At 50.7% G+C, this 64,722-nt stretch overlaps 2 protein-coding genes and 1 long non-coding RNA gene across 12 annotated transcripts; 2 read left to right on the top strand and 1 right to left on the bottom strand.

Moving 5' to 3' along the window:
- The first annotated feature begins 19,579 nt into the window (after positions 1-19,579).
- Positions 19,580-28,864, top strand: C17H19orf12 (chromosome 17 C19orf12 homolog). 10 transcript variants are annotated; one of them, XM_059382215.1, is made up of 5 exons: positions 19,581-19,892; positions 21,740-21,893; positions 22,568-22,682; positions 24,262-24,432; positions 27,815-28,864. In XM_059382215.1, the coding sequence occupies exons 4-5, from the start codon at positions 24,273-24,275 to the stop codon at positions 28,078-28,080; spliced, it is 426 nt and encodes a 141-aa protein (XP_059238198.1). In that variant the 5' UTR covers positions 19,581-19,892; positions 21,740-21,893; positions 22,568-22,682; positions 24,262-24,272; the 3' UTR covers positions 28,081-28,864. The 10 variants fall into 10 exon arrangements, with proteins under 10 accessions (XP_059238203.1, XP_059238198.1, XP_059238197.1 ...); XM_059382212.1 differs by lacking the exon at positions 19,581-19,892 and adding an exon at positions 19,972-20,034; XM_059382214.1 differs by lacking the exon at positions 21,740-21,893.
- A 15,679-nt stretch (positions 28,865-44,543) lies between these two features.
- PLEKHF1 (pleckstrin homology and FYVE domain containing 1) lies at positions 44,544-53,122 on the bottom strand. Its single transcript, XM_059382502.1, has 2 exons — positions 52,983-53,122; positions 44,544-46,172 (listed from the first exon to the last, which is right to left on the bottom strand). Exon 2 carries the CDS (start codon positions 46,153-46,155, stop codon positions 45,304-45,306), a length of 852 nt encoding a protein of 283 aa, XP_059238485.1. The 5' UTR covers positions 46,156-46,172; positions 52,983-53,122; the 3' UTR covers positions 44,544-45,303.
- A 51-nt stretch (positions 53,123-53,173) lies between these two features.
- LOC132005410 (uncharacterized) lies at positions 53,174-60,148 on the top strand. Its single transcript, XR_009400788.1, has 3 exons — positions 53,174-53,279; positions 58,093-58,277; positions 59,401-60,148. It is a non-coding gene; the product is annotated as an uncharacterized LOC132005410 (long non-coding RNA).
- Positions 60,149-64,722: the final 4,574 nt, after the last annotated feature.

Genomic DNA, 64,722 nt, shown 5'->3' on the forward strand with positions numbered 1-64,722 from the left:
TAGACAGCACGAGAGCGGGCAGGGACCTTCCCCTCCCCCCAAACTTCTGCCCCCCACTGCTATGACAGGCACAGAGGAAGGGGAAACAGAGACCCCCTCTGTGTGCACCGATGACCCAAACTTCATTTTCTTTTTGACAACAGAATTTCTCCCCGCCCAGCATGTCAGCACCTTGTTCTGACGATAGCACGTCCACCAGTAAAGAGGAGATGGGAAGCAAATTGTTGATGAAGTGAGGCTGAAAATCCTGACGAAGACCAAGGACTTCATGAAGTTGATGAAAATAGTGTTGGAAAGTTTCTGGGATCATGTGGAAAGCCCTGAGCCTCTGGCCAAGTTAGATCAGATAAGGATCAAAAGAAAGAAAATCGACAAAAATGTTGACTTGTAGGAGTTCAAAGGAGAATGATTCGAATATCAAATAGTTGAAGCCTCACATGTTTTTAGAAGAATGATAGTTTTGTGATTACCCTGTGGAAGTCATAAGTAACCTGTCATCATGCCCTTTTGCCAGAAAAGCGTTCCCCCCTAAAAATAAAAGTTATGAATAACAATACGAAAGTTATAAATAAAATATGATGAAATAAAATAAGTAACTTATAAATAGAAAATAGTCGATTCACTCTTTGTCCTAAGATTTAGAACAAAGTGCCCATAATAATCTATATTTTAGTTAAATTTAGTAAAACATTGAGAAAAACCTTATTTTCAATAGTTGACAGGTTCAATTTTGAAGACAATAACCAAATTGTATTTTGTATCCATTTTAAGTGGCTTCTGTTTGGGGCTTTTTGTCTAGTTCTGAGTGAACAAAGATGTCCCAGAGAGTCAGATCTGTTGTTTCTTTTTCTTTTGATTTTTTAAAAAGATTTTATTTATTTATTTGTCAGAGAAAGCGAGCGGGCATAGCAGGCAGAAGGAGAAGCAGGCTCCCCACTGAGCAAGGAGCCTAATGCGGGGCTTGATCCCAGGACCCTGGGATCATGACTTGAGCTGAAGGCAGATACTTAACTGACTGAGCCACCCAGGTGCTGCCTGTTTTGGATTTTAATGAAAATTATCATTTATAACTCATCATATTGGTAACAAAATTATTAATATATTTATTTCTAAATTTTATTTTGAAATTATCTTAAACCTATATAAAAGTTGCAAATAGAATGAACTCCTGTGTATCTGTCCCTCACTCAGATTATCCAAATGTTTTCATGTTACCACATCTGTCTTATCATTCTCTCTTAACTGATAGATAGATAGAAATAGATGTATAATTTCTTTCCTAAAACATTTGAGAATAAGTTGCAGATCTTCCCCTTTCTTTTTACATATTTTTGTGTATATTTTCTAAAAACAGAGACATTCTCTTATACAACCACAGTTCAATTATCAAAATCAGGAATAACTGCTGATATAATAGTGTCATCTAATCTATAGATCTTGTTCAAATTATACTGTAAGTTGCTCTTTTTGACCCTGTGCGACCTACTGATATCTTGGGAGAAGTTCCAAAGAGATAGAAATCCACTCATGTATTCATCCAACCAACCAACCAACCAACCAACTAACTAAGCAACTAACTAACTAACTTTACTGACCCCTTGCCATGTGCCAGGGAACATGCAGGGGTTGGAAACTAGAAAGGGATTCTACATAGACCCTGTCCTCAAAATTTTATTAGGGGTGCCTGGGTGGCTCAGTGGGTTAAGCCTCTGCCTTCAGCTCAGGTCATAATCTCAGGGTCCTGGGATTGAGCCCCACATCAGGCTCTCTGCTCAATGGGGAGTCTGCTTTCCCCTCTCTCTCTGCCTGCCTCTCTGCCTAGTTGTGATCTCTCTCTCTTTCTCTGTGTGTCAAATAAATAAAAAAAATTAAATTAAAATCTTTAAAAATGATTTTATTAAACTAAGAACCAAAATGTCACAAATAAAATAACACCTCAGTACTATCTATCACAATATGGTCTGAAGAGCACAATGGTGCCCCATTATGACATTAGGCCAAGTGGATCTGGTAAGCAGTAAGTGACAAGCACTGGACGTTATAATAAGAAGATGCTTGCGTGCCAATGGTAGAAGGTATACCCTAGAAATATTCAGGGGACTGCCATATTGGCAAGTTTTTTAGAGGTTCCAGTGGCCTGGGACATGGCAGGCCTCCCTTCTAAGGTAAAACACGAACAGTGACAATGTTGTATCATCTCCTACTGAGAAAGAAGCATAGTGCTGGGTGCATTCCTGGGATTCTAGGAGCAACATACTTGGTAATATTTCTCCTAATCCATTACTCAGATGACTTGGAAGTTTGCCATTTTTGTGGGATTCCAGAGCAAGGGAGGGCTATCCAGAAATCTGCCCTTCTACTAAGGTTATGTGCCCTGGATGAACCAATGGTGATAGACTCAGTATCCACTATGATGGAGAAGGGTTCCACCGTATTGAGTCTCTGGAAAGCCCCAGTGGAAGAGTCACCATATTGACCTTCAGCATTCTGGAGAAGGACCGACCATTCCTTCTGCTGCCGATAACTATTCAGTTTGAAAACGAGGTCCTGTTGTGCAACTGGGTCTGGTAGAGACTTAGTACCCATTCATGGGAGAGCAGTGACAGTGCTATTGGGCTAACCGTAATGAGCTGGCAATGGTCAGAGTCATCAAGCCATTGATTGGGAGGGCATAGTAGCAATCCATCATGCGATGAAAATGGCATATTTGGGATCAGGCCCAAGGAAGTCTAGTAGGAACATATAACTTATGTGAACAGGTGGCCTAGACACTTAGATCATCTATCTCTGATGCAATGACATTTCTCCCTCAGCTCACACTTGTAGCGTGCTATGGTTGGAATGTTTGTGCCCCCCCCCCCAGTTCATATATTGAATTCCTAACCTCTAAAGAGGATGGTATTAGTAGGTGGGGGCTTTGGGAGGCCATGAGGATGGGCTCTCATAAATGGGATTAGTCCTCTTGTAAAAGAAACCCCAGAGAGCTCCATAGCCCTTTCCACCATGTAGGGACACAAGGAGAAGTTGACGGTCTGCCACCTGGACAAGACTGTCACAAGACACCGGAACTACTGGCACCATGAGCCTGGACTTCGCAGCCTTCAGAACTATGAGAAATAAAGACTGGCTCTGATGTTTTGTTATAGCAATCCCAAAGGACTAAGATACGGTCTTGTGGGCACATGGTGGGGTGGGGGAATGAGTGTGCCTGTGTCCCGCTGATGGAGGAGGAGAAAACTTGGACCTGGTTTAATATGTGGGCGTTAAGTAAAAATAAACGATTGCCCCCAGGCTGGGACAACAGTGGCACTCACCTTGGGTGAAAAAATTTTCAGTAGTGAATATAAATCTTACTGTAATATTTAAAAAGTCAAAATTAATGCAAAAAAAATCCATGATAAGTAAAATACCAAAATTTGCAATAAACACAGGATCAATAACAGAACTGTGTTGGGCTATTTTGGACCTTGATGCAAAAGGAAAAATCAGTGATACTAACCTATGGCAATGGGCACCAGTACACCAATCTTTGGATTTATGTTAAGGCCCCTCGACCCCAGAAAGCATCTTCTGCGGAGGAAGCACTGGCATCTGGATAGATAAGATGATTCATCCTGTGGATCCACCATAGTTTCATGAATGGCATGGCCAAGGTGACAAAGATCAGGCTCTACATGGGGCCCAACTTACGACTTCCCTCTTATTAAGGATGATCTGGGGGCATCTGGGTGGCTCAGTTGTTCGGTGTCTGCCTTTGGCTTGGGTCATAGTCCTGTGGTCCTGTAATCGAGGTCTGTGTTGGGCTCCCTGCTCGGAGGGAAACCGGCTTCTCCCTCTCCCACTTCCCCAGCTTGTGTTCCCTCTCTCTCTCTCTTTCTCTCTCTGTCAAATAAACAAATAAAATCTTTAAAAAAAAAGTGATCTGGCTACTGTCAGTGCTGAATACCTTATCTGCCAAGAATTTAAACCACTCCTCTATACAATACCATTTCTTAAGGAGACCAGGCCACTGATGAGAAATTAATTACATCAGATTCCTTCTGCCCTAGAGGGGGCAGTGATCAGTCTTTCTGCTGGAACTCACACCTCTTCTAGATATGGATTTCCTTCCCTGCCATGGCGCCTTCACCAGCATAACCACCCAAGGCCGTACAGATGCATGGTTTATTGGCATGAGGTTCAAACATTGCCTCAAGCTTAAGATCTGTTTTACAACAAAGGATGTGGGCAGAGGGCTCACGACCACAGGATTTGTCCAGAAGCAGCTGGCCTGACGGAAAATCAAAATGGCTTATTAGAAGACCATGAAGGGGAGATCCTGGGGACAACACTCTGTGTAGTTGGGGAGCTATCCTTTAGACTACAGTATATGTGCAAAACCACATGTTGGTCCTACGCTGAAATATATGGGTCTGAGAACCAAGGGGTGGGGGTTAGAGTGACTTCTGTCACCATCACTCTCGGTGACTGACTTAAGAAATCTGCTTCTTGACCCCACTCCTTGGGTCGCGTGCTCTCTGGCAAATTAGTGGTCTTGATTCTTGATGAGGGTGGAGGGAGTGGAGGACGCACTCTCCCACTAGGGGGCATCATAAATGTCATTGAATTTAAACACATAACTACTGCCTTGTCACCTTGGGTTTCACAGGTAAGTGGGGAGAGTGTGTGGGGGGGGAGGACTGGCTAGCACAACTAGATTTCTACATGCAAAAGAATGAAGAGGGACCCTCTACCTCACATTATACACAAAAATTAACTCAAAATGGATCAATGACCAATGCATAGAAGAGCTAAAACTATAAAACTCTAAAAAGAAAACATAGGACTAAATCTTCATGACCTCGGATTTGGAAATGGGTTCTTAGATTTTGACACCAAAAACAGGAGCAACACAAGAAAAAAAATAAATTGGGCTTCATCAAAACTTAAATGTGTGCATGAAAGGACATTAGCAAGAAAGAGAAAAGGTAATCTATGGAATGGAAAAATATTTGTAAATATACATCTCATAAGAGTTTAATATCCAGAATACAGTTGACTTTTGAACAAGGTAGGGGTTGGGACACTGACCCCAACATAGTTGAAAATCTACGTATACCTTTTTTTTGAAAGCCTTTTTTTAAAAAAGATTTTATTTATGTATATGTGAGAGAGAGAGAGCTGGGGGAGAAGTGGAGTAGAGGGACAAGTAGACCCCATGCTGAGCTTGGAACCCCCTCTGGGCCTCTATCCCATGACCTTGAAATCAGGACCCAAGCTGAGACCAAAGATTGGCACTCAGCTGACTGAGCCACCCGGATGCCCCCTAAAATCCATGTATAACTTTTGACTCTCAAAACTCAATTTTTAGTATCCTACTATTGACCTTATCAATGACATAAACAGTCGATTAACACATACTATGCATTATATACTGTATTCATAACAACAGGGTCAGCTGGAGAATAAAAATGTTATTAAGAAAATCACAAGGAATGGGGCACCTGGGTGGCTCAGTGGGTTAAAGCCTCTGCATTTGGCTCAGGTCATTATCTCAGGGTCCTGGGATCAAGCCCCACATCAGGTTCTCTGCTCAGCAGGGAGCCTGCTTCCTCCCCCTCTCTCTGCCTGCCTCTCTGCCTACTTGTGATCTCTGTCTGTCAAATAAATAAATAAAATTAAAAAAAAAAAAGAAAGAAAATCACAAGGAAGAAAAACTACATTCATAGTCTGTAATATATTTATCAAAACAATCCACATGTGAGTGCCTGGATGGCTCAGTTAGTTAAGCATCTGCCTTTAGCTCAGGTCATGATCTCAAGATCCTGGAATTGAGTCCCGCACTGTACTCTCTGCTCAGCAGGGAGTCTGCTTCTCCCTCTGCGCTCTCCCCCCCTCCTCTCAAATAAATAAAAGTCTTTTTTTTTTTTTAAATCCACATGGAGGGGACCCACACAGTTCAAAGTGTGTTTTTAAGGGTCAGTCATATATAAAGAGCTTCTGCAACCCAACAACAGAAAGACAAACAACTCAATGAAAAAAATGGGCAAAAGACTTAATAGACCTGACCTTATAATAAGCAGGTCTGAAAGATGTGAAAAGATATTCAACACTAGTCCTGAGGGGAATGAAAATCAAACCATTAACAAGATAACACTTCATGCCCAGTAGAAAGGCTAGTATAGAAGAAAACACAGAACAAGTGTTAGTGACAATGTAGACACATTGGAGCCCTTGAGCACTGTCAGTGGGAAGGTACAATGACACACCTGCTATGTAAAACAGCAATATGGTGGGTCATCAAAAAATTAAAAATAGAATTGCCAGCAATTTCTTTTGCAGGTATATATCCAAAAGAATTGGAAGCAGGGACTTCAGCAAATACTTGTATGCCAATGTTCTCTGCAGCACTACTCACAGCTGCCCAAAATGTGGGAACAACACAAGTGTCCGTCAACAGATAAAGGAACAAACAAAAGTTTGTGTTGACACACAATGGCATATTAGTCAGCCATGAAAAAAGAACGTGATTCTAAGACATGCTGTGACACAGATGAACCCTGGAAATACTATGCTGAGTAAAATCAACCAGCCACACAGAAGGACAGAGATCGTATGATTCTGCTCATACAGAATACCTAGAATAGGCAAATTCACTGAGGCAGCAGGTACATTAGGTTACCAGGGGCTGGGGGAAGGGGGAATGAGGAGTTATTACTTAATGCATATAGGGTTTCTGGTTGGGTGATTTAAAAAAATGTTTTGGAAGCAGTGGTGATGCTTCTACCATATTGTGAATGTAATTAATACCATTGAACTGTATACTTAAAAATAGTGAATTTTGTGCCGTGTGTACCATAATAGTGAAAAGTGACGATTACAGTAGAGGGGAAATCAACCCTGGTTCTCATGAAGGATAGCGATGTGGCTCCACAGTGAGGGCGGGCCAGGCGTGTCCCAACAGAGGGGAGTCACTGGGGCATCTCCTGGCAAGGTAACTGGGTGATTACAGCAACCCTGGGCTAAAATGGGCAAGTAAGGAGTGAGAAAGCTGCGGGTGGATGTGTGGTCCCCTTACTAGGCACGCGGTTGAGACCAGCTGCAGTGCTGGCCAAGAGGGAGGAAATCTAGAATGGCTGGAATGGGAGGGAGGTGGTGAGTATCACTTGTGGCTCTAGGGCCATCTGCAGTAGAGATTGTGGCTGGTCTCCGCCTTCAAGACTCGGTGGCAGATTGGAGATACTGCGGGGCACGAGTGTGTCTGAGGGGTAGGAGGTGGACTGTCTCAGACATGTCTTATGCACTGCCCCACGTACCCCTGGCCTCAAATCTGACGCCAGCTGCAGCTGGGGTGTGAGCCTCAGCTTACCCTGTGCTGATAGCTCCTTGTCTCAAGGGTGCTTTTTGCTTTGGGCCCCAGGGTTTCCCTAATGCCATGGCAGGGGATCCAGAAAGAGCCCGTTCAGCATGCACGGCACAGGTGCAGTCTAGAAGAGCAGGAGATTATCAATCATGGGAACTTTGGGGGGATTTGAGGGGGGTCCGGGGTGTGGTGGGGTGTGGTGGAGGTAGAGGGTGGGGGATTGGGGTGGGGTGGGGTTTACGTGGAGAGCGGGGGTGTGGAGTGGAGAATGGGGAGTCTGGGGTTGGGGGGAGGTGGAGGGTGGGGGACTTGGGGTGGGGGTGCGGTGGGGGTCTAGATTGGGAGGCTGTGGCAGCATTGGTGGGGGTGGGGTGGAGGGTGGGAGAAGCAGAGAATTCTGGGAGGCCTTTTGCACGCTGCTGGGAAGTCTGCACGGGGCTGAGCCCTGGCTGCCTACAGCAGTGGACCCCGCAGCCTTGATAACTCATCCTTGCCCCGGCTTTCTCTCCTTCCCTCCCATGCCCCTTCCTCCCGTTCCTCATCCCTGTTCCTGGGGTAGCCTCTCCAAGAAGCCATCCTTGTTCAAGGACTTTTCTCGGGCTCTGCTTTTGAGGAAGGACCTAGGTTGATACAGTGTCTCCAAATTCCAGCTTCCCCTGGAAAAGCACTGAGATAGATGAGCGGGATTTCTGTCTAGTTAAAAAGGATAAGAACACAAAGTATTTAAGATCCATGTTTGTTATACAGACCTGGGTTCTAGAACTTGTAGTCAGTCTGGAAGTTCTGGGGAATCCCAGGATGTGCATATTTATAAAATTGGGCATATAGAGAATAATCCCATCACAGCAAAAACGGTGAAGAGAGGAGTCATTGTGGCTGGACAGTTCCTACCCAAGTGACAGGCTTCCTCTGTTGGGTTCAAGTCCAGAGCGGCACCCCGGAGCTCCCTGCAGCGCCGATGCTCCCGGATTTCCTGATCTCTACCTCCCCCTCGTGGTGTCTTCGATTCACGCTCTGAGCTTAGCCGCGAAGCTCAAAAACCTGGCCTCCACAAAAACTAGGATTAGTGGAAATGGGTGGCAGAAGCTCCTTTTAGAGCCTTTTCTCTGGAGAGAAATCATCAGGTGTTTAGAATAAATTATCATGTCTTAGGCTTTGTTGGTTCCCCCCAACAAATAACCGTTGAGTGTCCGAGGGTCCTGCAGAGCAGGAGATTTCCAAGGAAAATGTAACCACCTTTCCACAGATGAACAGCAAAGGAGGGAGTTAATGTAGTATCCAAGCAGGTGTGTGCAGGGAAGACAGATGCCACTGTTTGCTTCAATCCCAGATCGGAATTCATCACCCTCCCCAGCTCAGGGACAGATACAGGGAGCATATGCTCCCCTCCTAGTTTGCCCAGGATCGGTTTCAGTGCATTTCAGTACAAGGTGATGTGAACTGTCCTAAATGTCTTATAAAACGAAAAGACAACTTTGCCTTAACTGGGGCTTAGCAGCTTTAAATTTAGTTGGGTTAAGGCTTTAGCATACTCCAGTGGGGCCCATTCTCATACACTTTGGGTAATTCATATGCATGAGAAGACGTTATCATTTTTGGTTCCATTTTGAAAGGAAGTATTAAGGGCGAGAATTTGATTTTAAGTGATGGGAAGGAAAAAAAAAAAGGTGTGAATTTAGCTCCAGACTCTGCAGAGGATGAAAGAAGATGTTATATTTCTGTTTGAGACGTTGCAAATCACTGCAGAATGCCCTCTGATCTTCTCCCTCAGTCCACCTGTCCACAAAATGGCTGGGACTCACACTGCTGGGCCACCTCTTCAAAAAATAGTCTTTGGAGAACACACAATCTTAGAAAACTCCTCAAAACACCGCAGGGACAATAAACTGCTCTGCAAAGTGAATACACCAAGAGATCTTTCTTAAGAAGTACTCAAGTTCAAAACTTCAAAACCCTCAGATTGTTGAAGGGGGGAGTGGGAGGTTGGGGGAACCAGGTGGTGAGTATCAGAGAGGGCACGGATTGCATGGAGCACTGGGTGTGGTGCAGAAACAGTGAATACTGTTACACTGAAAAGAAATTAAAAAAAAAAAAAAAAGATAAAGACCAGTTTAAAAAAAAAAAAAGAAGAAGAAGAAGCACTCAAGTTTTGGGACTCCTGGATGGTGCAGTCAGTTAAGCATCCAACCCTTGGTTTCCATTTAGGTTACGATCTCATTATCTCAATCCTGAGATCGAGCCCCATGTCAGGCTCCACACTCAGGGGGGAGTCTGCTTGAAATGCTCTCTGCCTCCCCTCTGCCCCTTTCCCCCTAAAATAAAGAAATAAAATCTTAATAAATATATAAGTACTCAAGACTTGTCAGTTTTCTCAAGATGATTCTTTCTTTGTGTTAATCAGCAGTCTGTGGGCATGCATGTATATCTATGAGTGGCTAGAATTAAAAATCGCTAGTAAACAAACCCATAATAATTGACTAGGATCCTTGTGTCTTCTAAGAGGAAGGGGGTGTTGCATAATTCATGGAATACACTAAACCGTTATACCCATGGCGGCCCTCCATTTAGAAGAAAGGCCGGCACCAAGCCTTAACATGCAACCACGCTAAAGATGAGGTGTTCGTTTGGAGCTTTGGACCCCCAAATGCTGACAACTGGCATGGATGAGCGTCCAACTGACACCAGCTACAGATGGGGGGAACCCAGCAAGACTGTGGGATTGCACCGAGGTCAGCCCATCAGGAAGAGAGTAGCAAGGTGGGGAGAGCCTTTCAAGAACCAGGAAGTCTCAGTAGTCTCTCTCAGGCCACTTGATGGCTCATGCTCTCACCTCTCACCCTCTCTGGTTGCTACAAACCCTCAAAGTCTGGGGCACCAAGCACTTTGTATTAGAGAGGCTTTGGGGATGTCCTGGGAAGATCTGGACTCCCCATTCATTCGGGCCAGGCAAGCTGAGCAGAGAGGACTTCTGATGCAGGAGCTGAGACAAGAGCTTGAGAGAGGAGCCTGAGAGATGAACCAGGAGGACACAGGTTCCTGGGGCTCCTGCTTTGTCCCCCCACCCCTGTCTGGCAGTCTTTAGGAAACTGTGCTGACATTCTACTGTAAGTGGACTGAGAGATTCAGCCACGTTTATCTATTAACATGAAGAGTGACTTCTGTTAAACCGGAAAGGCTTGCAGACACCAAAAAGGCTGATAAGTATTAAGTAACTATTATAAATGATAGTCAGTAGTGAACACCATATTTGTACTAGTCATTCTTTACGTGCCAAAGATATGGGGTAAAGAAGACAGAAAATTCCTCTCCAACCCGTGGATCTCACATTCGGGAGGGGGAGTTGTGTAGATGGGGGGTGCCCCATGAAGAGTGTGATGCTTTCAAAGTCATTCTTATCCAGGCTGTTTGTCTACTAAAAGGTGTGGCTTGCATCCCCCTCATTGCAATGCATAGCTCCTTGCAGATTTCCGATTTCCTATGAAGGCATGCAAATCCTCAGCTATGGCCCTCAGGGCTTGGTGTCCTTTCTGAATCCCTAATTGACAGCACCAGCTATAGTCTTCTCTATCGCACTATTGCCATCCATTTGTCTCCTTCTGTCTTTCCTCTCCACAACCTGAGGGACCCACACTGAGGACTCTTCCCTCTCTTCACTACTGTTCTATTCCCCAATCTGGAAGGAGGTGCTGATCCATGTTGGTTGGACAGATGGCTGCCTTGGCCATGACATGGGATACCATTAGCAACAACTGACCACTTGGTTTGCATTGGTTACAAAATAAGAAATGGTGGATTTAGCCATGTAGTACTTTCCTCCAGAGCCTCCAAACACCCCTGCCAAATCATATTAACGATAATCACTTGTGGTGACCAGTGTCCAAGAGAGCTCTCAGTGATCCTCACATACTGGATTCATACCTTTGTGTAGTCACTGCCACATTGACAAATGTTGGGCTGCATGACCATGATGTTGAGGAAGTGACGGTGTAAAACTTTCAATGCTAGATCATAAAGAGATGTGGCTTCTACTCTGCGTCTTGGATCATCTGCTCTGGAGGAAGCCCACTGCTTCGTCATGAGGATGCTCAGGCAGCCCTCTGGAGTGGCCCATGGGTGGAGAAGCAGATGCCTGCAACAGCTGTGTAAGTGTGCCATGGGGGAAGCCCATCCTCCAGCCCCAATCGAGCCTTCAGATGATGGCAGTCTCATGACAGAATGCCAGCTAGAACGGCCCAGGAAAGGCACTTCCAAATAATTGAGCCATAGAAACCGTGAGATGAATGAGCCCTTTATTGTTGTCTTAAGCCACTAAGTTTTGCATTAACCCATCATGCAGCAATAATCACAGACAAGGTGGTGTTGGTTTTTTTTTTTTTTTAAAGATTTTATTTATTTATTTGACAGAGAGAAATCACAAGTAGATGGAGAGGCAGGCAGAGAGAGAGAAAGGGAAGCAGGCTCTCCACTGAGCAGAGAGCCCGATGCGGGACTCAATCCCAGGACTCTGAGATCATGACCTGAGCCGAAGGCAGCAGCTTAACCCACTGAGCCACCCAGGAGCCCTGATTCTTGATCCAACTATTGACATTTCCTTGGTCTGGTGTATAATTTAGAAAAGGAACTTTAGAAAGTGTTACATTTTTTAAGTTGTAACATCAAACCTTGGCAGTGTGCTCACTTTGCAAATACGCTTCAGAGAAGCTCCTCAGCCTCCAGCTCCTTCCCAAGACATGGCTGCCCCTGAGGCTCCTACACAGATTCTGGAGCTTTCCCTGCAAGAAAAGTAGGCTGAACAAAGTGAGAGCATTGGTGGTCTAGCTTATTCCCACAGCCGAGGTGGACAGCAGGAGTTCGCTGTCTGGCTCAGAGAACCGAAGCTGGGATCTGGCTGGGAAGAGACCATCCCTTTGCCCACTGTGCATCCTGATCCAGGCTGAATTATTTCAATGATAAAGGGAAGGAAGGCTGTATGTTATCTAAATAAAACAAAAATTCAGCCACAATTCATTTTTACTGAAACAACATGCAAATTACTTGCTGGACCTTAGCATAAAGCAGCAAAGTGAAAAGGAGGGGCCTTGGGAGTGAGGACACATTCCTTGAACAATCCCCACACACGACTTTCCACTGGGGCTTTATTGCTTGTCAGGTGCACACTGGCCGGGCTGGACCCTTTGTCTTGCTTGCTTTGCTGAGGTAGGAACCAGTGCAGCTCCCCCAGGGCCTTTGTTTTTAGTATGAAGCAAAGCGGGGTCCCCCAACCCCAGACCATGGTCGTGCAGGAGCTGAGGTCCCTTCCTGTGCCTTCCACAGATTGTCTGTTTCCTTATTGGAAGCTACTTTGTTCCCATTGTGTGGGCCCTGTGGTCGTTGAGGTTCCTGGGGATGCTTTGAGGAGCTCACCTGAGAGAAATGCCTTGGCTCCTCAGATCACTCTCCATGCATCCCAGGCTCTGACAGGGCCACCACCAAGGCCATGAAGGCAAAGGCCTCTGATTATCAGGGTGGGACTCTGCGGGCCCCGCTGTCCACCAACAGGGGCAGGCTCTTACCTCGGACTCCACTATAGCAAAGCTTGATGGCAACTGAAAAAGAAAATCCTGGGGGTGGGAATTTCAACCAAGGAAGGGGAAACAAGTACTTGAGGCCCGGTCTGGGCTGGAAGTTTGGTCATGGTCAGAGGAGGGGGTCCTGGTAGAAATGACTGCTGGGGGTGCTGGACGTCCTCTCTGCATCACGGAATTCCTGACCCACGGAAACTGCCAGAGATGGTAGCTGTTTATCTTCCCAGACCTTCACCCCAAACTCCCGTCATCAGGGCCTGAGCACTGAGGAGAATGGGGCATCATATACCCCAGCCAATAAACACCCATGGTAATAGGGTGAGTCTGTGTTCTCACAGCTGGAAAGGGATGTGTGCCCAGAGGACGCCTGTCCCCTCTGGTTTCCATCCTGACATCAGGCATGTTCTCCCCAAACACAGTTGAAATTTTGGGGTGGACAGCCATCTGTGAGATGGGAAAGGATATGGAAGAGAAGGTGAGACCCCAGGTACCTCCTAACACCGCTGAGCCTCAAAGGAATGCTCTGTGAATTCCAGGGTGCCTCTCTTCTAGAAGCTCCAAATATGGGATTGTTTTCATGATGGAGAATTCCCAGAACATTCTCCTGTCTGCTTGTGCCCATATTCATGATGTGTGCCTGTGTTTTACCCACCTCAGCTTCCCTGCTCCGTCCCTCCCAGCACCCCCAAGACAGTGGCCTCCATCCTCCCTACTAGAGAGTGTGCTATGGGGGGAACAGAGGCCGGGAAGATAAGAGATTTGGGGTTTTGTTCTGTTTCTGTTACTAACAGTGTAACTAACCATGGAGAGTCCTCTCCTTTCTTGGGGAGTCCAAGAAATCATCTGGGAACCAGGGCCCCTAGAAGATTTGAGCTCTGTCTAGTTAAAGACTGTGATCGGGGAGCCACGGCTCTCCCAAGGGCTCAGGACCTGTGCCCCCACTAGCAGTTCTGGGCTGTAAGCAGAGAGTGTGTTTCACCAGGGACGTGTGGAAATGGTGGCTGGTCTCAGAGGTGGTCTGATAGTGTGGGAGTGTGTGGGCAGGTATTTGGAGATTTTCATGGTCCTTAAATCTTTTCATTGTGGAGAGGTCCCCTGGGCCTAACTTTAGTTAGATTTGATGTCCAAGGTTTGTGAGCCTTCCTGGAGGTGGTGAGTTCCTGGCAGCTAAGACCATCGTGCTGCAGTCAAGGAACGTGCTTCCAGATCCAGGCTTGGCTTCCAACAGCTGGGGGTCTGAGACCAGTGAATTAAGGCGGGGACTCCTGCCCCCTCCCCCTTCCACTTTTCCACTCTCACAGTGGACTAACATCCGAAATAGGATATTGCTTAATTGAACTATGCCCCAAGTTCCAAGGTCTCTATCCTATATTCACTAACACTATTTACTCCTTCTTGAAATACTGTTTATCAGGCTCATTCAATACAAGATCTCTGGGTATTTCTTCAGCAATAAATAAACAAATTCAGTGCTATCCACTAAATTGTGTGTCCCCAAATTCATGTTGAGGCCCTAGACCCAGTTTGACTGTCTTTGGGGATGGAGCTGATAAGGGGGTAATTAAGGTTCGAAAAGGTCCTAAGGTAGGGCCCAATGTGATAGGATTCCTGTTCTCAGAAGAGACACCAGGGACATGGATCCTCCTTCCCTGACACAGACACAAAGAAGAGTCCTACAAGCCCACCGCAGGATGACAGGCCTGCAAGCCAGAACGTCTCTGAATGAATCCTGCCTTGCCAGCACCTCGATCTTGGGCTTCCAGGCTCCCGAACCATGGGGAATCAGTGTTGATTAAGGCCCCCAGTCTATGGCAACTTGAGCAGACTGAAGCACACACACGTGTACAACAACACAGCTGGCAGGTTAAGGAAACCGTGTGCACCACATGCCAACAACACGGAAACAAACACACACTAGGGGGACTCGGCCACAGTCTGTACGGAGCAAACAAACAGAAAAACAAACAAACACCCCATATTCTGCCACGGAACAAATACCCGGACACACCAAAGTTTAATACAGAAAACAAAAAACAACCAAAGCAGCATTAAAGTGAAAACTACTGGGGAAAGAGAATTTCCATCCTATGAGCAGTTTGAAATAAAAACTCCAGAATCATAATAGTGACCCTACCATCATTTTCTGTAATAAAAAATTATAACAGATATGACAATACAATAAGAGTCCCATTGTTCCAGAAATTGTTTTCTAACTGAAACAGGATAATTATAGAAATACCTGCGTGATAATTGCGTGTTCAACCGAACCATTGAAAATCATTCTTGTCAGACTGGAAATAAGTCTTCCCCATACAGAGAACTCTTCAGTGAGATCTCAGATGGAAGACAAGGTGGGGTTTTGTTCCCAAGTCTTTTATAGCAGCATAATCTTCCAGAGCCCCCTCAGGGCATCTCCAGCTCATCTCCAAGAGCCCATCCGGCTCTGAGTTCCACACTGATTTGGAATACTAAAATCTGACGGTAGATTTTCAAGTAGGGCACCTCTCTATTCTTTCAACAAACAGATTTTAGGGTGAGTCTCAGTTCTATCGAGTTCATTTTGTAAATTCTAATTTGGAATCTCTAGCTTTTAGAGCAGCAGACCCCTGGAACATTCTGCAGAGATCCACTCGTGCTTTGAAGGCATTGCTGGTACCATCAATCTCTCCCCACTTTGTAGTGTACAAGGCACTTTCCGCTCTGCTCTCATCCGTCCTCACAGCAATCCCAGGGTGTTGAGGGCAAGGGTTCTTATCCTCATTTCATAGCTGAGGAAACTGGGGACTGTCTGGATGGAAGCAGGGGCAGGGGATTTGTCTGGAAACTGCATTCGCACTGTAAGCACGCTGTTTTTCACTTAGCTCGTAAAGGAAACAGACAAAAGCAACAGAGGAGAAGGGAGCCAGAGGGCCTGTGAGCTGTCCCCTGTCACCTGACTACTGACTGCTGATGCTCCATCCCGGTAACTCGGTGCTTGCAGGGCTGGGAACCTGCAGGAAATTCAGGCAGCAGTGATGGTGGCTGAGGGACCGAGTGAGCGTGCAGGGAAGACATAGGAACAACAACAATGATAATAACAACACACCGTGGCAAATATGCAGACAGGCGCTAATGACCGAGGGGCAGGATAGCGGTCTGCAAATATCTGAAGGACGTAAACACCAAGGAAGAGAATAACTTAAACATTCAGAAGAACAACGATGAAGCCGGGACAGGCTCATTACCACCCCCAAAGCCAGCTTGTCTGGCAACAGTCCTTGCAGAACGCAGCTCCTCCAAGACCAAAGGCAGCCGTCCCGAGGGTCCCTCTGCGCACGGCGACTTTGACACAAGGCTGGGCTGAGCCTGTAGTTTCCTTGTGCCAGCACGGACCATGTGCACACTCACGTGCTTATCATCACGGCTGGCATTTGTTGACTTCCTGGTGTTTGGCGTTGAATTGTGTCACCCCAAACGGATATTTGTAGTCCTAACCCCTGATACTAGTAAATGTGACCTTATTTGACAATAGAGTCAGCAGGTGTAATCGAGTTATGATGAGGTCTCCAGGGTGGGCGTTCAATCCAGGGTGGGTATGACTGGTGTCCCTATAAGCAGAGGGAACCTGGGGTGCAGACACAGACACACAGGGGGATGGCATCAGATGACAGATGCAGAGACACAGATTCAAGCCAAGGGATTGCCAAGGAATGCCAGCAACTCCCAGAAGCTAGGAAGAGGCAAGGAATGATTCTCCCCCACAGATTTCAGAGGGAACTGGGGCCTGCAGACTCGTGGACTCATCTCCAAAACAGAGACAATAAAGTCCAGTTTTAGGCTCCCCACATTGTGGTTCTTAGTTATAGGGCCCTAGCAAACTAATGAATCAATCCTCCTGATAGGTGCCTCCCACTGCACTGAACACTTCACATACCAAAAAGATGGCATGAATCCTGGGGAAAAGACTGGGGGCTGCGGAGATCTCTTCCACCCTGGGACCAAGGAAGGAAGTGGGTCCTAGGCCCACCATATGGGGCTGGAACTTCTCCGGACCCCAAACCCTGGCTCTCTGGCTGCCTTGGGAAAAATGACTGTCTACTAGTCTGGATCCAGAGTCCTGGGGCCCCTAAGCCTTCTTAGAGGTAATTTAAAGTAAAAAGAACATAGATCATAAGACTTTAGTTTTCAAAGTGACATCAAGCTTACTCATGCTTAATTAAGAAGTCACAGGGGTTTTTTCTGTGTGTGTGGCCCATGTGTGGCATTATCCAGCCCTGGGGCTGAGTGGGATTATCCTGAAAAAGCCACATAAGTTAGGAGCTGCTGACTGGAACTCTGGAAAAGGTGGGGGGAACCAGGCTCTGGCCTCAGAGGGCCCCGTGGCCCCCACACTACACTCTTCGCATCTAGCCTCTGCCCTCCACCCCAACCCACACACATGCTAGATGGACACTTCACCTTGCGTATTCCTCAAGCCTGCAGATGCTTCCTGGGGACCCTGTCTCCCTTTGGCCTTTGATTCAGGATCTCTGACCCTTAGGCCTAGGGCTGCTCCTCCCTCCCCTCACTCAGCAGGCCCAGGAGAGAGCCCAGGGACCTTGGGAAGCTCAAGGTGCTACGTTAATGTTTGGAGAATGTACGGGCCCAAGTCCCTGCCAGCTCTGTGAATGCAGCCTCGCATGCTGGGGGATTCTTGGGCCCCCAGAATGGTGGATTGTGGATGGTGGGTTGTGACAGTGGGGGTAGGATCTGATTTCCTGCCTCTCTGGACACGAGGCTCACTTTTGGGACTCTGGAGATGTTTTTCATTTTCACACACTATGGTATAAACAAAAATAATCTAGATCCCTACATGTTACCTCCTTTAATCTTCAGAATAAACCTGAGGGAAGGCACGATTGTTGTCATTTCCCAAATGAGCAAACTGAGGCCTAGAGAAGCTGAATGACCCTCCTGAGATCACTCAGCCAGACCTCAGCATGGTAAGCATGATGAGAGCACTGTCTGGATGCTGGGTCAGTGTGCAGTCCCCATGATGGGGACACCACTGTGTACCCGTCATTCACAGGACCACGCTGCAGGAGGCCTGGCTGTCACTAGGAGACTGTGGTATCATGTGTTACATCCATGGGCTTTGGAGTTGGCTTCCATTTTATGACTTCATTCATGTCAGAATGAAGGTCCCAGGTTGTCGACAGGTGCAACGGTTTACTGGACTTCTCACAGCTCATCTTCTCTGGAGGGCCCTGACTTTGCAGTTTTTTTTCCCTTCCAGCATCTTTCCTGTCTACCAGTGCTCCCCTTCCCACCTCTGGGGGAGTCAGCAGCCCAATTCTTTAAGAAGCCGCTAGAGGGAGCTCCCCACAGAGAAATGGGAGAATCTCCCCCAGGCCTGAGCTGGAGATGCTTGAGCTATTCTTGCCTCAGTGAACTTCACTGTTGAAAGTCACCCAAACTCAAGTGTAAGCTGCTGTTCAGAAATGGGTGGGGCTATTTCACTGTGGCCAGGAACCCTGGTTAATGCTTGAGCCCCTTTCTCACCATGAGGACAGGAGGGATAGGGAACTAACAAAACGATAGTTAAAGGGTACAAAGTTTCAGTTCTGGAAGATAAGTAAGTGCTTATCTACACAGCATACTACCTATTATAATAGCCTATAGCTATAAATAAATATAAATAATAAATATAAAATAATAGCCTATAGCTATTAATATTGTTGTATACTGAATGTGTACTAAGGAGGGTAACTTATAAAAAGTGTTCTTACTGCAGGCACACACATACACACAGAAGTGATAATAATAAAAAGGGCAGGAAGAAACTTCCAGAGTGATGGATAATTTTATGGTATAGACTGGGATGATGGTCTCACAGGTGTACACTTAACCACAAACTCATTGAGTTATATACATTAAATACGTACAGCTTTCTGTAAGTCAGCAAAAATGAAACTTTTTTTTTTTTAAAGAAATATCTTATTGGGGCACATATACACTGCAGTATGTGTGTGTGTGTATATATATGTGTGTGTGTGTGTGTGTGTGTATACACACATACTCCCAAAGTACCTTCCCATTTAAAAGAGGAAAAAAGAAGAAAACAAAACGATGACTCTGGCCGTTGAAAGAGGCCCATCCGCCGGGTGCGCAGGGCATCCAGGAAAGCCAGGCCGAGCGCTGGTTACCGCGAGGGCTTTGAACCAGCTGGACCCAGGTTAGAGTCTGGACCCTGACACTCCCTACCTGGGTGGCCTGGGCAGACTAACCCCCCTGCCTCACTTCTATCCGTCAAGTGGCAGGGGCGACCATGCCTAGGTGGCAGGATTAAGTGTCAGGGCTCATCCATGGAAAGCCCCCAGAGCCTTTTTCAGATTTCTGATGGTTCAAGGCCAGCCTCTGTGTGTGTGTGTGTGTGTGTGTGTGTGTTTCAGGGTGTGCCGTGGGGAGGGAACCTTCTCCGTGCTCCCTCTGAAGGACTGCCTGCAAGCCCACCACACACACCTCTGCCCCCTCCCAAGAGGTTCCCCGACCTCAGCTTTGCCCTGGAAGCTGGACTCCCCCTTTGTGCCAGAGCTGAGACTGCTGACCCAGGCCCCCCCACCAGTGACCGCACCTGGAGGGGGTGGCACCACATGCTGGACTTCGGCCCATACATTCAGCAAACAGGAGTTTAGCCCCTGGGACTTCCACGGGTCCCAGGGCTGTCTTCCGCGCGGGCGGAGGGCAAGGAGGAGGGCCTGTGGGCCGCAGGAGCAGGGATACTGAATCCCGGGCTGAAGGCCTCCTCCGGCTGCGGGAAGGTGCAAGCGGAGCCCCCGTAACACGTGCGCGGGCTGCGGTGGGGGCCTGGCGCCGGCGCGACACAGCGCAGCCTTAGCGCACCGGGACTGCAGTCCGCCCGCCACACCCGGGCCCAGCCGGGGCCGGAGGAGGAGAGGCGCCGCCTAAACCCTCGGGCTCCTCGGCGGGGCCCGGCCGGCGGCTACGCAGGCGCGGCGCGGCGCCCGGTGAGCGGAGACCGGAAGACCCCGCGCTGGCGAGCCGGAAGGCGGTGGGGGGTGGGGTCTGCGCGCCGGGGCGGCCGCGGGGGCGCGGAGACCCTGGGCGGGCGGGGGCCGGAGGGCGCGGGGGACGGACCGATCCCAGCAGGTGAAGGGCTCGGTGCGCGGGCGCGGCGCGGGGGAGGTGGAGCGCTGGGGCGCGGGGCCCGGGGGGCTGCGGAGCCGGGTCCACGCCGCTAGGGTATTCATTTTTCTCATGAAGACCCCGGGGCACGGAGAGGCTGACGTCACGCCAGAAGTAAGCGGCCGCGGTAGCTGGGGTCACAACCCCAGCGGCCTGGTAGGGCTGTGGCTCCCAGCGAGGCGCCACGTAGTGACCCGGATGTGTGATGAGCTCCCCAGCTACCCGCCTGTCCCTGCCCTCCTCAGTAACCCGGGGTGCGCGTCACCCTCCCCTGCGTCCCAGGTGCGTGGGTGGGGCGGCACGTGTTAGAACTGCGGGACAGAGTCCTTAGAAGGATACTCGGTGAGTCAGCACCCCTGGCCTCGCCCTGCGGGGAAAGTTCAGAGATGATCAGGAGTGGATGTCAGGGATCTCAGAGGGGACAATTCCTACGGTGGGGACTGGTGGCTTCTTTAGCCTTTAAAAGAGGAAGCGGGGGACTTTGAGAGGTTGCAGATGACCTACTTATGGGTCCCTGGTCAGGTAAGGTCGCCCTGCCAGCGCCTATGGAAGACAGAAGGCAAGACCTGCTCAGCTTTGGCCTCTGTGGCTATGAAGATGGTCCAGGGGACTTGCTCTTTTGATTTTTCGAGAGAAATCAGGAATCAGATGGATGCGAAATATTATTTTTAAATACTGGCAACACTTAGGTCATTGAAAAGTCTGGGGGGCTAATCTGACAGTGCTGGTAGGGTCCCCATGGGACCTTTGCACCACGGCCTACAGAGGTGAGGACACAAGACTTGCAAGAGTCAGGCCACACAGAGGAGTTTCATAAATTCCAACAGAGAAGTAGAAAGTACTGAGGATGGCAGGTGAGCAAGATCACTCTGACTCCTTAAGAGGCTCTGCTTTTCCTTTTTTTTTTTTTTTTTAAACACAGTGCATGTGGGTCTCCGTTAGCTCTGAAGCCTTCCTCTCCCTGCTCTCTCACAATCTGGTCCATCTCAAAAAGCCAGGCTGCAGTCCCAGGGATAGGCTCATCTCCCTCTTCCCCAGAACCTTGCTGTCACCAGCAGACCAGCCTGGTGCTTGCAAGAAACCAGGGCTTCAAGTTGGCATTTGCCTTCCCTGTGGCTGGCAGATTGGCTTTCTGTGACCAGAGCCCGTGTTGTGGACAAATCTGATTCTGAAATAGGTGTGATATGGGGAGGGGAGACCCCATTCCCACCCTCTGAGGTCTGTCCCCATCAGAGTACTCTTCCTCCCTCCTCCCTCCTTACTGGCTTCCTTGCTGCTCACGGACAAAGGCAATCTTGGAGTGGGAGGGGAAGCAGGACTGGCTTCCTTCCTCAATCTGGCAGTCCCCAAGAAGTCAGGAGGCTGGGCTTTCCAGCAAGGACTCAGGAGTTGGGGTGACAAACCTTTCTTCTACAAGAGTCTATTGATGCTCTGAAGTCTAAAATGATTTTCACATGGAAATTAAACCAGCTCTGTCTTGCATTGAGGCAGCCACAGTGCCACGTCTTGTGTCCTCACCTCTGTAGGCCGTGGTGCAAAGGTCCCATGGGGACCCTACCAGCACTGTCAGATTAGCCCCCCAGACTTTTCAATGACCTAAGTGTTGCCAGTATTTAAAAATAATATTTCGCATCCATCTGATGCCTGATTTCTCTCGAAAAATCAAAAGAGCAAGTCCCCTGTGAAGCTGTTGAACCCAGCCAGAGGTGGGCCACATCCTCTCGTGCCCTCCCACACACCGGGACACCTGCTGGCCCTCCAGGTCTACAGAGCCCTGGGCTCCTGCCTTGGGCTGGTCTGCCTGGGCTGAGTGGAGGTTGGGAGTAAGTAGTCTTTGCATGATGATGTTTTATTAGCCCCTGTGGGTTTGTATGAAGTCATTCAGAGTAGGTGGGAAGCTAGGTTTTTAGATAGACCGCAGAGTGTGAAGTGGCTGTTTCCTGCCTCCTATCTGTGCGTTTTCTTGCTGTGCAGAAAGTGTTTCCAGAGTGTAGGTCTATAATCGTGCAGAAACCCTGCTTTAAGAGCAGTGTCTGGGCAGAGTGCCCTGGCCAAGAAGCCAACTTGGCAGCCATGCTTGGGGTCTTCATGTGCCTGGAAACGGGAAGCTCACTGCCACCCCCAGAGGGACCTTCCTGGGTCCGAATTTCATCTCCCTTTTTCCCAGCATAATGGACAGATAGAAAGCTGGATAGAAACCAGATATAAACTATCTGATGATTAGGTGTTTTACAGGAGAATTGTTAGCTTCTTCAAAGTTTTACCATGGAATTAATTCCTTTGATTATCAATATGCGAATTAAATTAGTATTTGAAAGAAAGCTCATTTGCATAGCTTTACAGCACCATGGCTACTGGGTAAATCAAGTCACAGCTTCCATTCCCTCATTTCTCAGTGACTTCTGCCATGTGCAGTCCCTTTGCTGTTATAAGGCTATTTTATTATTGTGACCTTCGTGTGTGGAAAGTCATGACCCTCACGTGGGCTCTCTTCCAGGGTGGAGAAGGCGGCATGGACTCTGTCTACAAGGGGTTGCAGTAGTGAGCAAAGGGGCAGGAAGCCCGGAGGTGTGCTGGCAGGTCCAGGACACATGGTGCCAGTGCGGGGGCAGGTATTTCTGACTTCTCCTCTAATCCCTCGAGCACCCCTGCAGGGTCTGACCCTCCATTGCCTCTCCACCCCACTTGGTCAAACAGACACTTTGGGGGGTGCTTGTTTGCACTTTCTGAACTCTAGGACTAAGCAGCCATTGTCAGATGTCTGGGTTATGGTCTCTTAGAGTCTTACTGTCTGAAGTGGGGTGCGCGTGTGGAGAATCACTGATTCAGAACATGGCAGGGGCGAGAGCCCAGGACACTTCTTACCTCCCCTAGGACTACAGAGAAATTTTGAACCCCCACTGTGGTGACCCAGCAGACCCACAGGCTTGTTCTAGGGGCTCAAAATTCTCTTCCAGGATCGAGAGGATGATTCTACAGGAGTGTCTAGTTCTGGATTTTTGTTGGGTCAAAAGGAGACGTAACCAAGAGTTCTTGAGCAAAGGGTCTGCCCCAAACTTTGCCAAGTTCCTTTAGGCACTGCTTGCATGAAAAGGGGAGTGAAGGAAAGGAAGTGCCCTTCCAGCCTCGGGTCCAGCTGAAGCCACGAGGAGAAGCACCAGCCCATGGTCTCTTTGATTTTACTTCCGGGTCCTGTCAGGTGTCCTGTCAGTGTTGTGGCTCTCTATTCCCCCTGACCCTGGGGCAGAGCCCACCCTGCCTTTGCCCCGTGTGCCTGCCAGTTTCCCACCAGTGTGGCCAACACTTTCCTGACCACAAGAATTATTCTAAGGTCATTGTTCCAAAGGTCCATCTGTCTGTCTATCCAAACACATGCAAACCTCTGGAATTCTTTGGTTTATTTTCTTCTCTGGTTGTTCCATCTTACTGGTCATCCTTAGGGCCATCCTGTCCCTGCCTTTACTGTGCCCCACACAGAACTGGATGGGTGTTAGGAGCGGTTGCTTATAGAAAAGCCAGTGGTGTGTATCAGTAACAAACATTCATTTAGAGCCATCCTGTCTCAGGGCCGCGTGTTCCAGACTCACAACAGGTACTTTGCATCCATTCCCCTCAGACCTTTCCAGAATCCAGCTTGTAGGTGGCTTATCTCCCTTTACAGGTGAGGAATCTGATGCTCAGCTCAGGGTCACGGGGCAGGCAGGTGTGCGCACAGGCCAGGATGGTCACGGAGCCCAGTACTTTCCCCTTCTCAGGCTTGGCATGAGCTCCGTTGTCCTGTCACACGACAGAGGACTCGAGGCTGGGATGTTCTGCCCTCTGCCAGGCTCTGTGTACTGGGGCTGCCTGAGCCAGCAGGAAGGCCACAGACAGGAGAGAGGGCACGCTTGCCTCACTTGTTATGAACAGAGGCAGCTTGTGGCTGGGCCTGTTCCGTAATCTGTCATGAATGAGAAGTTATGCAAGGAAGACCTCTCGTGCATTCTGCGGGTTCTGTGTGCTTATTAACTAGCGGCTCCCCAACTTCTTCTATGACAAGGAACCCATCGCATCACTGGGTGTGTTGGTTCCGCATACAGCAGAGCTCCTGTTCTCTGCATGAGGCTGTCCTCCAAACTCTAGCAAGAGTGACATTTGGGTGCAAATACTCTGACACTCATTAAGAGTTTCCCTTTGAAATGCTTCCTTCAGGGCTCGCCAAGATGCCCATCGTGATGGAAGATGTCATGAAGCTGCTGTGCTCCATCTCTGGGGAGAGGAAAATGAAGGCGGCCGTCAAGCACTCTGGTACAGGTGCCCTGGTCACAGGGGCTGTGGCCTTCGTTGGTGGTCTGGTCGGAGGTCCACCTGGACTAGCTGTTGGTAAGTGTAAGCTTCCTGCAGGGGCAGCCAGCTCAGCGGTGTTGTAAAAAAGGCCTTTGTTACCACAGAGACCTTACAGAAGTCCCTGTCCTGTGGGAGATGTTTGTCGAGTTGAGGTTGCTTCTGTGACATGGTCTTTGTGGCCCGAATTCATCCCATTGAAAACACAGGCTTCTGAGTGTGAAGGTCTCAGACATGCAGGGCATTCTTGCAAATGACATATGACTCATGCAGACCTGGAGGGCGCCTCTCCCCTCAGGGATGTGTCTGGACCTCTGAAGATATCAGGGTGTCCTGGGTCCCTTGGATGGTCTCCTTCCCCTGTCACCATTACATGTCACTGCAGAAGGGAAGCAGGGAGGAAGCTGGGAGGTGCTGAGCACCTCCTAGGAGCAGATGCTGTCTGGCCATTTTATGAGCTCATTCATGGAGACCATCCCATTCTGAAACCAACAGTCTAATGCAGCAAAAGCAGCAAACAATCCTAGGATGGTCATCCCGGTCCCCCGTTTTTGCCACCTTCTACTTGAGAGCCAGTTTTTGGCTATGAATGAAGGTTTGGCTGATTTTCCCACCATTTCTTGGAGCCAGAAAAGGTTGCTTCCTACATCTTAGAGTAGGAGGGATTCTGGTGTGGTCTCCCCTTCGGCCAGGGTGGCACCAGAGAGCAGGCTGCTGTGTGGGTCTGACGTGAGGAGGGGCTGGATTAGGCCTCCTGTGAGGTGCCTCACATGGACCCTGCAGCACAAGGGAGTGATAAAGGCATGGTCTGCTGCATTGGGCTCAGCAGATACCTCACTGAATGCCTGCTCTGTGCTAGGCAGCCTGTGCTGGGGACGTGGGAGAGCTCACAGCACTGCCTGCAGTCCTCCCATGAGCACAGGCTAGAGAGGTGACTGCCTGTCTGCTTCTGTTTCCAGCTCCCGGCATGACTTCCTGCCCTGTTCTGCCTTTCTGTGGCAGGATTGGCGTTCAAGGACATTTCATGATGCAGAGCTCACACTGGGGAGTAAATCAGTGTGTGGGTGACCCCAGACCTTCCACTATACATTTCCCTTTCCCATCTGTGAATTAGGGAGTCGTAACCTCAGCCTCTCACCATCTAAGGAGCAGCCAGTCGGGGAGGAGACGTGGCCACGGCCTCCTTCCTCAGTGACATTCTTTATCTCTGTCCCTGTCCCCCCATCTAAAGTGCTCAGGGGAGGGCTTGATGGGCTCATTTATCCTAGAGCTGTTCCCAGATGCCATTGTGGGAGCACATATCTTATTCAGATTCTGTCAGAGCTGGTAGAGAACAGGACGTCTGCCAGGGGAACTTGGGGATTTGCTCCTTGAAGCCACTAGTCGTGGGCGGAGCATCATTTTACCCAGAAAACCAAGGAATTTTCTCTTGTCCAAAGAGTTAGTAATTTGCTGGTCGATATTCCTGGTGATTGTTTGCATGAAGTGCTGCTTTAAATCAAATATTGACATTCTCATAAAGGTTTAGTGCAGTTGATTGAAATGTTTGTCAGCTCTGAGCTCTTCATGGGTGTTGTGGGCTAAAGTTCAGTAAAACCTGTAAATGACCGGTTTCCCCTCCCCAAATCCTCCCTTCTTTTGGAGCAGAGGGGAAGGGTGACCAGGGGCAGCACTCAGTCTCCTGGGCCCGCTGCTGGCTTAGCTCCAGGGGAGCTGTGTGCCTCCAGATGCCTCCACACTTGGCTTCCTGAGAGGGTGCAGCTTTTACTGCCTGCTGGCGGGGTCTAGCCCACAACCGGGTTCTCTCCGGCCTGGGCTATATTCTCTCAGATAAACCTCTAATTCTGCAGCAGTAGTAGAATTATAGACACGTTGGTGAGACTGTGCAGAGAACGCCCACATATCCCTCACCTAGTTCCCGTAACATTACCACCACGGTGCATTTGTGAAAAGTAAGAAACCAACACTGACGTGTCCCTACTAACTGGTCTCCAGACTTTCTTTGTACTTTGCCCGTTTTTGCATTACGATCTTTTCCTGTCCCAGAATCCAGCTCAAGGGATCACAGAGCATTTAATCCTCATGTCTCCTTACTCCGTCTCCCCAGTTCTGTGACAGTTGCTCGGACTTAGCTGTGTTCATGGCCTGGGTACTGGTGAGGAGTCCTGGGCATGTACTTGTAGAATGCCTCTCTGTTTGGGTCGGCCTGATGGTTGCTCATGCTTAGCCCAGGGTTGTGGACCTTGGGAAAGCATACTGCAGACAGCGGTGGAGTGCCTGTCTCATAGTGCCATTTCAGGGACATGTGACACCCACAGCCTCCCTATGTCCACCTTGATCCACCGGTTAAGGTGGTGTTTGCCGGTTTATCCACTGTGGAGTCAGTGTCTCCCCTTTCCACACTCTGCTCTTTCAGAGAGAGAGTCACGAAGTCCAGCTGGACTGCATCTATTAATATCTGATGACTGATTTTTAATAATCATGAAACTTTTTCCAGGATACACATGTGGGATTCCATGTGGTAGCAGTGGGCTGGCGAGGGGTAGCCCCCACCCCTTAGACACGACCCTGTTCTTCATCACCCACAGGCTCACTCAGTCCTCTTCACTCCTCTCAGCTACCTGCCTGTCCCCAGAGGGCGCCTGAGTTTGAGACCCCTGCCCCAGGGCGCCTTCCTTAGCAGACCTGCCCCCCACCCCCAATCATATAGAAGTTTCTGTGGACATAAGGGCTTCAGCCTTGTGCATCTTATTCCCATAAGTCCTATAAGTCCCAACGTTGTACACCTGAAATTTGATCATAAATTTACCTTTAAAAATAATGGTTATGCCCTTTTGGGGTCACAGGAAGAAAAATAGTTGAGTGAGTTATATTTGATAGTTATCATCATACAGCTCTCGAGGGCTGGCATGAAAAATAGTTGCTACCCGGGTAAAGGTCTCCTTCTGTGTCCCCAGGGTCTGTTAGCCACAGGATTTCACTGGAAATTTCCAGAGTTCAGGGGCAAAGAGCATAGTATGGAGAAAGCTCAGCCTCACCACTGAGATGATTCTCCTTGCAAATGCACTGGCTTCTCAGCTCTGTCTTTTAAGATGAGAGTTTCATGGGAAGCAGGAAACCTGTGGGCCCTGGAGAAGATTTCAGTTCTCAGAGCTGTGCGGTGGGAGATGCTTTGTGCTGCGTCTGTGAGTGCAGCTTAGGGAAGGGCACATTGGGTGTCAATTATCTGAGCCAAATGGACTCAGGACCCCAGAAACCCTTGCCCGCCGCACTATGGGTTGGAGCAGACATGAAGCCGAGCCTGTTCCCACCCATGTGTCAATGTGCTCACTCGTCACGGCAGTGGACGTGCTCCCAGCAATGGTCTGAGGCCACCATTTATGAATAAGGACCAACTAACTGAACCTTCCTTGTTTTCAAGGAGGGGCTGTCGGGGGCCTCTTAGGTGCATGGATGACAAGTGGACGGTTCAAGCCAATTCCTCAGATCATAATGGAGCTGCCACCCAGTGAGCAGCAAAAGCTCTTTAATGAAGCCTCCACCATCCTCAGGCACCTGGACTGGACGGACGCTGTGCAGCTGACCACACTGGTCATGGGCAGCGAGGCCCTGAAGCAGCAGCTGCTGGCCATGCTGGTCAACTACGTCACCAAGGAGCTCCGGGCTGAAATTCAGTATGATGACTAGGTCGTTCCTCCTGGAAGTGGGGATCTCATTTAGATGATTCCTGGGCCTCCCAGGCGGGGACGGGGAGTTGGGGAAGCCCCACACCATCATGTATTACCTAAATGGAGTGAAACCTGCTGGAGAAGCTCCTATTGTGCTGTATCATGTTCTGGAAATTATTTATGAAGACACTGGATTTTGAGTCGTGTGCACTAATAATGCATAGTGACACCCCTTTTGCTTGGAGGCTGGTGAAAAGTGAAGCCGTGCCTGCTGCAGATGTGGATGACAGCTTCTTGAATCCACAGTCATTCATATGGGGGCACAGCAGGAGGCCTCTGTGTTCCGTCTCCTCACCTGTGATGATGAGCCCCGTCTGAAGCACCTATTACAGGACTGGTTCCTCCCCTGGGGCTCAGGGGCTTAGGGCCAAGAGCTGCCCCGTGCCGGAATCATGTTTACCTCATGTGTCGCCTCCCTGACCAGTGGCTGAGTGGCCCCATGGAGGGGCAGTTGCCTGGGGAGCGAAGCCAAAAACATCCAGGCACCCAGCCCTTCTCTACGCAGCACACCTGGGCCCTCCTCTTCCCAGGGGCTTCGTCTCATCATCGGACAAGTCGTGGTAGTTCTTGAATTTTGCTTTTAAAATGAAGTACTTACAGCAAAGAAAATGACTCTTTCTGATGTGGTGGGATCTAAGCAATGCGTCCACCCTGAATTTCCCCTAATACTGTATTCCCTTGGCTTTCAGAACCCTAACTTGACTAGGTATCATCAAATTGCAATAAATGTTTTCTGAACAGGACTTTTCTCACACATTTTGTGTCAAAGCATCTCTCATACCCAGGGTCATACACGCAGCATACAAGGGAAGGTTCGGGATTTGTGGCTTTAAAGAATGACAGAAGCCCCCCAAGACCAGTGCCTGAGACGAGCTTTCCTGCTTTGGCCCCTCTGTGCTTTCAGTGTGCGCACAGGCTTGAGCCGCCCCCAGGTCCCCAGGCCCCAGGGCAGGACAGCGACTTAGGGCTCCCTCTGATGGGAAACAGCGCAGGCCTCCCTGGAGTATGGAAGCAGGCAACCCGCTGAGGAGAGTTGGTGTTCTGACACCTCTGTCTGTGTAGAGAAAACTTGAGGATGAATGAGAACGCACCTGACTAAGGCCAGGGAGGGACTTCGGCAGACGTCAGGGCAGGACCTCTGAACCAGGACGGCCTGTCCCCTGGGTCTGGGAGCGTTGGGCCCAACACATGAGCAATGAATGGGTGAGGCTTCCCCCAACTCCCCATTCACCTTTCTTGAGAATCACAGACACAGGATCCTACTTGGGAGGTCCTGCCCTGATGTCCACTTGAAGTCCTTCCCCTGGCCAGCCTGCCTTTATTCTTGGGAAAAACCCTGACCTAACTCCTCAGGAGTTCCGGGTCAGACGGAGCAGGCCTTGCTGAGTGAAGTCTTACTCACTACTACCCTGACAGTCTTTTGGAGAGATTCCTCCAAGTGAGAGTGCTGGATTAAAAAGTATGCGATATTGTGAAGGTTGTTACATTTAGTCAAAATTCATTCTGGACAGTGAGTGTCGATAACTTGCTCTCCTGACACAGGGTTTGGGGGTATGCATCTGACTATGTCCTCACCAAGAAATAGGATGATAGAGTCTTGAACCTTTATTGATTTGGTGGGTAACTCCCACCATCTTGGTTTGATTAGTTTTCCTTTGCTAGTGGGGGTGACGAGGCTGGGGTCGCCTGCTGGTGGCCATCTTCCCAGATGGGGTTGAAGCCCTCTGGGCCCCCGTGCCTGATTCCCAGCAGAGGGTGAGGGGGCCCTGGCTTGAGCAGAGGGCTGGCCCCTGTGTCTGGCAGGGCGGTGTCTGGCTGGGCAGTGGCCACAAGGTAGGCAGGAAACAGCAGAGGGCTGCCAGCAGGGCAAGGAGGCAGCTGAGGAGGAAGCCTTGGTGGGGGGACCCAGTAATTATAAAAAGAAACCATCTGTTCTGGGCCGGTTATTAACCTGCTTTGGGTGTTGACATGACAGCGATGAGCAAGATTTTTCACAGGCAGATGGTGTATTTTTATCTAGAATGAACTTTTTTATTTTTCTGTTTTTTGAGATGTCTAGCTTGGAAGTAAACATGACTGGGGTGTGTTGCAATGCGGGACGGGGGTGGAGGTGGGGCTCCAGGTTTGGAAGGAAGTGGTCCTCTCCTCATTAATTATTGCGAGGTGCCATCTAGTGGGCAAGTAGGGCATCCTCTCTCTTTTCCCTCCCTGCCTTCCTGGGTCACCTGCCAGACCAGCATGTGGCTCCGCAAGGAGACCTTTTATGAGTTTCCCTGGGGAGAGGGCTGGGGTCTTCCTAAGGTTTTAATAAGCCATGAACGGAACATCAGCCACATCTCCTGCAAGCTTTCTTGCAGATAAACCTGAATGTGTGTAATTCTGAACAATCAACATATGGCAACTAAGAAATACCAAGAATTCGTCTATATCACACAGGGATAGGGGACTGTCTGATGCATTCTCAGTTTGTTGGAGGGGATAAATGACTATTAGCTGGAGGAGGCTTCTTGGACGACTGTGATAGCGGTGGGTCAGAAGGTGAAGCTGGGGTCTGGCCGGCTGACTTGCAGCCTCGGGGCAGCTGTGGGTTCCCCACATGCCAGCAAGCAGAAGGAGCAGAAAAGGGTTTCTCTCGACTATCGAGATGGTGGCTGTTCCTTAAATTTGTGTAAATTTTAACGGAAGGACGTTACTCATTCTCATCTGCAATTAAGAAAATGCCAGGATAATATCCAGGCAGTGTCTGTTATGTACCAATCAGTTGGTACAAATAAAAACAAATGCTCAATCCCAGAACTGGCAGGGCTGGAGGAAGTCACCACACAGAGCACAGGCACGCACCACGGGGCGCAGGTGCACACCGCACGGGGCCGGAGAACGTACCTGGTGATGCCTTCCGCTGGGAGGGTGACTTGAAGAAAAGAAGTCACAGGAACCATAAAACTGTATATATTTTCCAGCCAACACATTTCACTTCAGGGGAAACATTCCAATAAAATAATTCAAGTGGAAAGAAGATAGAGATAGTCATAGCACTGAGGTTTACGGCAGCAGGAGAGAAGGGAACCAGCCCAGGGCTGAGCAACTGGGACACAGTCAGGCTATCTTTGTGCAGTACCATGGCCGGTTTCAATAAGTAGTAAACGGGATGGGTCTACGAAGTTCAGTAACACTGCTCCACTGCTCCGCACACATTATTTACCTTACAGCAATCTCACACGAGCGTGCATGTGGGAGGAGAATAAAGAGAAAGACCAATTGCAACAGGTGCTGGGGACCTACCGGCTTCCCAGGCAATGAGACCATGGCTCAGAGGAAGCAGAGGCAGCCAAGAATCTCCAGGTTCGGCATCTTGTGCCTGGGGAGACTCCGGTGTTGGAAAATGGGTGTTACTTTCCTGTCCCTAAACCAAACAAGAACCGACCCGGTCCCCAGCTCCCCGGGGCTGCCTCCCAGGGACTGTGCAAAGCCACCTGCACTGGGCTCCAGCTGTGTTCCCACAAGGCTGTGTCCTCATGAGCCTACCCTGGGGGGGTCCTACCTCCTCAGAGACATGGCCCCGCTGTAAGACACACTTGTAAGGTTCATCTCCGGGAGACAGCACAGGTGCCCATGGACTGAGGCAGGAGGGCCTGCCATGCTGGTGCCATTTTCAATGTGGGGTCCTTTCTCCAGTGTCTCTCCAACAGAATCTCATACAATCCACAAATGTGAACCACATTTATAATTTTAGATTTTCTAGTAACCACATTTTTAAAACTAAGAAGAAACAGATGAAATTCATTTAATAATTTAACCCAATATCCCAACATATTATCATATTATCATTTCAACATGTAATTGCTATAAATGATTATTGAGATATTTTCCTTTTTTAAAAATATTAAGTCTTTGGAACCTGGTGCATATGTTTTGCACTTGCAGCACATCTCCATTCTGACTACCGATGTGTCAATCCACGTGTGGCCTGTGGCTAGCATGTTAGGCCTCACAACTCTGTAAGATACATGATAGGAAGTGTAAAGATGAAAGATTTTCCACGTGGGTTGCCAGTGATGTGGACATCACTGTAAGGGCTGGGAACCTCTTTTTGTCCCTTCTCTGTTTTGAAGTTCAGCATCTGGGCTTCTTGGAGGCCAAGAGCAGCTTGGATGGTGGTGTGGACTGAACTGTGTGTGCCCTAAATTAATGTGCTGAATGTGGGATCTTTGGGAGGTGATGAGGGTTGATGAGGTCATGGTGGGGACCTTCAAGAAGGGATTAGTGAGTGCCCTTATGGACACCAGAGCCCTCACTCACTATCTCTCTGCCTTGTGAGGACACAGCAGGAGGACAGCTGTCTGCAAGCAAGGGCTCCCATCAGAATCCAACCATGCTGGCAACCTCTTCTGGGGCTCCTAGCCTCCAGACTGGGAACAATAAATGTCCATTGTTAAGTACAAGTCCATTGTTAGTTAAGTACCCAGTCTTTGGTATTTGTTGTGGCAGCCCAAGCCCACTGAGACAGATGGGGCATTGGGGGAGTTGAGGACTATGGTGACCCCCTCCCCACCCTCTTTAATTAGATTTGGGGGTGATGGCATCATCTTCCTGTGTTGAGAGGACAAGCTGGCCTCTGCATGACTAAAGATCTCCTCCTTGGAATGACCCTGACCATCGTCAGGAGAGAGCTGCTACCTGCAGCCACTAAGAACCAGCTTTCCCCTTACATCCCAGCACAGAGAGCCCTCAGAGGCCTTGGATCCCTCCACTCTCTCCCTCTGCACCTGTTTCAGTTCATCATCGCTAAGCTCAGAGGGGGCGGCAATGTTGCTGGCAAGTATCCTGCATTTTCCCAGTCTACTTCCACTCCCACGAACCTCTTCCTCCAGCTCCCAACCCTCGTCCTCTGCTTCTCTGCAGTGCTGACTTGGTGCCTGTGTCACTGCAGAAAGGAGAGAAAGTTCACTGCTGACATCAGTGCCCATCCCTTCTCCTGCTACTACACATTGACCTTGATCTTGACGATGCCAGCCCCTCCACTGGGCACCCCTCTCCCTCTGGAGGCTGCTGCTCCAGTCATTCTCCTCCTTCCCCTTCATCACCATTCCCAGATCTGTGCACGGTGTGGCCCAGCAACACACACCTGGGTTATTTCTCCCATAGTAAAAAACAAGAGGGGTGCCTGGGTGGCTGCCTTCAGCTCAGGTCATGATCCCAGGGTTCTGGGATCGAGCCCCACATCAGGCTCCCTGCTCAGCAGAAAGCCTGCTTGTCCCTCTACCTCTGCCTGTGGCTCTGTCTACTTGTGTTCTCTCTATCTCTCTGTCAAATAAATAAATAAAGTCTTTAAAAGAAAAAGCGAGAAATATGTTAACAAGTTATCAGAATAATTCCACAGGGAGTAATTGTCTTTTCAACAGATGGCTCTGGGACAGATGTATAACCACATGGAAAAAAGTGAAGTTGGACAACCCCCTACGTTATACCATATAAAAAATTAACTCAAAATAGATTGTTTCTTAGATGAAAACATGGGATAACTCTTTATGACCTTGTATGAAACAATGGTTTCCTAGATATGACACAAAAACACAAACGACCAAAAAATTTGACAAATGGGACTACATCAAGATTAAAAACTTGTGCTTCACAACTGAGAAAGTGAAACACACACACACACACACACAAACACACACACAGGATGGGAGAAAAGAGTCATGTATCTGATAAGGGACTAGTATCTAGAATATATAAAGAACTCTCACAGTAAAGAGACACACAATCCAATTTTAAAACAGTCAAAGGATTTGTATAGATATTTCTCCAAAAATGATATTAAGATGGCCAATAAGCACATGAGAAGGTGCTCAGCATCATAGTCATCAAAACCACAGTGTGGTGCTGCTTCTCCCCCACACTGATGGCTAAATACAAAAGAAAGTGATAAATGTTGGTGAGGTTGGGAAGAAATTGGAACTTTTATATGTTGTTGGTGGGTACATAAAATGGGGCAGTCACTTTGGAAAACAATTCAGCAGTTCCTCAAAATATTAGACATAGAGTTACCATATGCCCCAGCAAGTCCAGTCCTAGGTGTATGCTCCAGAGAACTGAAAACATGTCTGCACAAAACCTTGTATATGAACATCCATTAGCATCATTTTTTGTAACAGCTAAAAGGTGTTCACAATCTAGGTGCCCATCGCCCGAAGAATGGATAAAAAGGATGTGGTTTATACACTGTATATAATATGCAACTGGATATTATTCAGAAATAAAGAGGAATTATATACAGATACATGGTATAACATGGACAAACTTGGAGAGATGCTAAGTGGAAGAAGCCAGTCACAAAAGACCACACAGTAAAGGACTGCACTTGTATGAAATGTCAGAGTAGGCAAATCCATAGAGACTGAAGGCAGATGGGTGGTGGTCAGGGGCTAGGGGAGGGGAGAATGGGCAGTGAACTCTCATGGATGTGGGGTTTCTCTCTGGGGTGGTGAAAATCCCCTGGAATTAGAGAGTGGGATGGGTGCACAATTGTGCAAATACACTAGCAATCACAGAACTGCAAACTTTAAATGGTGGGTGGATTTTATGGGATGTGAATTATATCCCTTAGTAAAGTTGTTTAAAAAGCAACTTTTCCATCTCTAGCCACTGCTCCATTTCTCTCTCGTCCTTTGCAGTGAAATTCCTCAAATGACTTCGCCAGTTTGGCTCCTGTTCTCTGGGTGCTTTCCAGCAGTCCCCTGCTTCCACCACCCCACAAATGGTCTCTGATCATGGTGGCCACCCTGTAGGCGACACTGTAATGACATCCGTGTTACTGAACACAGGTGGTTCTCAGTCCTCCTGCCCCCTGAGCGCCTTCTAGGCAGCATCTGGCGGGCTGCTCCCTTCTGCCCACCTCTGTTACACTGTCCCAGACCTCCTCCCCCTCGCCGGCTGCTCCTCCTTCACCTCTGCTGCCCCCATGTCCATTCTCTGCTGTGGGGCTCTAGTGCCTCAGCCCATGTTCCCCCTGGCTCTGGTCCCTCCTGCACAATCACCCACTCGGTCTCCAACTTTACACTTGGAAACAGCTCCTGCTACCCACAGCCCCCACAACAAACCAGGCCCTGCTTCATCTCCCTGTCCTCTCAGTCATCTCTGGCTGCTCTCCTTTTCTCACTGACCTCTCCCAGCTCCATCACCAGGCTGGGGACATTCCCACCCCAGGGCATTTGCACTTGTTGCTTTCTCTGTCTTGGACGTTCTCCTCCCAGATATCTGAGTCATTTCCTTCAAGTCTTGACTCAAGTTCACATTTTCAGTGACACCTTGCCTGGCCACTCGATCTGAGATTGTAGCCACCCAGCCCCCAATGTCCCCGTCTCTGCATTGTTGTTATCTGTAGACTCAGTCCTTGTAACGTCCTCCATTATATACTTATTCCCACCTACCCCCACGGAGAGGACCTACATCAAGAAGAGTATTGAGATCACCTTTCCAGAAAGCAAATGGATAAAGGCACATCGAGGGAGCAGAGCTAATGCGGGGCAGGCGAGAGCCTTTCCACAGTGCGCCCCTCTGGATTGGACAGCTTCCTGGTGCTGGCAAAGACCCCACAGACGTGAGAGCGTATACCACCCATTCAGCTGTGTTTGTGGTCTGTCTCTCTTCACTCGTGCGAGCTCCATGAGGGGAGGGATTTTTGTCTGTTTGCTTCACAGCCGTGGCCCCAGTGCTGTAGGTGCTCAGTAAACTCTCGTGGAAGGAGGGAAGAAAATAAGGTGGCAGGCAGGTTTTTTCGGATTTCATTTTCCACCTCACCTACATATGGGGTGGGCCGAACACCCGCACCACCTCAGTCCCTGCCTCTCCTGGTGCTGGAGGAAAGGCTGCCTCCCACCAGCTTGGTGAGGGGAGCTCCGAAGTCAGGCTGGTGTCTGTGCCCTTATTTCAAGTGACCCTCCAGAGTCACTGCAATGAGAGCGACCCACAGTGCCCGGTGTTGGTGAGGACGGGGAGTACCTACAGCCTCCTCTGCTGAGGGGGTGCAACCTGGTTTAACTCTTGCAGGGAGCTCTCGGGCAGCATCTGCTAAAGCCACATGTACCTGTGTCCTGTGGACCCAGCAGTACCGGCCCTGTCATGCACCTGACAGAAGGGAGAGCATCGTCCACCAAAACCATCCCTGGGAATGGTCACAGCAGCTTTATTCATGCCAAACCCCAGCTGGAAACAATGCAAATGCATGTCCCCGGGAGAGCAGACACACAGTTGTGCAGGGCTCACTCAACAGTATATTCCATCACTGGAAAAACACCAAGTACAGGATGCTCACGCCAACATGGGGGGGGGTGTCATACACATGGATTTGAATGAAGAATTCTGAACCAAAAAATTGCATATGTCATATTCTATTTATAAGAATTAAACAACAACAACAACAACAACAAGGGAAAACTTCAGTGAACAATAGTTACCCTTGGAGGCAGGAGCCCTGGGGAGCGCCTGAGGGAGCCATCTCTCTGGAGGCGGTGCTCATACACACGCACACTTCCGTGAGTGCCCGTGTTTGTGTGTGTGTGTGTGTGTGTGTGTGTGTGTGAAGTCTCACTGAGCTGAAGTTTCACTAACTTGAGATTTGCGCACTTTACCAGATGTAGGTTAGAACTCAATAAAAAAAAACCCTCAAAGTCCCAGGGGGTGCTCCAGATGGCTGACTGCCCCCTCTTATGAACTATGTGTCCCCCATGCTAATTTCCTCTTCATACTGCTCTGAAGACTTACTGATTCTCCTAACTGCTTACTCCTTGACTTTTGGAGAGCAGATCAATGTGCAAAGGCCTTGGACAGAACTGTAGAGGACCTGGGTACTCCCAGGAAGCCCCTCCTTGCAGAGCTCAGCGTTTCTGCGTCATTGTTGTCCTAACTTGACAAGGACTGGAGGGCTTTGTTTCCCCAAATCAGGTTTGCATCTGAATTATGTTTGTTCCTCAGAGTTTTGACTCATGTGATAATCAGCTTGTGCCTGAGTGAGATGTCGCATTGTTCCTGACTTGAATAAAAGAAACAATCACTGTGTCCATTGTGCTTTTGAATGCTCTGTTTTCATATCTTGGAGCTGTTCATCATTGGGTGGGTTTCTCCCTAATTGAATTGAATTCTGCACAGTGTCTTTGTGACAGCCTCATTCTGGGATGAATGTAGGGCCCCTGAACCCTTTCCTGAGACCCTCGGGAGAGCCCCTGTGGCCCCCTGCCACGTGATTCAGGACTGCTCTCTCTGCACAGGTGAGAGAAGTGGACGCGCAACCTCACAGCTCTCGGTACCTCCGTTCAGTCCTACTGGCTGTTCAGGTTGTTCTGACCCGGATCCTGGCTCATTTCCAGAGCCAGGATATGGACGGCTCAGTGGCACTGAAGCCAGTGGCCAAAGCAAGGAAGAGGTTCCCCCAGGGGTGTGGGAGGAACAGTCCTGTGCTTGCCTTTATTCCCAGTCACAATGCTCTGACACCACATGTTGGGGGCTCCCCACACCAAGCGGTTCTCTACAATGCCAGCTCGGTGTCCTACAGTTCATTTGGTTCTGATGCTCGCTCCCCCATGTCAGCGCAGATGCCACAGACCAGACTGTCCCCTCTTTGGATGGCAATCACAAGTCATGGGATGTCACCTGTCCTTCTCACTGACTGTGATCCCCGTGGGTTTGATGATTTGGAACCTTCATCATGACTGATCATTAGCGCAGTTTCTGGTCCCCCTCCCCTTCTGGGAGAATGAAAAGTTAGAACCAAAAGTTCTAAGCTTTTAATCACAGCTTGGTCTTTCTGGTGCCCATAAGTTCTGCCTCATTAGGACACCAGGCACTCCTGCCATCTGGGAAATTCCAAGGTATTTGGAAGCTCTGTGCCAGGATTTGGGAATAGAAACCAATCCTCCTTTTTTTTTTTTTTTTTTTTTTTGTATTATTTTGCACCAGGGAATTCTAGGGTGAGGGCACCCGAAGAACAAACATACACAGGTGAGCCACAGGTGTCCACCACTCCAGGAACCCCCTCCAGCAGCAAAGGGCAAGGAGTTGGGGGCTGGCCTGTGTTTCAAGGTGAGGACATGAGCACAGAACAGAAGGGCGTGGGGAGCCTCTGCCTGTCCTGGCTGTGATGACTATATCCCGGCCCTCAGCCAGACTCCCTCTCTTTGGGAGCCTCTGCCTTGACTCTACTCTCTTAAGCCAGCTCTAGGTCAAGGCTGGGGGAAAGCAATGAGCCAGGGGCTAGGGTGGTCCAAGGCTGAGAGGGTTCCTCTACGTTCTGGGTGGGAGTGGGGACTCCAGGAGGCTTCATTGGTATACAAAGGAAGGCATTTTGGCATTTAAAGAATGCTGGCTATGTGCAACTGTATGAAGTTTCCTTTTGTATGCACAAAGGAAAACGTGTGTGTGTGTATGTGTGTGTGTGTGTGTGTGTGTGTGTGCAGTTCCAGAATCCTGGGAGCCTGGGTTCCCAGCCCAGGGTGTTGCTGTGGGCAGCTAGGGGTCACGTGAAGCCCCACTGTGCGGAGAAACAGCGGCACGGATGACTGGCTCCAGGAACCCAACTCTACCCACCCCCTCCTACCCCGCTCCAGCTTGGGAGCTACTGTGAGCAGAACTGTTCTTCAGAAAGCCTGTTCTTTGGGGTCAGAACATCTGGCAGGACCCCCTAAAGTAACACTCCAGGGATTGAAATTTCCCCTTGTTTTTGCCCAGAAATGTCTGGCTTGGTCTCCTCCACAACCCGTTTCTCTCCCTCCCTGCCCGCCCGCCTGACTTTGTTTTCAACATTGGAACATTCCAGTCAGAGCTGGGCTCTGTGGTGGTGAGGGGAGCCAGCAGGAGAAGGACTCTGGGAGGACACGGGACAAGACTGGCCACAGCCTCTCCAGCGGCACTGATTCATGAGTGTCAAGGGCACCCTTGCCCTGGGGGCCTCAGCTTCCCAGCCCAAAGAGGGAACGAAATGGGGAAGAGCCCCCGGAGAGACCCGGGAGAGCCCCCGTGTGTTCACTCTCCCTTCCCAAGTGGGAGCCCCTGTCCTCACTCTTGATTCCTCCCTTCTAGACTGCTCCAAAAGCTAGCCTGAGGCTGTAACATGGGGAGTCTGGGAGGGGCGGGAGGGGTGTGTGCGCGCGGGTGTACAGGGCTCGGGGTCCATTGGGATAAGGATTCTACCTCACAGGTCCTGACTCAGGCCCACCTTTGCGGTCTTGCCTAAACCACATCCTCCAGGGCTCTATGGAAGCTCCTTCTGGCTCCCCCCGTGCTCCACAGGCTCCCCCAGTTCAGCGTGGATTATCTAGAAAGGCACAGGAGGGCCGGGGACAGGCAAGGAAGGGTTGGAGACCCCCCCAATATCAGGCTCAAGGACCTGGGTGCAGGCACTGATGGAGGCAGCACTAGCTGGTTAGGGGAAGGTGACGGGGTCAGTTTGGACACAGGAGTTGTGAGGTCCCTGTGACCCCAGCATCTTGCGGACTCCCCCTCCCCCAGAACCTAGGGGAAGTCCCAAAGTCACCTTCTGAAAATGGCATCAGTGGAACCCAGCTGAGAGTTGTGGGGGCTGCAGGTGAACGACGAATGAGGGGCCCCCTGCCCTCAAGCAGCCCAGACTGGAAGGTGCACTCGGGCACCTCACGCAAGATGCGGGGTGGGAGCCACAGCTGGGGCTGCAGGTGCTCTGGGAGCACAGATGGGAGAGCCATGCTGCCCTGGGGCAACCAGGAAGGCGGCAGAAGGGAGGTGGCTGCAGCACTGGGGCTTACGGGGGGCACAAAGTTCATGCACAAAAGCAGGTGAACCTCCAGAGTCAGCAAGTAGCCCAGAGAAGACCAGGGTGTAGCCCTGTTGGGCTTGGTGAGGCAGAATCCTTCCTCCGGCCCACAGCCCTCGCCCCAAGCTCTGTCCTCTGGGCACAGGTATCTCACAGAGTCTGCTCAGGGCTAAGGCTGAGCAAGCACATGGAGAGTGTGTGGGCCCCTTCACAGATGGAGCCCAGATGCAGAGAGGCAGGGAGACAGCTGGCAAGCATTGAGGAGGGAGGCTTCGGGCAGCCCAGAGCCTGCTGGCGCCACGTGTGCAACGCCTCTGACTTGGAGGCAGCCTCTCCCCTGCCCACAGGCCTCGGGAGGGTTACTTCCTGAAGGCCTGGGTCGGAGGCAGGCCAGCGGAAGTGGCTGCCTTGGTTTGTCAGTGGCCTGAGAGCCCCAGGATCCTGCCTGAGAACTGGGTCAGCCCTGCAATCACTCCCCACCTGCCTGGTAGCTGCACCCGGCAGGGGCCCTGACTTCCTCTATAGACCCTTTCTGGCTGAGTCCCCAAGAACAGGCTGCGGCCAGGGGTGCCTGGGTGGCTCAGTGGGTTAAAGTCTCTGCCTTCGGCTCAGGTCATGATCCCAGGGTACTGGGATCGAGCCCCGCATCAGGCTCTCTGCTCAGCAGGGAGCCTGCTTCCCCCTCTCTCTGCCTGCCTCAATCAAATAAATAAATAAAATCTTAAAAAAAAAAAAAAAAAGAACAGGCTGGGGCCAGCCAGAAGCAGCCCCTTTCTGACTGAGTCTCCAAGAAGAGGCTGGGGCTGGGCAGAAGCTGGGCCAGCTGACATCCCCTGAGGCCAACCAGGAGGCTGTCCCCCTGCAAACAGGTCTGACCTCACGTCTCCAGGAAGTTCTGCCTGGGAGGGGGTGGATAGGCGTTTCCTGTCCCTGCTGACAGGGCAGCAGTCAGTGTCTGGGGGAAGGGGAGGCTTCCTTACCCTCCAAAAAGAGGCCAGGCAGGCCCACCAGTTCTCATCTAGCACCTTGACCGGAGGCTCCAAATATGAGGCTCATTGGCCATTTCATTACCATCCCTTCCGCCCGAAGGCCCCCAACCTCATTTCTTACTTGATTCATTTCTTCAATCCACAAAGGTTCAGTGCCAAGGACAGGAGGGGACAGTGAACAAAAGACCCAGCGTCCCAGCCCCGGGGGAGACCACTGTCCTCTCTGATAAAGTTGTGCCTTCCCAGGGTTCAGCCAAACATCACCTTCTCCAGCAAGCCCTCCCTGATCATACAACTATCCCTCTGGCCACTGGCTTTATCTATCTGTCTCTCAGGACTCAGGCTGCATGCCCCTCAGAATGGCCTTGTGTAACCTGGCTCTGCCCTCCTGAGACCAGTGGCCAGATGGGTCTCAGTAACAGGCAGCCACTGTCACCATCAGCATCCATGCTGCCCACCCTCCATCATCACCAAGGAGGGATAAGTTTCCTCCAGTCCTGCCAACCCCTTGCCTGGCTCCCTGCCTCTGGCACACAGTGCGCAGTTGTAAGCAGCTCCCGTGCAGGCGAACCCTATTTAAGAAAACTCGACATTGGAAAATCCCAAGTCACAACTCCCAGGCAGGGGTCCCTGGCTTGCTGCCCGCAGAGGCCTCCCTCAGTATCCGAGTCCCACAGGACCGCTGCAGCCCTGCCCAGGGGAACGTCAAACTCTAAAGGGAAGCCTGCCTGTCAATTCGTTCCCCAATGCCCTGAGGTCACCGCTGAGACTTCACTTTCCACCTGGAGCGACTTTGGTCAGGACTGGTGCGCTTCAGGGGCGCCTCAGGCAAGGCGGAGGTGGTGGGGGCCTCGGTGCCCCACAAATGCATGGGCCTGGTCCTCGGACCCTCCCCTGGCCTGTGTCCACTTCCCAGGAGGAGGGGCAGGGCGGGCCTCTCCCAGGGCTTAAGGATCCACCTCTGGCAGGAACTCGGAGTCCCTGCACAGCTGGGAGGAAGGAATCCTGGGCTGTGGAAGGGAGCACTTGGCTGGCAGGACAGTGGGTTCCCTGTCCTCGCCAGGCCTAGTAAGCAAAGCCCCAGGAGAAGCGAGGGCTGGGATGTCGGCCCATCAGATCCAGCCCTGCGGCCAGACCTCAAGCTTCATTCCGGGAAGAGGGAACATCACAAAAAGCAGAGGCACTGATTCAGCCTGAGAACTCCTGAACTTCTCCACGCGCAGGGGTGGCCTCGTGGCCAAGGGCAGGGGTCAGCTGCGTGGCCTCGACTAGGGGCAGCTCCGGTGCCTCGCAAGACCACACCTGCTGGGGAAGTCAGTGAGAGAAAGCAGAATCCCCCAGCAGCCTGGAGGGCAGCCAGCCCCTTCTCGGAACAGCCTGGGGGGCAGGTGCAGGCAGGGCCTGGCCTGACCTGTGACCCAAGCCAGGATGGCGAGCCTGTCTCTGAAGGGGTACCAGACCTAAAGGAGTCAGAGTTGGGGTCTCCTGAGGCAACACCTTCCCTTCTTGGGCTTCTTTTCTGAGAGGTCCTGCTTCCTCCTATCATAGTCCCCTCTGGGCTTCAGTGGCGAGCATCGACCTCTCACACTGGTCCAGGGCAAATGTTCAGCCTGATTTATCTTGCTTCCTGGTGCACCCTCTGCTGTAATCCAGAACAGGGGAGGGACCAGGCCTTTAGGAGGAGATGGTGACAGCCCGGGCTTGCCGTCTACCACCTACCACCGCAGGCAGATGTGGCCTCAGCGGAGCCTGGTTCCCCTCTCAGGGATCCTAGGAGTCTGGGGTGGCTGACCAGATGCTCTCTATGCCTCAGCCACCTGCACACAGCTGTCAGGCAAGCTCTGGAAAGCAAAGAGCAGATTTGCTGCCTTATGGCAGGTTCCAGTGGCTCCCGGCTTTTCAGAGCTGGCCCCACCCACCACCTGTGTGGCCTCAGTGCAGCCATGCTGCTCTGGAACAGCTCCTCTCCTCAGGGCCTTTGTACTTGCCATTCCCTCCTTCTGGAATGCCACCTCCCCAGGTGGCACTGCTCACTCCTTCTCACCATTTGGGGGGAGCTTACCTCTGTGGGGTGCTTCTGTCCACCTGCCCACCACATCATGCCTCAGTCCCTGTCCCCATCACAGCATACATGGGGACTGACACCACCGGCTCCTGTTACTTGTCTCCTTGGCCAGAGGAGATACCGTAAGAGTGGGGATCTTGTGTGTCTCACCCGTGGCTTGTTCCCAGCACCTGGCAGGGCCCAGAGGCCCCCTCACAGCTTGTTGGCCATTCAACCCCTTGAGTCCTTGCAGGCTCCAATAGGTGAGGGCTAGAAGGGAAGCAGGGGTCAGGGCCCTGGGCTGAGGGCCGAGCCAGCAGCTGCCCAGCCCTGGTGAGGAGGGCATGTCTCTTGGCCACCTGTCCTGCACGCCTAGGGTCTTGTCTGTGCCCCTGTGGCGGGTCCCTGTAGAGAAGGCTGGCGGCACCCAGCTGTAGACAGTCCTCCTTCCTCTTCACAGGGATGCTGCCTGGTGCTTCGACTCCCCCTTTACCTGGCAAGAGCGGCTCGAGGAGAATGGGGCTGTGACCAGGAGGCCAGGGGTTGGAGCTGGGCACCTACCCTGGGGTGAAGGGATGCGGCTGCCAGGCCTAGCTGTGAGAGGGTATGTGATCTGTCTTCAGGAAGTTGCCCCTTATCCCGTCACCCGTCACCTGTCCTGCCCTGAGCCCAGTGGCTGGGCGGAACCGGCCTGGACCTGTTTGTGCGGCTCAGGGAGGCCAAGGGCTTGAAAACCAGCAAGTTGTTCTTGGACACACCTCTGACTCTCCCCCACCCGCTCCTGCCCATGCAAGAAGGCCACAGGCAGGCCCGGGTGCTGGCACTTTACCGCTTCTACCCTCCCTCACAGGGGTGGCTCTCCGTCCACAACGGGCTGGGAGCCAGCGACCCGCTGAGTCAGACGTGGTGCTCTAGCCAGACCCTCCGGTTCTGTCCGCACAGGAGGACTTGAGAACTAGCTAGCGTGGGATTCTTCCCCCGGGCCCTGACGAAGGGGTTTTAGGCACGGGGCCATGTGGACTGGGAGAGGCTTTCCTGGTCCTAGAGTCACTACTTCTAGCTGACAGTGACGTCCCCCTCCACAGCGGGCTCTGGCCAAGTTCAGCCAGGCAACAAGGAGATGAGAGCAGGGGCTAATCAGGAGACCGTGTCGCCAGCTGCGGGCCAGGCCTCAGGAGGCTGGCATTGAAGCTCCAGCCTCGACCACTCTGAGCAAGGCCAGTCACTGCACGGGGGGCTTCCCCAGTCAGCGGCACCCTTCCCAGGAGCAGGCCAGGCAGGAGGCTGCCTGGGACAGCTTTATGCCAGGAAGGCCCAGGCAGAGCTGGATGAGTGGCTCTGGGTTTGTGCTCTGTGCCTCTGTTCAGATGATTCACACCTAGGGGACAGGGCTCCAGGCACTGGGCCATGGGCAGAGCCTCCAGGGTGATAGGGCCATGTTCTCAGGAAGCAGCCCAGGTGTGGCCTGAATGTCCCAGTGTTGTGTGCTGCCAGTGTTCCCAGGATACCATGGGGGACAGTTGTGGACATCTGCCACCTCGCATGGTTTCAACCCCTGATGAGCCGTGTCTGAAGCAAGACACTCCTGAACTTTTTGACCACACGAGTGAATAAACGTTCTTTTTATTGTTAAGTCAGTCTGGGTGGGGTTTCTGTCACTGGCAGTGAAGGGTTCTAACAGAAAACACCACTTTCCTCAGCCATAGAGAGACGAGGGCTGGAGTGAGGGGCATCAGACATCTAGACACCTGGAGAGAAGGGAGATGGGGCCAGAGGCCTGGGCACATGCCTGGGACCCCCGGGGAGCCAGGGGGCAGTCCCACGCCTGGTGGGCACCCACAGCATGGCAGTCTGTCTGGCTCAAGGTGAGCCCACATGCCTGGCCTGAGAAGGCCCAGCTAGCCAGGCAAGGTGCCAGGGCAGATCTTGTTTCCAGCCCTCTCAGTCTTCCCTGGGGGTGTGCTTTTCTGTGGGGCAGGTGCTGGGGTGCACGGCCTCAGGAGACCTCATTCCAGTCCTATCTTCCTTCTGGTCCTCTGAAAGGTGCCTCGGCTTGTCTAGCTCAAGGGATCATCTGGGACTACAGCTCCTAGGGCTGAGAAAAGGCACTATTCGTTCCTAAGAGGCCAAAGTGTTTTGGGTTTGCTAGGTGGACAGAGAATTACCTGAAGTGGAAAAGAAGGATGCCAACGTCCAGCACAAAGGCACTAGGATCCAGAGAGAAAGAGCCATTCCCACTGCACCTGCCACCTGTGGGGAAGGGTCCTGGGGGCCGGGGGGGCAGCCTGAGACTTCTGCCCTCACCTGGGCCTGGACCATGGAGTCTGCCTGGATGCAGAAGCCCCTCTGTCATGGCCGCAGACACGGTCAGCTGTGGAAGGCTGACCAGGAGACACCCGAGGCGTAGAACTCCACGCGGCTGGACCAGTTGCTGTCCCCACTGCCCTCCTTGTCCTCGTCAGAGTCCTCCTCGTCCCCGCTGGACGCCCCGGTGCCAGCCCCGGAGAGGTAGGACGGCTGCCCGGGGGACCCCACGCCCGGCTCCTCCTCCTCCTCCTCCTCCTCCTCCCTCCGCTTGCAGGCGGCCAGCTCGCGGTAGCACAGGCTGCAGACGCGCAGGGGCTTGGGCGACAGGCGCGGCAGGAGGAAGCGCTCCCGCGAGCACTCTGCACACACCACGAAGCCGCACTTGCGGCAGTGGTGGCGCCGCGTGAGGGCGGAGAAGCGCGTCTGCGTGCAGCGCATGCAGATGTCCGTGGCCTTGTCGGGGATCCAGGGCGCCGCGTGCTCCGTGCTGGGCGGGCGGCCCGTGGCCCGCAGCTGCCGCCGCACGCACTCCTCGATGTGGCTGATCCACTCCTGGCGCTCCGTGGCGGAGGCGGCCGATACCACGAAGGACTTCCTGGCCGTCTTGATCATCCAGCGGTTCTTGGCCCGCGGCGTCTCGGGCAGCGGCTCGAGGGTCACCTCCTCCAGCGGGATGACGTGCTGGCTGCGGTACTTGCGCTTGGGGAGCACCACGCTGCCGTACACCAGGATGTCGTTGAACAGGAAGAAGATGCGCGGCTTGGCCTTCTTGCGGCACTCCTTGGTGAGCACGCCCTCGCCCAGCAGCACACGGCCCGGCAGGGCCAGCGGCTGCCCCGACGCCCCGAAGCAGCTCTCCACCGCCGCGATGCGCTGGCTGTTGATCTCCGTGTTGGCCAGGGAATCCACCATCTTCTCTGGCCGCCGGGCTGCGGGAGGGGCGGCGGGTGAGGGAGGCGGCAGCTGGCGGGGGTGGGAACCACACGGCTCTCCCCAGCTCACTGATCATCCCCACGCCCCAGCCATTACCCCCACTGGAACCCACAGGGCCCAGACGGCCAGCCAACCACAGACCTGCTGCCCCAGTAGCCAGAGCCAGCTCTTCCACAAGGAGCTGCTGAGAGGTGGAGGAGGAGTCCCCAGTCGGGCCGGGCAGGTGGAAGTCAGCCAGGGATGGGGGGACAGCAGCGAAGAGAAGAGCGGTGACTAATCCAGGCCACGGCTGTGGCCTGGTGGGGGGGAGGGGTCAACTCCTTGGGAGCCAGAGGAGAACAGTCCCTACTGGCGTCTACCCAAGGGGCAAGGATACTGAACCCCAACCTCTGTCCAACACCAGAGACCTGGCAATTGGGCCTGTCCCAGGTGGAAGGGTGCAGGGGCGTGTACCAGGACAGCAAGTGCCAGGCACCTGTGCCCCTAACCCACCATGGCCTCTGCCACCCAAGCCAAACCATCACAGACCTGCACCCGCTCCCTCAGCCTCTGGCTCAGTGGGCACCACTTCCCCTGTCACAGGTACCATGTGCTGGCTGCCTCCTCCATGTCAAGCATGATTCTCTTATTTAGTCCCCACACCAACCCGAGGAGGCAGAATCCCCCACTGACGGAGGGGGGGAAACTGAGGCTCTGTGAGTAAGTAGGGGGCCCAGAGCTTATTCCCCAGGGGGGGACAGTGCCTTCCTCCGTGGAGTGTGGGGTCCTCTCTGTCCTCCTCTGCCAAGCATGAAATGTCAGTGGCTCAGATGTCATCCAGGAGCCCCCTTGTTCTGGTCACACACCCTCCCTTTGACCCTCGGGACTCGCAGCTTTGAAGACCACCCACATCCCCGGATCAAGCCTCCAGCTGTGGCTTCTCTGCTGCACTGTTAAGCCTGGATATCCACCTGCCCACATGATTTCCCACCTGCTCATCTGAGAAGGTTCTCAAATTCAACATGCCCAACATAAACCCAGCTTTTCCCTCCAATTCCTCTTTTCCATAAGCAGAACCACTGTTCACCCATTTGTTCAAGACCCAAATCAAGGACTCATCCTCCTCTTTCCTGTACCCCAAAGAGTCACCTCATGAATAAACTCCACCATTTTTCTCTCTCACAACTGGCCAGAGTTTGCCTACTTCTCATCACACAGCTACATGACTGAATCAACAGCAAGGCGCCATGAGGTCTTGCCTGAAATAGGCTGTCCCTGGGCTCTCGGCTCTCATCTCCCTTCAGAAAGGGTCTCTGACAACCCCATCTCAAGTACAGGGTTGGCAAACTATGGCCTGAGGGTCAAATCTGGCCCATAGCCAGTTTTTGTAAATAAAGTTTTAATGGAACACAGCCACACTCGTTCATTTAAAATTGTCTGTGGCTGTTTTCATGCTGCAATGGCAGAGATGACTCATGGTGACAGACACCGTAGGCTATAAAGCCTGAAATCTTTACTACCTGGCCCTTTACAGATAAAGTTTACTGCCAGTTTCTCTAAGACATTACCGTATTTTGTTTTTTCTTCCAGGACTTACCAGGACCTAATATTTTCTTGTTTATCATTTGCTTACATGTTTTCTATTTCCCTCACCGGGTTGTAAGCATGAGAACAGGAGCCTTTTCTTGTTCACTACAGTATCCCCGGTGCCGAGCACACAATAGGTGTTTTGTAAGTTGCTGGTGAATGAAGGAGCCTTTCCAAAGCTCCCCGAGGGTCTGCCATGCGTAAGTCAGCCTTACTTCTGAGGAAAAAGCTGGTGAGAGCTGACTTCACCGCCACCACCATGTGCATAAGTGTGCCCAGGCACACACAGCATGACCCTGGCTGAGCTGATCACGCATGTGGTATTTCTGGGTCACCACATTGCAGTTCTAGAAGTCAGACCACGTATGGGAAACAAGAGTGGGGCCCAGTGCAGAGGCTGAATGCATTGCACAAGAGGGGTGCTCGGCCCCCTGAGTCACATACCGCTTGCCCCCTTCAGACCACAGGGCATCCTGAGAAGTGCTGCCCACACCACCTTATGTAAGAACCACTATTTTTAGGTTGCTAATCTTGGTTCTGTGTTGCAAACCTCGCTGATTGTTGGTGACAGCCCTGGGCTGTCCTGCTAGGATGGATCAGTGGGTCCCTGTTGTGGACAATCTGGCAAAATTCCAGAGGCCACCCCCGGCCCCCGGGCTGGGCTGAGGGCTGGGATGGGCTGGCTGAGGGCTCCACCGGAGGAGCTCAGAGTGCAGCCGAGGGAGATCCCGAAGGGCCGTGAGTTCATGACCTGCTGCGGAGACAAGAGACATGTCTAGCAGTGGGGGAACAGGTCCCACAGCTGGGCCACTCACACGCGGGAAGAGTGCCAGCAGCTATGATGACACCCAATCCACGCGGGTCAATGTGGAGTGACCACAGACATCAAACACTGAGTGGAGAAAGCAGCCTGCCAAACGGTATGTGACAGCTCATATGCAGACATTACACAACGTTGCAGAAGTGTTCAAGACACTAGATCTACGAACGAAGATGGAGAGGATGGAGCTTCACACTCACGAGGGTGCCTAACTGTCAAAATAAATAAGTAAGTAAATAAATAAAACCCTAAAACCCCCAGGTAATAACAAGGGTTGGGAAGGACATGGAGAAGTTGAAACCTTGGTGCGCTTATTGCGGGGGAGGGATGTAAACTGGTGTCGTGCTATGGAAAAGAATAGGGAAGCTCCTTGAGAGATCAAACACAGAAATACCATCTGACCCAGTAATTCCATTCCTGGGTGTCTTCCCACCAGACGGGAAGCAGGGTCTCAAAGTGGTACAGTACACCCACATTCACGGCGGCGTTATTCACAGCAGCCGAGAGGTGGAAGGAACCTGCATGTCCATCGACGGCTGAGAGACTGGACAAAATGTGCAACAGAAGGTAATTCAGCCATAAAAGGAAGGAAATTCTGACCCCTGCTACCACGTGGATGAATCCCAAGGACATTTATGCTCTGTGAAATAAGTCGGTCACCAAACGACAAGTACTCGTCCGGTTCCGTTCCCATGCGGCATTGCAAGTAGTCAAATGCATGGAGACAGAAAGTAGAAAGGTGGTGGCCCAGGTTGGGGGGCGGCGGGAGGAAGAAGAGCTGTTATTTAATGGGTAGACAGTTTCAGTTCTGCAAGACGAAAAGAATTCTGGAGATGTTTCACAGCAATGGAAATATACTTAATACCACTGAACTGTACACTTAAAAATGGTTAAGACAGGTTAAAATCAAATGATGGACCCAAACCAAAGAAAGTGGCCTGGAGAAGGGGCACCTGGATGTAACCAGCAATGGCGGGGAGGGGGTATCAAGCAGGACTTCCCCTTTATAATATTCTTTATTTCTTTAAAAAAAAAAAAAGGCAGCAACAAAGTGATAAAACACAATTCCAGGAAGTGGGAACATCGTCTTTTTCTTTCTCTCTGTCTAAATGTAAGGTCCTCAAAAAGACAAGCCACAGGACAGAGTCTGCACCCAGAGCCCTGAGCTCTCCTGCTCCATGCTGCGGGGCTCACGACGGGTCATCTGGTGGGGCCTCCCCTGACCATCCAGGGACAGAGGCGACGCCGGGGGGAGGGAGCCCTGAGAAAGGATGCCACTCGTTCCCTTCAAGCTCACCTATGTGTCACCCAGTCTTGTGGCCACAGACCAAGGCTTACTTAACACATTTGGCAGCTGGGACAGACAGACAGACTATGTGCTGAGACAGCAGCCAGCAGACGGCCCCCATCCGGTCCTGCGGGTTTGGTGAGCTTGAGAGGCCAGCTTGCCCAGGTCCCCCTCTGACCTGATGCCACCCAAGGGGGCAGCCTGCAAGAAGTGAAGAGCAGCACCCAGGGAGGGGAGAGGTTTAGGCAAGAGAGAGCCTACAACACTGTCTCCTTAGGACAGGGGAGGAGAGAGCTAACCCATGCCTCCTGAGGCCGACCTGCCTCAGGACAGCCTCTGGCTTCGGGATACTGCATGTGTTGCCTCTGGGCGGGGTACCCAGCACCAGGGTGCTGGCAGAGAGTGGACACTTCTGAAGGGTGAGTGTCTGGCAGTGAGGCAATGAACAGAGCTGCTTTCGGGGGGAGGGTTTGGGAGGCTGCTAGGCTCCTGGGCTGGCCCTCCTGAACACAAGTGATCCCACCACCTGAGTGGGCTAAAGGTATGTGGTGAGCACGGGGATCTGGGGAGCCAGGATGCGACAGTTGCTTGATGGCCAGGGTTCTGTGCATGACGGCCGAGGTGTCACATGTGATCTACACCAGGGCTGGCAAGCCTACGTCAGTCTGATCCAGTGCCCACTTTTCTAAATCCAATTCATTGGAATGCCATGACAGAGACTGGCTTACAAAGCTCAAAACATTTATCATTTGGCCCCTTATAGGAAAAATGTGCAGACCCTCATCTATGCCTGATCTGTACCACCCCATGCAGTCAGATGTGTAACACACCTACTCCAGGGACACACCTGACATAGGGCTATGTCCTGAGTGAACTTGTTCTCTCGTCTCCTCCACTCAGAAACAGTTTGTGTGATTTAAGAGAGAGAGATGTCTGGGATCCCACCTTGGGAACCCTGGAAAGCAGGTGGGACCCAGCTCTCCTGTGAGAGCTATAGTTGGGAATATCAGAAAGGGAGGTATCTGGCCAAGATCACAGAGGTGGGGAGTCAGGACGCTGGTCCCTCTGGCTTCTACTGACTGGGGCCAGGCTGATTCATCGCCGCCCCTCCTTCCCTCTAGCCCCAACCAGGTCCACTGTGCTCCCAGGCCTTCTGGATTTCACCTTCCAAATGTGTACTGTAAGTCCTACTGTGCTTGGCACCAGGTAACAGCAAAGAAGTAGGGACCAGGCCCTTGAGTAACAGACTCCGGAGTGGGACAGTCAGACTAGTACGTAAGTCAACAAGGTAATGTCTGCTCGTTAGCGTGATTAACTGCCATGAAGCAAAAAGCTGATCTGACCGGCAGAGCTGGGGGGGGGGGGTGGGGGTCAGGCAAGACCTGGTGAGGAAGTAACCTTGCACCAACCTTAGGCTGTGTGAAAGAGCCAGTCATTCAAAGGCTGGAGGAAAGAATGTTCTGGGCCTTGGGAACAGCTCAAGAATCTGATCCATGGAGGCCACAGAGAAAGGAGTGAGGGTAAGAGTTAAGGTCAAAGGGGCCAGCAGAGGCCAGTCTTCAAGGTCCACAGGCCGAGATTTTTCTCGAAGTACACTGAGCAGAGTGACATGATCCAGGTCCCTTCCTTCCAGAGGGGCTGCCCCTCAGCCGTGTCTAACCCTGTGCTTCCTGGAGGCCCTTCTCCATGAAAAAAAAAAAAAAAAATAGTAATAAGGAAAATAAACCAAAGGTGCTATTAACTAGGAGCTTATAGCTCACCAGTTACAGCAGTAACCACATTATAAGTATTCTCTCACTTAATCCTCAAGAAAGCCCCATGCGGGAAAGTACTACCCCCATCATCAAAATTACTACCAAGGGCCCAGCAGAGTGATGCAGGAGCCCAGCTCCAAGAAGGCTGTTCTTGACCAAAGACAGAATCAGAAATCCTCAAGTTCAAAGGGCAGGGTCCCTCTCTAAATGCCTGATGCCCTGCCCCACCCCCAACCCCATCCAACTCAAGGATCCCTTGGGGGTGGCCAGGGCAGGTCCCTTAGCTGGGCTGGGCTGCCTCCCCTCCTGTTTTGGCAGCCCTGAGGGCTGTCGTGTGCAGGGACACAGGCCAATGTCAGAGTCATCTCTCAGCCTGCACAGACCCCAGTGGAAATTATGTGCCCAGGAACAGCCCAGTACTAAGTGGAAACTGTGTGCAGAATGACCCCAGCAATGATCCTACCCTCCTTGTAGACTTCTGACCCTCTGGGGTGAGATAAGAACTTTGTTCAAATTGCAAACCAGTATTTTCCTTGAACTGTGAAGATGGAGGCTCAGAGTGCCTCTGAACTTTGGAAATTTCTGGAACCTTCGGAACCTTCCTGTTCTCCCCATGTAAAGGAGGCTGAAGACACCACTCCTTAACTCCTCAATTCCTAAACTGAAGACACTCCTCCTTAACCCCTCAGTGTTCAGGGAGAGAGAAAGGAAAGGAGGGTCCAGCTGATTCCAGGCTGGGAAAGAACAGCCATCTCTATGGGCCTGCCTTAGTGCCATTTCCTTAGGCAACTTTAACCAAAATCACAGACTCCAATGCTTCGGGGGCCAGGCTGTTCCACAGTGAGAGAGGACAGAGAGGACCAGGGCCGCCCAGAAAGCACTGTCACCCTCCCCCCCACCTCCCAGGTCCACTGGGGCAGCTGACTCTGCTCACTTGTGCAGACCCTCAAAAACTGGGACCAAGATGTGAGGTCCTGATGGCGGCCTCAGGGCAGGACTCTCTGCCAAGGGACCAAGGGTGTGCGGAGATCCCTGCCGCCCCAGGGGGCAGCAGCCTCGGGCGCCTCCGAACCTCTTCTGCTCCCACGTCTCGCATCCCCCCCGGGACATGGCTTAGACCCCAGAGCTTCTTTATCTGTGCTCACCCGCTCTCTCTGGAGCCCCTGCAGCCTCCACCTTGCCTCCTGCACTCCCAACCAGCAGTAAGCGCCCTTCCCCGCGCCTCTGCTCTGGGTCAGAGTCCGAGGTGGCTCCTGCTGCTGCGAGCCTGTCCCTGCCGAGCCCGGAGCCACCTCGACAGGGCGGCCAGGAGACTTTGGAAGCGGTGGGCAGGCAACCCGCCCTCCCCGCGCGTCCCTGCCGGGTCCGAGGACCTTACCTCCTCCGCCGGGTCCCTGCGCGTCTGCACCCCGCCGGCACCCGCTCCGCGAGTCCACTTTCGTCGTTGCGTTCTGCTCCGGGTCCCGGCGCCGCCGCGCCGGGGACTCCGCCGCTGTCCCACTCTCTCCGGACACGCCCCTCGCGTAGGCTCCACCAGTCAGAGCCCCGGAGCGCGGGCCGGGGCGGAGCCTGGGCTTCCCACTCTCCGGGCAGGAGTTCCCGGGAAGAGAGCAGAGCACCCGCGGTTAGAATGGGCTGGCAGTAAGTGGCCGCCGCCGGCCGAACCTAGGCCAAGGTACGTTTCGGGATCTCCCGGGGCTGGTTCTCCAGTCGGACTCCCCCAGCCACTGCCCAGTTTCTTGTGGGGCCCGCCACAGCTCCGCACCTTTCCTGCTCGAACCTCCCTGGAAACCATCCTTGCTGGACTTCTAAGGGAGGCCTTGGAATTACTGTGCTTTGTGCTGCCTCTGGCGAGCCTCATTGTTGCTCCCTGACACAGTCATCTCCTCTCCGCCATCGAGAAACTAACAATCATAAAGTTAAAAATCAGCAAAACTTAATGCTTTTTATATTTTAAACTTCTTATAGAGGAAACTTGCAAACCTACATTGGAGAGCCCAGTTCAGTGGACTGCATGCACTCCTCACGCCCTCCAGCATTCCCAGCACCTGATGCTGCTGCCCCACCCGGACCCTCCCCTGCCTCTCTTGGGACACTGGAATGAAATTCCAGGCCTCACCGCTCCAGGAGGCCTGTCCCAGCCTCCCTCTGGTCCACTCCCAGCACCTCATCTCACACTGGCTTCTTCCTGTTCCTCAAACCCCCAAGGTTGTTCCCACCTCTGGGCCTTTGCATGTCCCTTGCCTGCAGCTCTTCCCATGGCTGCATTTTTGGCATTCAAGCCTCAGCTCGAACTGCCATCTCCTCAGTCTTCCCTGGCCACCCAAAGCAGCTCCCCACCTCCACCCCACCACCCTCAACTACCTCACCCAGTTGTATTATTTTGTAAAGTATTTCTACAGCCTGAAGTCATCTTATTCAGTGACTTGTTTACATGTTCTTGGCTTGTCTCCCTCACCTAGGCAGTGAGCCCCACGGACTGGACTATATTGATCTTGTTCCTTTATCTCCAGTGCCCAGAACCGAGCTGAGCACTTAGTAGAAATGCGGTCACTGTCAGTCCCCCAGATGCAGTTTGTCTTGCCAAATAGGGCAGTCGCTGGGCACTTTGGAGAGGAGCCAGCTCTGGCCGGCGCCGTGTCTGCTGGCCAGGACCGCGACCAGAGACAGCAGCAGGAGCAAGAGCTGATCCCACCTGGAGGCTGCAGCAAGGTCTGAGCTGAGCAGGCGTGACCTGCCCTCCTGGGTGGTGCAGGCAGGACCTGGGAGTTGGGCACTGGCCTCTCCCTGCCCAGGACATGGGCTAAGAAGGAAAGGGGATGAGAAAAGGGAGGAGAAGGGAGGGAGAGGCCCGCAGAAAGAAGAGGGGGGGAGGTGGTGGACCAGTGAGAGGGCCACCAGTTGTGGCCTTGGAGAGCCCCCCTCCACCACCTTCAGCTGTTAGCTCCGCAGCAGCACAGACAGTGCTTACTGAGCTTATGGCCTCAGAGAAGTAAACACGTATGAAATGCATTGTCAACCTTCATATTGCGAGCTTTCACATAAAATTCAGGATTTTCACCTTCTCGTAAATCAGAGGATTTGAAATCATGATCCCCCATCTGCTCGTGGAACTGTCCCCGTCAGATTGGGCACATGACCCCATTCACCACAGTCCCACCTCACTCTGTGGCTTCCCTCTTGCCCCACGTTACCCGTTTATGTGCTTCCAGTCGACTAAGCAGGTGCACTGAGCAGTCCTGAGGGGACAGCTGGGCCTCTGCACCATCCGAGGAGAAGGCAGGCCCAACCATCTCATAGGCTGACGTAGAACCAGGAAGGTCAGTTGGGACACTGAGACACCGGGAAATGCCACCCCTAGTGTACATCCTGCTTGTTGCTGGGCTGGAGGGGGACACTGCGCTGAGCCTTCAAGGCCATGTTCCATGACTGCTTCAGGACCAGGCTCCCCACCTCCCTAGCAAGAGGGGCTTCGTGGGGAAGGTAGGCCCTGCCTGGGCATGGAAGGGAACCAGAAAATCTTTGAAGGCAGGGCTATCCAGTTAGAGACAGCACCCTGCCACCTATTCACCTGGCATGCAGCAGGTGTCATAAAGGGAGGCCTCTCCACGGTTCTGGGAAACTGGAGGGAGTAGGCACACCTATTGGTCTGGAGGTGGGAGACCTCAAGTAGCCTTATCTCACTGCTGGTCCAGGACCCACTGGGGCCTCAGTCTCCTCCTCTGTCCCTGGTTCCAGGCCTGACATTCTGTGTCTCCGGGTGGAGCCCTGGGAAATCCCTTGGAGGCAGCAGAGAATCTACTCCTCTTGCCATCCGCCCCTTCCCAGCAGGGACCAGCTGTGGGTGGAGAAGACCTGGGCGGAGGGCCTGCTCCTCCAAATAAGAGGAAAAACTCGTGACTCAGGGAAAGGCAGAAGTTGACTCAGCCAAGCCACAAGCTGTGGAAAAAATGAGCGCTCCCTGAGGCTTTTGTGTGTGTGTGTGTGTGTGTGTGTGTGTTTGTTTTGTTTTGTTTTGTTTTCCTCCTGGGGTAAGAAACCCTTTCTGAGGGAAAGCTGGATTCCAGAGTTCTGGAACCAGGCTTTCAGGAAACTGCCAAGGCTCACAATTTTCAGGTTAGGAGTTCTGGCAATCAGCTCAGTGGACAATGCCAGAAATTTATATTGGCTCTTTTTCTTAAGTTTTGTCTAAGTGCCTAGTACTGTGAGCTAAATACTTCATATTATCTTATGTCTCCTCAGCCTAGACCTGTCATCCTCTGCATTGGGCTTGAGAAAGTGAGGCAGACACAAAGTATTTAGGGCGAAGGATCTGGACCAGCACAAATGTTGCAGAAAGAGGAAGGGAAAACACATGGGGCAAAGTAGAAACAGGTGCTGACGCCAGGTCAGGGGTCAGCAGAATTTCTATAAAGGGTCAAATAATCAACAGTTCAGTGTCTGTGTGCCCAGACCTCTGGCAACAATGCAGCTCCGCTGTTGCACTGAGAGCAGACCTAGATGGGCGCCCGCCCGTGAGCGAGCTTCACTCAGCGACGCTGACGTCCGACTGTCTGATCAGGTTCATGTGTTATGAAACTTCATTCTCATTTTCACTTTTTCCCCAGCCACTTAAAAATATAAAAGCCATTGTTAGCTCACGGGTCATGCAAAAACAGGCTGGAGGCAGGAGTATGCTGCCCCCTGACTTACAGATGTCCGTCATTATTCCTTACAACACTTCTCCTTTGAAAATATTCAAACAGAAAGTTGGGCAAACAAGTAAATAAAAAAGAAAAGAAAAGAAAAGAAAGAAACAGTGGTTGTCCTACTTCTCATGGCCAGGTCATGAACTTGACTTCAAGTTGGTTCACTTCCGGCGATTCTGCACGCTGCTTGCTTTATCAGTGACACACCTGAGGCTGAGTCCGCAAGCCGCGGAGATGTGGACATTAGGAAAGATTTCTCATGCAATGGTTAGGAGGATTAATTTTAAAGGAGGAGCCCCTGGGAGGTTTGTAACTGCTGGATTTTTTTTTAAAGGATGTTGGGTTTTGGATTGCTGAAGTATCAGATTTGAAACAGAGGAAACCTGCACTCTGTGCAACCACTGAATAGCCGTGGCTTCCCCTCCCCCCACCTGCCTCTGCTGTGTCGATATTTACTCCTTCCTGTGCGTGTGTGTGCCCATGCGTGTCACTCCAAGTCTGCACCTCCTTGTCACGTTTGCGGGCATTGTAGACCCGTTTCCCATCGTGGGTGTCCCTGTGAGGCTCTGACCAGGCCAAAGGGAAAAACCAGAAACACGAGAAGAGAAACAGTGCCCTTTGAAAAACACTTCAGATGGATGAAATAAATGTTGCATTAAAGATAATCTTCAGAATGATTTATTCACACCTACTTTCTTGAAGAGGGTAAAGCCGAGAGGCCTCTGATAGCAGGGGATTGTGAGGTTCCATCTGGGTCATGCATTCATTCCACAGTTCCTGGACATTGTGCATGGCCAAGCGGTGGAGGCAGAGATCAGTGGGGCAGGGCCTCTGCCCTTGGGAGGCTCGCAGTGGATCAGGGTACAGAATTGTGAGAATATGTTCATCCATGAGGAGCCAGAACTGCTCACCCCGAGCAGAGGGCATCTCAGGGGAGAACTTCTGGGTTGGATACCACATCTTGGAGCACAATTTTGGCACCAAAAAGTCAGTCCTTGTGGCCTGACTGGCAAAGAACTCTTCATGTGCTGCATTTAAGGCAAGACAGGAATTTTAGGGACCGGGAGGATGGAAGCTAGAGAGAGAAAAGGAGGCCCAGCTCGTGGTGTGGGAGAGGTCAGCAGAGGCTTTCTGGCTGAGGAGTGGGCCTGGGGCAGCTGAGAAAGGCTTCCAAGGACAGGGGCGGGTGATATTCCATTTGAATTACTTGCTGGACTGCCCGAGATGCCCCACGTTTCGGGCCGTCACCCCTCAAAGCTTCACGAAATCCACACCTTTGCTGGCAGATGCGAATGATTATATACAACTTCCACGGCGGCCAATGTGGCAACATCTGTCACTTTGAGAAAGGCACCGGCCTTTCTGTCCCGCTAGTGTTCTCCTAGAAACTTATTCTTAGACATTATTGTATTTGTGCAAAAGGATATATGCTCATATGTATTCATTGCAGCTTCACTTACCATAGGAAATAATGGGACAGCCTAAATATCCATGGACAGAGAGCTAGTTAAATCATGGACCTCCACAACGTGGCAGGGCTCAGTGCAGTGAAAGGGAGGAAGGCAGGAACCTATGACCCGATGTGGAAGGATTTCCAGGACCTATTGAGCGAAAAGGTAAGGTGCAAAGTGTGTGTATACGTGTGACTTCCTGCATGAGTATGTGTGAAAATTATTGCCGGCACAGTTGGTGAGAAACTGGTCCCAGCAGTTTCCTCTGGGGGGGCAAACAGGCGGTGTGGACCTGTGGTAGAGGGACTCACATCTTTTACCCTTGCTGATTCCTTTCCACACTGTACAGGTGACCCTGTGTAACCAGCAGAGATTGTGGAGATGACCGCCTGTGACAGTCCACCCTTCAGTCTTGCTGTCTTGGATCACTGGCTTCAGGGGAAGGCAGCTCCTTGGACCTGAGCTTGGTCGAGCAGCCCTGGGGAGATGGCCGCCTAGTGAGAAACCTTTGCAGCAGCTGGCCAACCCTGTGAGGTATTGTCTGGCCCCCGGGAAGCTCTGAGGAGACTGCAGCCTAGAATGACATCTCAATGGCAACCTTCTGAGCGACCTTGAGGCAGAACCATCCAGCTAAGCCCCTCCCCAACTCCTCACCCACAGTAACCATGTGACATACCAAATGCTTATTGTCTCAAGTCACCAAATTTTGAGACAGATTGCTGTGCATCAGTTTGTTCTACGTGCTTTTATTCCTTCTAGATGTTGTACCTTGTGCACCTGTGTGTGTCCAGACAGTGGACAGACCATCATGCTGGTCATAATCCTAACTATCTACACCACATCGACTGTGTGTGTGATACTACAGGGTGATCAGCACTGGGTAGTTGTGGGGTGCAGAGGTGGGAACCAGTGTAGAGCAAGGAACCCTTCCTAAGTAGGACTCCCTGTAAGTGCTCAGTGAGAGGGGAGAGGAGGCTGACTTCCATGTGTGTGTTTGTGTGTGTGTGTGTGTGCATGCGTGCGTGTGCAGCACAAAGCAGAAGCTTCATACCAGCTGCCTGCAAGTCCACAGACCCTTTCAGTTTGGCTGGCATCATGGATTTTAAAACCTGAACTTGACATCCACCAGATTTGCTAAAATTGTTAATGTTGACGATGTCAAGTGTTGGCAAAGACATAAAGCAAGTGGATTTTTATAGGTTGCTGGGGGGAGTATAAATGGACACAAGTGCTTTGGAAAACCGTTTGGGAGAGTCTACTGAGCTCAAGTTTGAGCTCAAGTTTACTCCCAAGTGTGTATCGGAGAGGAAAGAGGCCATGAGTCCCCCAAAGTCAATGTGCAAGAATGTTATTCATAATAGTAGATTAATCAAAGCCAAGGAGGGGCTCATTGAAACCTCTGATCCATAACCAATCAGCCAGCACAGGTGACAGCCTGAATTAGTGACTGGTGTCTGAGGTGGGACAGGGTCAGTCTTCTGGGACTGGGTCCTTAACCTATAGGATCTGATGCTGTCTCCAGGTAGATGGTGCCTGAATTGAGCAGAATCGTGGGACACCCAGCTAGTGTCTGAGAATTGCTTGTCTGGGAGGGGGTGGGGAACCCATACCTTGGAACTGGGTGCAGAATGTTAATGCCCTGTTCATCCTGCTGCAGGGATCATGGTGGATGGATGGTTCAGAAGCTGCTTTTCCATGCCAAGACCCTACTTCATCCAGGCTGCTCCCAGCCGACGTCTGAGCATGCAGGGTGCCAATACTGGTCTGTTCCCGTGAGATATGGGACCTTGGGCAATGTATTAGTTTGGGCTGCTGTCACAAGTTATAGACAGGGGAGCTTAAGAAGTAAAAAAAATATATCTGACCCTCCTGGAGGCTGGAAGTCTGAGATCGGGTGCCATCATGGTTTAGTTCTGGAAGAGCCTTCGTCTGGGCTGTAGACTGTCGTCTCTTCCTTGTACCCTCACATGGGGGAGAGGGCTAGTTAGCTCTCTGCCCTCTTCTCATGGGGGCACTAATCCCATTCATGAGGGCTCCACCCTCATGACCTGTGTACCTCTGAGAATGCCAGATCTTATCACATTGAGATTAGGTCTCAACGTATGAATTTTAGAGGCGACACACTTAGTTCATGTCAGGCTATGTTGGCTTGGGGATTCCCCCATTAGCCTGGTGAAGCTTCCCTGGCACTGTTCTGAAGTTTGAGACTTTTTCTACCCAGCTCTTCTTTCTTCCTCTCTTTCTGGATGTCCCACCAGCAGAGTAGTCTGCAGGCTCTCCCTAACTTTCCTGGAAACCTCTTCTTTATCCTTCATGGTCTTCCTTCCAATTCATGGGCTGCATGTCTGCTCCCATCTTAGTGTCTGCTTATTGGAAGACCCCAACTAGACGCAGATGTACCAGTGGTCCCCCCACCACCCAAGACCCCAGCCTCCAGACTCTTCAACATCTCCAGACTCTCTGTCTCTGCTCTGCCCTCCTTTTGCTTCCTGTTTTCAAACCCTCACCTCTCTTCTCCTTTACACTTGAGGTAATGGAAAAGCATTAATTTCTCTTCACATCTCAGGGAAACTTTTTTCTCTTTTTTTTATTAGAATTTTTTAAAAATTAGTTTTTAATTTTATTTTTTAAATGAGATATAATTGACATATAATATTGTTATTTTCAGGTGTACGACATAATGATTCAATATTTGTATATATTGTGATCAATATACTGAGTCCCACCTCTTTACTTTTATTTTTGTTTACTTTGGTTTTGGTGTCAGATACAAGAAATCATCACCAAGACTGATATCAAGGAGCTTAGCACCCGTGTTTCCTTCTAGGACTTCCATGGCTTCAGGTCTTACAGTCAAGTCCTTAATCCATTTCGAGTTAATTTTCATTTATAGTATAACACAGAGGTCTAGTTTCATTCTTTTGCATGTGTCTGCCAAGCTTTCCTACACCATTTATTAAAGAGATTGTTTTTCCTGCATTGAATGTTCTTGGCTCCTTTGTCGTAAAATAAGTGATCATTTAGGTGTTAATTTATATTTGCACTCATGATTCTGTTCCACCGATCTATGTGTCTGTTTTTATGCCAGTACCATACTCTTTTGATGACTATGATTTTGTAATATAGTTTGAAATCAGGGAGTTTGATGCCCCAACTTTATTTTCCTTCCCAAGATTGCTTTGGCTATTGGGAGTTTTCTTGAAACAGAAAAATCATCACCTCTCTCATGATGCATTCTATTCCTGTTTCTTGAGAAAAACTCCAGGGGGCATTTCTCCAAAAAATGGCTCATCAAATTTCTGTGCTTAGGCTCCACTAAAAAGGATGAGGAGGGACAGTGTTTAATGGTGCTGGAAATAACTACATGTCCAAATGCAAAAAAACCAACTTCTAGCTCTATCTCATATCTTATACAAAAATGTACTAATGATGGATTGGTGATCTAAATGTAAGGCATTGAACTGTAAATCATGTAGAAGAAAAAATTGGGAAAATTTTTGAGCTTGGGCTAAGCAAAGAGTCCTCAGATAGATATAAAAAGCATGATCCAGAAAGACAAAAAATGAAGAATTGGACTTTGTCAAAATTCAACTTTTGTTCTGTGAGATATACTTTTCAATTCAAAAGAAAAGCCTCAGGCTACGGGTGTGTATTTGCAAATCACATATCTGACAAAGGGATATATATTCAGCATATATAAAGAACTCCAAAAACTGAACAAAGAGGGAAAAAACTGTCCAATACAAAAATGGTCAAAATATTTCCATAGATGCTTTATCAAGGAAGATATAAAGATGGCAAATAAGCATGTAAGAAATTTTCAACATCTTTAGACATTAGGGAAATGCAAATTAAAACCATAACAAGATGTCACTACACACGTATTTGAATGGCTATAAAAACCAAAGCAAGGGGCACCTCGGAGGCTCCATCAGTTGGGCATCTGGCTTCAGTTCAGGTCGTGATCCCAGAGTCCCCAAATTGAGCCCCGCATCGGGCTCCCTGCTCAGTGGACAGCCTGTTTCTCCCTTTCCCTCTGCTGTTCCCTCTGCTCATGTGCTCTCTCTCTCTCTCTGCCAAACAAATATATAAAATCTTAAGGGGTGCTTGGGTGGCTCAGTCATTAAGCATCTGCCTTCAGCTCAGGTTGTGATCCTAGCGTCCTGGGATTGAGCCCCGCATCAGACTCCCTGTTTGGCAGGAAGACTCCTTCTCCCTCTCCCACTCCCCCTGCTTGTGTTCCCTCTCTCGCTGTGTCTCTCTCTGTTAAACAAATAAAAACTTAAAAAAAATTAAAATCTTAAAAAATAATAACTAGCTAACTAACGAACGAAATAAATAAATAAAATCTTAAAAAAAAAAAAACACCCAAAACAAACAATGACAATACCAGGTACCGATGAGGATGTGGATCAGCTGACACTTTCATACTTTGCTACTAGGATTGCAAAATGGTACAACCATTTGAGAGACAGTATGACAATATCTGGAGAACTTAAACATACTCTCACCGTATGGCCCAGCAATCTCAATCATGCTTACTCAGGAGAAATAAAGACTTTCATTCACACCAAACCCCTTAACAAAAGCATGTAACAGCTTTATTCATTGGGCCAATTGGAAATGGCCCAATGGCCTTCAGGTGGTGAGTAGATGAACAAACTATGGTATATCCATACAGTGGAATGAAAGGGAGCTCAGTCCTCCTAAGGCACAAACTTTCACGGACCCAGCAATAAGGCTGCATCACGAGGGGGTTGTGCTAGAAGAAGAATCCAAGACTCAGAAGTTCCATCCTGCATGTTTCCATGGATAGGACATCCTGAAAGGCAAAACTATAAGACAAAGACCTGACAGCGTTGTTTCTAGTTAGGTGTGGACTGACTGCAAAGGACCAATATGAGGGTAACTTTGGGAATTTTGGATGAGCTTTCAGATTCTCATTGTGGTAGTGGTTGCAATGTCTACCTTTACCAGAACACATGACACTGTAAACTAGCAGAATGACATTTAGTGTAATTTAAAAAATAAAAACAAGTATTAGTAAAAATACACAGTTGTGTAATCTGTAATTTCGATTCTCCTAGCACGTAGAACATTTCCCACATTGGTTCTTCAGATGGTTGCCAATTACACTGGAATTTGTGTGTGCGTGTGTTTCAAAAGTTTAATGTATTACATTTTTTTTTTAAAAAAGGCAAAGTCTGGGAGTTGGGGTTTGGCAGCCATCTAGGTATTAAAGGAAATCATGCTGGAAAACTTCCAAGTTGCCTATTGTTAGAGAGGATGAAAAAAAAGTCCAGCTCAGTCTTCTGTTTTCAGGAGCTTCTTACATTCAGGGGGAATTCTTCAGCTATTTCCTGACTGGGAGGCCAGGATAGGAACTTCACTCCCCTTCCTTAAGCCCCCAGAGGGAATTTCCCAAGTAGAGCCTCACAGTCTCCCTCCTCCAAACCCTGAGAAGCAGAAGGCAGAATAAATCAAAATCAGTCCGTAAAATCAAAGACAACTACAACGACAACAAGCAAAACCTCACACACCAAATGAAATAAAATACAACTAGGAAGAAACAACAAGACCAAACAATACAAAAACCAACCCAGGCATAGAAACAGCCTTACGAAGGCCTGGGCAAAGTAGCACGCCAAAATCCTCCTAAAGGGGGAACTGGAGTTATGAGAAACAAGATTCAGAAATGAGCCTCGTTCTTAACACTGCCCTGACCTCTCTCCCCAACCCCCAAAGCTGTAATGGGGAAGAAAGGGAGAGTAGGAGCCTGCTGGGACAGTGATACCATCCAATCAAAGACAGAAAGACTGAGGCCCTGAGTGGCTCAGGGAAGAGATGCAGCAATTATTAGCGGCCTCCACGCCCCCACAGTCTCCAGGGACTTATGGAGGCAGATCGGACCACCTGGCCTTGCGTTGATTTTTCCTGGCTGGGAAGCACAGCTAGAGATGGAAGACAGAACAATCATGTCATATCACTTTAATTTTCTCCAGCCACACATTCCTCAGGGACTCAGAAACGGATGGCTGCCTCTGGGTCTGACCAAACCTCGGAATGTCTTCCCACCTAGAGCTGCCCTGTACTTTGATTTCCTTTGATGATAATGAAAAAAAAAAAGAATTCTAGACCCCAGAGGCAAAACTGCTCCTATTTCCCACCAAAGTCAGCCCTGAGCTGTACCCAGGACCTACTTGCCCTTGTCCACCTGTTGATGGTGGGAACTCACCATCCCAGCTGCTTTGCCATCCAGAGCAGGCATTGCCTATTTGGTATCCAGGGGCTTTGCTTAGAGACTCTGGCCAGGTCCCTGCAGGAACTATAGGGGATCCAAAAGTCCACCAAAGGGAGAGACATTAACCCATCGCTGAAGCCCCCCTCACCAGATTGCCAGCTCACAGGGTTGCCTGACGTTATGGTATTAAGAGAAGAAAGTACAGAGAACTTAAAACACCTTTGCACTACATAAGGGCCCTTTACAAAGTGTCTGTGAGTGTGTGTGTGTGTGTGTGTGTGTGTGTGTGTGTATTTGTGGGTGTGTGTTAACAAAACTTTAAAATACTGTAAAACAGACCAAAAAAAAAAAAAAGGCAACAACAACAACAAAATCCCCCAAATGCCTCATAAATTTAAATTGCAAGGTTTAAAAGTATGGAAAGAACCTAAATGTCCATCAACAGATGAGTGGATAAAGAAGATGTGGTATATATACACAATGGAATACTATGCAGCCATCAAAAGAAATGAAATCTTGCCATTTGCGACAACGTGTATGGAACTAGAGCGTATCATGCTTAGCAAAATAAGTCAAGTGGAGAAAGATAACTGTCATATGATCTCCCTGATATGAGGAAGTGGTGATGCAACATGGGGGCTTAAGGGGGCAAGAGAAGAATCAATGAAACAAGATGGGATTGGGAGGGAGACAAACCATAAGTGACTCTTAATCTCACAAAACAAACTGAGGATTGCT

The sequence above is a fragment of the Mustela nigripes genome, chromosome 17 (assembly GCF_022355385.1).
Source record: "Mustela nigripes isolate SB6536 chromosome 17, MUSNIG.SB6536, whole genome shotgun sequence".
Taxonomy (NCBI): Eukaryota; Metazoa; Chordata; class Mammalia; order Carnivora; family Mustelidae; genus Mustela; species Mustela nigripes.

What these genes read in the sequence shown, in the direction of transcription:
- C17H19orf12 (XM_059382220.1), top strand. Translation starts at nt 24,273, where the DNA reads ATGCCCATCGTGATGGAAGATGTCATGAAGCTGCTGTGCTCCATCTCT. An exon ending in TCCACCTGGACTAGCTGTTG is followed by an intron (nt 24,433 to 27,814) that starts GTAAGTGTAAGC and finishes CTTGTTTTCAAG; the next exon opens with GAGGGGCTGTCGGGGGCCTC.
- PLEKHF1 (XM_059382502.1), bottom strand. Translation starts at nt 46,155, where the DNA reads ATGGTGGATTCCCTGGCCAACACGGAGATCAACAGCCAGCGCATCGCG.